At 48.4% G+C, this 72,089-nt stretch overlaps 1 protein-coding gene across 3 annotated transcripts; it reads right to left on the bottom strand.

Moving 5' to 3' along the window:
- Positions 1-21,432: 21,432 nt before the first annotated feature.
- CD2H10orf143 (chromosome D2 C10orf143 homolog) lies at positions 21,433-68,376 on the bottom strand. 3 transcript variants are annotated; one of them, XR_003972855.1, is made up of 5 exons: positions 68,205-68,376; positions 36,674-36,802; positions 36,505-36,567; positions 35,059-35,219; positions 21,433-21,985 (listed from the first exon to the last, which is right to left on the bottom strand). XR_003972855.1 is itself a non-coding variant. In XM_030334653.1 (4 exons), exons 1-4 carry the CDS (start codon positions 68,304-68,306, stop codon positions 21,956-21,958), a joined length of 255 nt encoding a protein of 84 aa, XP_030190513.1. In that variant the 5' UTR covers positions 68,307-68,375; the 3' UTR covers positions 21,433-21,955. The 3 variants fall into 3 exon arrangements, 2 of the variants coding, with proteins under 2 accessions (XP_030190513.1, XP_030190512.1); XM_030334653.1 differs by lacking the exon at positions 35,059-35,219 and having other exon boundaries at positions 36,743-36,802; positions 68,205-68,375; XM_030334652.1 differs by lacking the exon at positions 35,059-35,219 and having other exon boundaries at positions 68,205-68,355.
- Between the last annotated feature and the right edge of the window lie 3,713 nt (positions 68,377-72,089).

Below are 72,089 nucleotides of genomic sequence, written 5' to 3'. Positions count from 1 at the left end.
GAGCAGCGTGTCTGATGCCCCCTCCTCCGTCAGGCCCATCTGACCAGGAGCCCGCTTGGGTCTTGGGCTCTGGTCTTCCAAGCCCAACAGGTCATGGGCACCACCCACAGACCCTAGGACCTCCCATCACAGGACCAGAAGCACCAGTGAGGGCAATGATCACGTTGCACGGAAGGCACTAGATGGTTTTGGTGGGCCCGGTCAGTTGCTCAGCACCGGCTCCTGGCAGCCGCAGGAGCCTGGCCCTGAGGTAGACGCTTTTCTCTCCAGGCCCCCCGACACCCCACCCAGCACCCCACCTGAGGGGCACCCCTTTCTCATCGTCAGCTTCCTCATGGCTGCGTGTTGCTGCGGATACCCCACATTTCAATGGCCGCTGGTTTGACGAAGGGCGAAGCAGACGCTGCCCCATACGTGGGGTAAATCACGACAGAACGTGTTCGGAGTCCCCCACGTACGGCACGGCTGCAAAACAGGCGTGCGGCCCACCTGAGTATGCACTGCCATGCGGTTCCTCTCCAAGTGGAGGGCAGGGGTCCCGGGGGACGATGGCGCCTAGCAGAGTCTACAGTCCCATCCCGGAGCACCCAGCATCCCACGCTTGCCTCTCCCCACTGGGCGCCACCCTGGAAATGGAAACTTCTGCAGAGATGCGCCCCATATGAAACGGGTGGGCTCTTCCGAGGTGCAGCCAGAAGAAGGAAGCAGCACCCCGAGCGAACAGAATTGAAATGGTCTGGAAAATATGGCTTCGGTGTCATTTTAGAATGCAGGGGATACTGGAGAGTGTGCGTGGAACCACCCTGGGGCCATCGGAGCGTCTGGGTGGAAATAGGAGGGGGTGTGCCAGGCAGGGCGATGCCCCCTGCACCATGGGACGGGGTGACAGACAGAGAGGCTGCTGGCCATTACGTCGCTGGCTCAGTGGCAGTTCACGTGTCAAAGACTTTTACCCAAGCGTTGCTACTTTCCCTCCGCTTCATTCATGCCATTATACTCATGCAGTATATTCACGTAATCTGCCTCAATTACACTGTCTGGGGAACCACTTGGCAGCCATTAATCCCCTGGCAGAGTATTTGACAAGCAAACAAATTCAGAGAAGGATGGCTGATGATCCTGAATTTCAGCAGCTCCCCTTCTGCAAAAGGTGTCAGAGCACTTGACCTCCCGGGGAAAAGCAGGTGGCTCGGGTCTCTGTCCTGTGTCCTGGGAACTTGCCCTTCCTACTGTCCAGCCGCTGGCGGTTCGTCCCCCAAGCCCCCGCCCCTGCCTCGGGGAGACACCACAGCACGGTGGGCGTGCCCCGCAGAGGAGGGGCGGCACATCTAGCCATCAGTAAGTGTGCGCCCCACGCTGCCCAGTGTAGGGTCACAACAGGAAGATGTGCAATTACAGGGACAAAAATACCCCGAGGAAATCAACACGGGACTTATTAATATCAGATCCATAGGTGACAACTGTCAGACAATCGGTCAACAAGGCCCCGTGTCTCTGTGATCCTGGCTAACCCATTACGATCTTTATGAAGTGTCCTTGTGGGGGGTCCGGATCTTCAGATATGAGGGGAAGCCCCTGCCCTTTTATTAGCAGCTAAGCTCTTTATACTTTGACCATATTGCAGCAGGTTAGATGTCTAAGCTTTATTGTCTTATGTTATTGAAAATCCAGATTCGGGCAGGCTTCTCCCTCAGGTCATGCTTTGTCTGCGAATACATCCTCATTTCTCCATGTACAGAGACCGTCTGGAGAGAGGCAGAAAAAGATTATGACTGTAATATACTTAAATCCAATTTATTTGCCTGGCCAGAAACTTCCACCCTCCACAATAGCTTCCTACCCGAGATGCTGTCCTTAATTCTTTGGTGACAGGGAGGAACCACGGCACTGGCTTCCAGCAGGTATGGGCACGGAGGGCAGGCGTGGGTCCCCGGGCGTCCAGGCCAGTGGGTGGTGGCAGTGCCCCCGTCCAGCACGGACTCAAGTTTCTGCCTCAGAACCTCTCATTTGCCTATCAGGAATAAATCCTCAGCTGCATGATCCCACCGGAAGAGAAAGACATCCGGTGGAGAACAACGGTCTAGGAAAGGTCCCTGGCCCCTCGACTTTTGCCACAGGTCCCACTTCTGTTCCAAGATCCATCTGTTGGCTGCCAGCTCCTGCCCAGGCGTCGGCCCCTTCAGGCTGGTCCTTACAGCCACAGTTAGGGCCTTTATTAGCCTGTGTTAACATTTCCTCCAGACTCTGCCTCTGGACGGAGCCTTGCAGCCTTTGAGGAAAATAATTTGGGGGAGGGGAGGGTTGTTTTCTTAATTAGTATTTGCTCGATTTTATTTTTTTCTTTTCCTTTTTTTAATGTTTATTTGTTTTTCAGAGAGAGAGAGAGAGAGAGGGAGATACAAAATCCAAAGTGGGCTCCAGGCTTCGAGCTGTCAGCAGAGAGCCCGATGTGGGGCTTGAACCCATGAACTGTGAGATCATGACCTGAGCCGAAGTCGGACGCTCCACCAACCGAGCCACCCAGACACTCCAGTATTTGCTCAATTTAAATGATGGGATGCGGAGACCAGCCAGGGCAGACAGGGGATATGGGCGGGGTCCACTGCCTGGAGGGTGTCAACCATAGCCCTACTCCCTTCCCACCCCTGCCCTGGCAAAGCAGTGCTGGTGCCTGCCTTGGCCTCGAACTGCCCACTTCATAAAGTTGGCATGGGCTGCCCTCCTGCTTATCACGTGCAGGCCTTGCCCACGGCCCCAGTCCATGCGCCCTGGAACACGACCAGTGGGCATCAGCTGTGTGTGCTCGTCCGGGACAGGCCTTGACAGAGGGAGGAGGCAGGGACGGCAACCCAGGATTAAGCGATGACCTGGACGGGTCTGAGCTTGGGGCAGGGACGTGGGGCCTGGAGACAGGGTCCCAGTCGGCAGGGAGGACCCAGGAGAAGCCAGAGAGGCTGTGCGGAGTGACGAACGGCTGCCAGCTAGCCTGGAACGTTCCCACGTTAGCGCTGAAAATCACACGTCGCAGGAAACCCTGCATCACAGGAAAATGGGGCTAGCTGGTCCCCCTAGCAGCCAGGAATGGTGATGTGCTGCTGCTCTGTCCCCTCCGGGTGACCCCGCAGGTCAGCTTACAATTTGGGCCTGTGGTTCATTCGTAATCCACAGATGATAAGGATGCCTTTTTACCTCCAGAAACCTGTGGCTTCTCATATACTCCTTTGTTTGGGTCCAGGCACTTTGGATGACCGTGAATTTGCTGTTCCCAGAGCTAATGGCACGATCCATTTAAAGACGTGGCAAACTCCAGAGCATGGATGGCAGAGGGTTTGGGATAAGAAACCGGCCTGGCCGGGAAGCCGGCTCCAAAGTCAGCAGCGGTCCTGCGTCCAGCCTCCTGACAGTGGGGGTGCTCCATGAAGGGGCCCCTGTCCTCTGCCGCTCTCCCCTTCCCTGGGATGACTGTGAGAGTGGATGCATCCGTGGGGACACTAGGAATGCTGGGAAATCTGGCTGTCAGCAGCACCAGCAGGCTTGGGTCCACAGGCCCCAGGCCCCACCCCCTACTGGGCTCAAGATGCCTCCGGGCCAGCCAGTGGGTTGCCAAGCCGACCACAAAGAGTTCCTGAAACCGCATCATAACATCTGCTGGTCTCTGCTGTGCAAGGCACCTGTGAACATTTGACCCTCTCCAAGGCGAAGGCCACATCAAGGCTCCTCTGGCAAAGCACCTGAGGAAGTGGGTCATTCGGTTCACGGACGCTGAGGACTGGTGTCAAATTCTTCCCCCTTCCCAGAAATGAGACAGCAGGGAAAGTCTTGGGGAATCTCTCCCGCCGCGCCGCGCCCTGCCTGCCTCCTGCTGTGAGCACCTTCCTCAAAAGAACAGATTGAAGAGGCCGCCGTGGTGGGGCAGGAGGCCCAGCGACAGGGGGCACCAGGGGCTGTGGGGGCTCTGGGAAACCGCACGGGCCTCCTTGCTCAGGGGACCACTCCTGGGCCCTAGCGAGGCCCCCCCTGCCACCCCCAGACCTGCTGAGGCGGGTGGGAGGTGCTGTGCGGCCCCAAACGGGATCACCTCCTTCCGGTCACTGCAGGGCAGTCTGTGACGTTTGCTTCACTTGGAAGGAGACAGAGCTCCAGAACGGACGTCGTGCCAGGGCGAAGCTGTGTTAGAGACAGAGAGTGATGCAGCAAACACCTAAGTACTGGTGCTTTCGCTCCTGAGACACACGGCTCCACAGACAAGTCTCTAAGGGGATCAGTTTCCACATATGAAGTTTGAGCCGGGAAGGGAGAGAAGACAGTGGTCTTTTTAGTAGGTCCAGGGAGCAAGGCTCAAAACGCACTTTTGGGCATAAATCTAAGCACGGAATCAATTCTCAGGAAAGCAACTAATTAACCAAAGAGCGGAAACATTTTACACGTTAATAGGTTTTGCCAAACTGTCTTCCAAAATGACTGTGACACTTTTTAGAGCTACCAAGAGTGAGTGCATACTTTTTCCACATCTTCACCAGCACCGAGTATTATGCCTTTAAAAAATTCTTGCCAAACTGACCGTAAACTATCTAGATTAGATTTGCATATTCTCACTTACGAATTTTAGCATTTTTGCCGTAGCAAAAATCCCAGAGCAACCCAAGTGCCTACCAGTAGCATGCTGGCTGTGTGATCTTAACATGACTTTAACAGGATAATCCGGGTCTGTGCCTGTGAGTTACGTTCACAGGAAAGGCCTCCAGGACATGGTAAGTGAAATGAAAGTTGCAAGGCCTTTGTGTATAAGTTTAACAGGCTTCCCCCACACACTCCTATGCATACCTGTGCACGTGCACACTCACACACACACACACTGACACCCAGGCAGACTGTTGTGGGCAGGGGGGGTGGCGAGACTGGGGAGACGGGAGACGGAGGCACTTCCTGGGTTTGGGGGCTGGGCCTGGGTTGGGGTAAACCAGACACGGCGAGGCCTCCAGGTAGATGGAAAGATCATTCTGCAAGTGTTAGCCACTCTGGACAGTCCGGATGGAACTAAATTGACTGACCAAGGAAATATATTAGAAAACGAAAAATCTGCTAATCGGATTGAATTTACACTCTTAGCAGAGTTTATAAACGGGTATGAGCTTTCTTTAGCTCATCTGTCCAGGACAACACTGCGATCCACTTTACTCTCCATTTTCTAGAAGAGTCTTGGGCCTGTGTGTCTCGGGGCTGATGTGTTTCAGGCTGGAACGGAGCTTCTTGGAGCTTCTCCCTGGAGCTGCCCGCCCCTCCGCTCTCCCCTTGGCCGTGCTGCCCCCCTCACCTCGAATGCCTGAAATTCATTCTCTGTTCTGTACCTACTCCTGTGTCCTCAGACCCATAGCTACCCAGAGCCACATGCCGTCTTCGTCCTTCTGATCAAAGTTAGAAAGCCTACGTCTGGCTGGGGTGACAGGCACCGGAAGGAGGGAAAGAAGGTCTCGGAAGGAAGGCAGGCTTGTCACCTGAGGAAAAGTCACCCGAAGGGGTGTCGGATGACATTAGGGAGTCACTGTTCTGTAAACGACGATACAAGTGATGCCGAGATGCCCTCACCTGCTACAGGCACGTGCAGGAGTATTTTCAGATGACGTGAAACAGTGCCTGGGTTTTGCTCAATACACCTCAGGACAAAAGTCCTCAGAGGGCGAGGAACAGCAAGACTGGCGGAGAGTTCATACTTGATAGAGGCTGGCGGCATGCGGGGATGCCTCATCTCCTGAATACTTTTGAGCACGTTTGAATTTCCCCCAGCGCTGTTTCTGTAAGCGCCTACCGATAGTAAAAAAATAAAAAGAACAAGGGAGTTGAGGGGCCAATATACTTAAAATCGGTTATCATTATTTACAAACATGTTGGTATTAGCAAATCCAGGAGCATTAATTTGTTCAAACATTAAAAGCTAATGGGAAGGTTTGTCAGCTGGCCAGATCAAACATAACTATGGAGATCTAAAACTCCTCCCAAAAACCAGCCATGGGAAACACCACCAGAAAAGATTTTTTTTAATGTTTATTTATTTTGGAGAGAGACAGAGAGACAGAGAGAGCATGAGCAGGGGAGGGGCAGAGACAGAAGGAGAGAGAGAATCCCAAGTAGGCTCCACGCTGTCAGAGCAGAGCCCGGAAGTGGGGCTCGAACTCATGAACGGTGAGATTGTGACCTGAGCCGAAATCGAGAGTTGGATGTTTAACCGACTGAGCCACCCAGGTGCCCCTGGAAAACAGGTTTTTTTAAATATGCCATTTATAATAACTGCCCACTATCAAGACAGTGCTGGGTCTCGTGTGCGGGTAGGAGAAAGCCCCCCACCCCTGTGTTGCCCTTTGCTTTCTGGGTCCCTAAGCAGCTGAGACGTGGCATTCTCCCCACAGTGCTTCTGATCTCCCAGAAGATGCCGCGTCTCCTTGCCTCAGGGGGTGCTTGAGTCCTGCCTCTGCATAACCAGGGCTTCCTACCCACTGGTTAAATAAAAATGATGGACCGCCGCCCCGGGGCAGTGCAGAGCTCGGCCCCCTACAGGTGGGCCCTGCTTGCAGCTTGTAGATGGCAGGGAACCTTCTAGTTCACACGTGATGGACTTGAAACTCTGAGGTTTGGGGCTCAGCCTGGGTACCTGGGCAGTGCCCGATGGGCCCTCACAGTCCATAGCATCCAAGGGCACATGAGCCACGTGAGGGGTAGAGCCCCTGGGGCCTCCCCTGACCAGCACCTCTCAGCCTGCAGACTCCAGGCGCCCGGATCTTACCTGCGACGCTCCACCCTCAAGAGCCTGAGCCTAGTGGGAGATGGCCACACCCGCTGAGATGGGCACTTCCCCACAGCCGTGCCCGGGGACTATGGGCCCCTGCAGGTGAATGAGACCCAGGGAGTTTGGTTTTCCTGGAGGGCAGAGGCCAGATTCCGGGGGGCTGTGCAGGTGTTTCCCGGCCGGGCAGGCTCTGGGGGAGGCATCGGGCCATGAGGCACCCGCTCCCAGCTTCTTCCCTCCTGCCGGGGAGGCTACGCTGTGGTCTGCTCTTGCCATGCCCAGCAGATGACTTCCACCCCAAACCGCCACACCTGGTACCGGCCGCCACAACTTTCAAGAACAGAAACGGAAATCCACACGTGTCTGTTGTGCTCAGTCTGACACCAGCAGGTGAAGTGCGCGCCCCAAGACCGGGCCAGCGCAGCCCCCGAGCCCGGGATTCGGCATTTCTGCAGCCGCCGCCGGGCCGGGCACCCTCGTCTAGAGACCACAGCGCTGTGCTCGGACCTTCGTTCCAGACACACTGTTATCCTGCGGCATTTTTGCGTGAAGCAGAGGCCGCAAAGCCTCACAGACTGGAAATCGTCTTGAGGCGGCCGCGGCGTGGCCAGTCGCACCCCACACTGACGGAGATGAAGCGGTGACTCGGAGGGTCACGTCCTGTCACACCCGCGTGCTGCGTCCGTCAGCCCAGAGGCGGGGATGCAAATTCGAGGCGGCCACCGTCCGCTCCCCTCGGACGCGCTCCCCGGGCCCCCGGGGCAGACTGATCACTCAGCCTGACGCGAGGAAGTCGTAGGTTAGATTCCACACATACTCCCAGGAAACCCGACTGCGCCTACTTCGGTTTCCGGGCGGCATCCGTCACCTGTGACGGGACACGGGATGTGCGCAAGCTGTTTGCGCACGAGCCGGTGAGATCCCGGCGGATGCGGGCGGGAGGAGGCTGCCCTGGGGACCGGGCAGGGGGGCGGCCCAGGGAGGGCGCGCGGAGGTCCCGTCCGGGCTGGCCGGCCTGTCCCCTCCACCTGGTGCCGCCCCCCCCCCCCCCCCCCCCCCCGGCCAGGACCCGCTCCGGGAGCGCCCGCCCGCGGTCCACGCGCGGGAAGGCGGGCGTTTGGTGGCTCTCGTCGCAATTCGTTTTAATTACGTGCGTCATAAAAGACCACCTGTGGATGAGGCAACGCTGCTGTAAGAGGCTCAAGGTTGCAGCAGGGAATGCTTCATCACCGAAGTGTGTTTTCCCCGAGGAGTTCTACGACCATTTGATTTAATTTTTAATTTTTACATTTTAATCAAAAATAGATCAAATGGTGGTGGTCTCTCCGGGGAAACATACTTCAGATAGGAAGCCGGCCACGCTCCTCTTAAATATGTAAAGCTGCCATCTCTGCGTGAGCCACGGTGGCCCCCGCTGCCAGCCGCCCCTGCTGGGGGCCCGGCGCGTTTCTGGAGGCGCGAGGCCGGCAGGCGGCTCCACGGGCTCCAGCCCCTCGTGAGCTCTGAACGACGCACCCCGCGTGCATTTCACACAGGTGCCTCCGCACCGCACGGGGCCCAGGTCTCCCCGCACGGCAGGCCCATCCCCCGGGGGGTCCCCTTACCTCTGCAGGGTGGGGAGGGGGGCAGTGTGGGGTGCGGCTCAGCTGTGCGCGTCTGTTCGTCCGTGCACAGTTGCTTCTAACGCTCTGCTCCGTAACAGCCAGCAGGGTAACCGCTGGGTCACAAGGAAAGGCACATGCATCCTCATCCAGGCGCCTGCACAGAAGACGGCCCCTCGGCTCGTCGCCGCGGGACTCGGAGTCCGCCCCGGCTCCTGCTGAGGCCCAGGCGGGCTCTGAAAGGTGGGCTCCTTTGTGACCCCAGGCGGCGTGCCTTGTGCCTTCTGAAGCAGCTTCTCTGGCTTGGTGTTCCCATCTGTGAGGTGGGGACGAGGCCGGGCTGTGCCCCGGGTGCAGTCGTGGGGACCAGGAGTCCGTCGAAGAAACACGTCGGAAAAATCCTGGCTGCACAGAAATGCCCGCTGTCATTTTGTCCACGTCATACTGTTGCACGGGGACGAGAGGCAATCTGCTGTCTCATCATCCAGAGAGGTCTGAGGGTCTGAAGCAGGAGGCTCTGGGCGCGTGGTGGGGAAGTAGCCAGGGATGGCGACCCGGGGCCTCCGGGAGCCCTGCCCCTGCAGAGACAGCACCCGCAGCTCTGCCAGCTGCCCTCTATCTCAAGGACTCTGATCTCCCCTCAACGAGCAACCCAGGCATCCAGGCGCCCCCATTACAAAGCCAGCAGATCCCACAAAGTTGGGGGGGTGGGGGGTTAGGGGAGGAGAGGGAGAGCCATCCACTTTCTCTGACTCCTGTCCCTACCTCGGCTGAGATGGCTGACACCTCGGCCACATCCATGTGGCTCCTGGAGGCACGCCTTCACACATTTATAGTACAACCGTTGCCTTGGCCTCTGGTGCCCCGAGTGGGGGATGTTCCCCACCTCCCATCGATGACGTTTACATAGGGAAATAATGCAATTTCTCTCCAAGAAAAAGTGTGCTGCTTCCTTTCTCCAGGCCGCGGGGATATACGTCAGTCTGTCCTCGTTGTTGCCTTAGAAGCTCAGAGAAGTGTGTGCTCAAATCTGGCGGCCGGCTTTTTGGTCTCGCCGCCTCTCCTCCAGCGCAACATAATTTGTTTCTCCTCCACCCCCGGCTCATCACTGACATGCTCTGCAGGGAGCTGCCCAGCTCCCTCTCCGCGCTGTGGGACAGTGGGGCTAGGGAAGGGCTGCAACGGCCACGTCCCCTCCCTGGACCCACCCACTGAGGCCGAGGGTGGAGGGTGAGCCCGGGGGCGCCTTACCCACCAGCCAGGGGCCAGTGGGGCAGGGGGGCAGAGACCCAGCTGGCGGGAGCTCCCTTTCCTCCGCACTCTGTCTTTTCTTCGCTGCTTCCTTCCTTCCCATGTGCAGAGCACCCCCTCCGGGGCAGGGCTGTGACTCCCTGAGCATGGTGCGCGACACAGCGGGCAGGTCCTGATCTCTCACGTGGGGGCCAGGGGACCCTGCCCAGGGATCTGCTCTTCCCCAGCTCCTGGGAGGTGCTCAGGCACCCTGTGGTCGCGGCTGGCGGCTCCCTGCAGAGGCAGCCAGGCTCACGCTGTCACCAAGGACGGTTTCTGACTCCGAAGTCGTCCTTTGTGGCTTGGTGCTTGTGCTGCCAGAGTGACAAGTCTTTCTCAGGTAACACGCGGTAAGTGCCTCTCTCAGTTCTGGGAGGGAGGGCCTCCCCCTGGCTGGGCTGGGTCTGGGGTTTAGACCTTGAGGACTTCCCTAAAGTAACACAGAGAATCTGAAAGTCGTAAGAAACGTTTAAAATGTTAAATGAAAAATTCAAGATACTCAGTTGTGTGCTGCTCAGCACCAAAGCTGAGAAACAGAGAAACACATTAGAAACGGACTATCATCGGTGATAAAATCAGGGGCGGGGGGGGGAGGGGGTTCAAATGTCATGGGAAGTGTTCTGTGGTCTCTCAGCATGCATGTGTGTCTTTCAGAGGAGAGGGGTCATCAGGACACGGGAGACACGGCTCAGGGCAGGTTCAGAAACAGGGAGCAGGTGGTGGACTCTGACCTGGGAGAGACACAAGCTGGGGGCACAGGTCCAAGGAGCCAGAAGGGTCCCTCAGACCCTCACACGCCTCGCAGAGCTGTCTTGGCCGAGCACACCGCAGGCCTCACGGTGTGGGGGCCTCACGGTGGCCGGAGCTCCTGAAGCTCTCAAGGGCCATTAAAATCAGTTCAAAGTGACCCTGTGGGTGCCAGGGTGCCCTGCCCAGCTCTGGGCACCACTGAGCAAAGCCCATCCCTGCCTCCTGCTCAAGCCCAGCACAGACCTCGCTTGGCTACACCATTCAGTTTTATGAGCCACACTTTCTCATCTCCAAAATGGATGGCGGCACCTTTCTCAGGGCCATGGTTGGGGGGTGGGGGGGACGATCAACGGAGCTACGGGTGTGTGGGATGGAGTCCTGGCCCGCCAAGGCCGGCCTCCCCCAGGGTGTCCGGGAGAAAGACATGCGTAGACAAGGGCCTGATCCCACGGGAGCTCGAGCGTGCTCTAGCACCTGCAGGTGAGGGAGAGGGGGTCTGTGGACCCCACACAGGCCAGTCGTTGGCTGGGAGCTGCGCATGGGAGGCAGGAACACCAGCCAAAGCCCCCAACATTCGGTGCCTCCACAGGATAGTCAGCGGAAGGAGACAACGCCTTGGAGGAAGCGACCAGGACAAGTCGGATGGAGCTGGGTCTCCAGGCCTGGCCTGGCCGCAAGGCGGCCCCGAGCGAGTGGCCTCAGGTCTGCACTGTCTCATCGCAGATACCTCTGCCTATTCCAATACGAGGAGCATTCTTACAAGGATACAGGATTACAGTAGGAGTTTAGACCAGGTCACCTGAGGATCAGAAGGGTCACCACAGCCTCATGGACAAATTAAGCATCGGCAGAACATTTGAAAATTCCTGCACTAACTTGGAGAAAAAAATACATGTCCTAAGAATGTTTTCCAAACACGTCTGTTCGTGCCAGTCCGGTATCGGTGGAGCTTGTTTGCGTCATTAACATTCGCCAGCAAATCCGAACACCGTGTCTGGGGGCAAATCGGACGATCTTACAATTTAAATGAGTTGTATCAATATGTCATTTTCTGTTAAGACCCAAAGGTTCCTGGACTGGTGCACAGCATGACACCAGGTAAATGCTGGTCCGCTGCTGTGGGACTTCTGAAGTCTGCGGAGGCCACAACTGCCATTCTTGGGGAGTTTCGGGGACAGTGAGTCAGATTTTCTTGGTCTAGCCTCTCTGTCCAGGGTGGTGTTCTCCAGGATAAAAGCCAGGACATGCCGGGGCCTCCTGAGGGCACGTCCACCCTGCCAGGACTTTGCCGTGGGACAAATGGCTCGCTGCAGGAATCTGCGGTCTGGACGGGACAGCAGCCAGCATGGGCATCTCTGAAGCCTCAACTCTGGGCTCACAGGTCCTGAGCGCATCTATCAATTACCCGGATGCCAGCGAAACCACGCTGTAAGTGGAACCACGTGGGGAGACACAGGGTCCTTGCGAGGAGTCTCCCCCTCCTCTGTTGTCATGGTGTTTCCCTAACCTCCCTGGCCGTGGGGGGTAGCAGAACAGCCTCCAGTGGCGGCCACAGAACAGAGGACCCTCCCAGGGGAGCGGCAGCATCTGGACCCAAAGGGAGAGACCGAGAGCGAGCACAACCCTCTCTCCCAAGCGCTCCTGCTGCAACAGGTCAGTGTTTGTTTGTTAATTTTACTGTGGTTAGATACTTACCACGAGATCTAGCCTCTCGGATCTTCAGGTGTGCAATACGGTACAACATCTACAGCGTATTCATCTTGCGTAGCTGGAGCTGTACCCCATGGGCAACAACCCCTCACGTCCAACCACCATTTTATTCTTTGCTTCTATGAGTCTATTTTAGATACGTCACTTAAGCGGAACCGTGCACCATTTGTCCTTCTGTGACTGGCTTGTTCACTCAGCATAGTGTCTTCCAGGTTTATCCATGTCATTGGATAATGCGGGATTTCCTTCTTTTCTAAGGCTGAATAATATTCCACTGTATGTGTATACGGTATTTTCTTTGCCCGTTTATCTGCTTATGGACATTAGGACTGTTCACGTCTCAGCTCTTGCGAATAATACTGCTATGTATGTGGGTGTGCTAAAATCATTTCAGACTCCTGATTTCAACTCTTCTGGGTATATACCCAGAATCGGAGCTGCCAGATCACATAGTAGCTGTATTTTTAACTTTTTGAGAAACTTCCGTACTGTACTGTCTTCCACAGGAGCCGCACCAGTTTGCGTTCCCACCAACAGTGCATGAGGGTTCCAATTTCTCCGCACACTCGCCATCCCTTGTTGTCTCTTGGTTTTTTAGTAACAGGCATCCCAGCAGGTATGAGGTGGTATCTCGCTGTTTTGGTTTCTATTTCCCTGATGACGAGCCATGTTGAGCATCTTTTCATGTACCTGCTGAAGCCATCATACTCCCTGACTTTGAAATATAGTACAAAGTGACAGAAACCAAAAAAGTATGCATTGCTATAAAGACAGATATATGGACCAGTGGAACTTCAGAACTGAGAGCCAGAAACAAACACATGTACAGTCAAGTGATGTTCAACGAGGTGCCAAGAACACACAACGGGGATAGGAGAGTCTCTTCAGCAAATGGTGCTGGGAAAACCGACAGCCACATGCTGAACAATGAAACTGCTTACACCACACACAGAAATCAACTCCAAGTGGATTGAAAACCTACAGATAAGACCTGAAGTTCAAACTCCTAGAAGAGAACACAGAGGAAAAGCATCACGACATCGATTCTGGCTGCGATGTGACGTGGCGTGGACCAGACGCCGAAAGCAGGGGCAGTAGAAGCAAACATAAACGAGGAGCACCATGTGGAACCAAGAAGCTTCCACAAGGCAAAGGATGCCGTCAGCAAGGTGGAAAGGCATCGTGCAGAATGGCAGAAAGTATTTGTAAACCGTCCGTCTCATAAGAGGTTGATTTCAAAAAATATATAAGGAACTCCTGTAACTCAACAGCACAAAAGCTAATAACTCCATTTAAAAACGGGCCAAGGACCAGAAGAGACACGTCTCCAAAGGAGACGCACAAATGGCCACAAGTCCTTTTTCATGATCGACAACTTTCAGGGACTAGAAAAGACACTGATGACCTCAGAGGTGAGTTTCTTGTGCTAATTCGAATTAATTATTAAGGGGCCTGTCAAGAATGTTTTTAAAAATTAAGAGATTTAGATCATCACTGAACTGGGTTTCTTGAAACAGGAGTAATGGGCCTCACCATGAAAACGACCAAAAAGATCACTTTAGTTGATGTATACGTTTATGTTGATGGCTACATCTTTTCTTGTAATTTTATTCTTTTTCTTTTTAAGTTTATTGATTTTGAGAGAACGCGCACAAGCAGAGGGGAGGGGCAGAGAGAGAGTTGAGACACAGAATCTGAAGCAGGCTCCATGCTGTCAGCACAGAGTCTGGCACGGGGCTTGAACCCATGAACCCTGAGATCATGACCTGAGCCAAGATCAAGGGTCATATGGTCAACTGACCGAGCCACCCAGGAGCCCCAATTTTATTCCTTTTCACAGAGGTCATAACTAAACCTATTTTAAGTTTTTATTTGTGTAATTATTTTCATGTAAGTAAATTTAGATGCCAGTAAACAACTTGTCTGTTGTTGTCTGCCCTGAACTTCAGCTAAAAAGTCACTGTATTTTATAAATGTACAATTACCCCTTACTGGCCTGAGCAAGCCGTTCCGAGTGCTTGGGCTCCTGTCCCCGAACGAAGGCTGCTCCCCGCGCCCCCAAAGCTCCCCTCTCTCTCCTGTCCACCGGGATGAAGGAAGCGGGGACGTGGAGAACCACACACATGCAGTTCGCACGCAGGAGCGTTTATCGCGGACACACTGGGCGCGGCACCTGAGCTGGCTCACACCTGTGACACTGGCTCTGGGAGGAGATGTAGACCCTGGAGTGCAGGGCCCGGAAGGGATGGGCGGGCAGAACCCTTGGCCAAGTCCCCAGGAGCGGGAAGCACAAACCCACCCTCTGCATCCAGCCCCAGCAGTCACCACAGAGGGACCCAGTCACCTGTCCCCGGCCCCCCACCCGCCCTGGTCATGCGCACGCGGCCTCCACCAGCCCAGCCCAGCCGTCCAGCTGCTCAGAAACGGCCGGTACATCAAGCCGACCTGCCGTCCGATCCGGGCTCCACTGGACATCGAGCTGTTTGCCCACAGGGGGACTAGGAACTAAGGAGCTCAGCTTCGGAACGGATCCCGGCGCTCACCTAGAGGGCGTCACTGCTGAGGTCTCGAGCCAGAAGGATACTTACTTTCGACATCAGGGGCAGGGCCCGGTGGCAGGGGGCGGATCTAAGACGAAACATTAGGCTTCTGAGGAGACTCCTTCCTAGCAGAAATGTACACGGAGCTCAGTGCTCCGAGTGGACTTTCTATTTTGTCTTCATTTGACCGGCTGTGCCCTGTGCCGTTCCCGTGTGTCACGGAGGGAAGGGCCAACCTGACCCCGCCGCTGCTGCCTGTGACCCTCCCCTGAGGCACGATACAGCACACCCCTCTGTGACGGGCGTCACTGGGTCACTGCCACTGCCCCTGCCATCCAGCCAGCCTCCCCCAGTAACCCCTGCAGGACGTCGCAGTACGGCCAGGAGGAGTGGTGCCCGTCCAAACCCCCGTCAGGGCTGTGTGCCCCCAAATGTGGGGATCAAAGAGTCATCCCCAGCTCTCTGTACTGATAGGACTGAGGATGAGGGCTTGTCCAGTCCCCAGGTCACCCCAGGGTCCTCAGTGGCTGGAGGAGGAAGAGGAAGTAGGAAGTGAGTGACTGGGGTTTGGAGCACCACAGCTGATGACTCATGGGAGAGAAGAAATGCCTCCATTTGTCACAGAGAAGGAAAAGACTGAGTCATCATAAGTCTTGACTGGATTTGTTTTATTGTGGCAAAATACACAACACATAAATTGGACTGTTTTAAGTGTGCATTTCAGCCGCATGAAGCATGTTCACCCTGCCGGGCATGCATCACCTCCATCCATCTCCAGAACCGTTTTCTCTTCTCCAGCGGAAGTTCTGTCCCCGCTAAGCAACTCCCCGCCTGTCCCTCTGCACCCTACTAAGTTTGCGCCAGACGGCCCCGTCTTCCTGCCAGGCTGCTGAAGTGATCACGTAAGGTGGCTGGCTGGCAATCCTCCCCACATATGCATACGTACTGGTAAGGAACCGACGGGCCAGACGTTTCCCAAGGTGTTAAAGTGCACGCAGAAATCACGAGTCCTGGTCATGAGCTGGCAGCAGGTCCTGGGATGAGGTCTGGAATCGCGTTCTCCACGCAGCCTGCCACCGGGGGGAGGGGCCTTCACCACAGTTTCGAAGTCAAAGGCAGAGAGAGCGAGGCTTATCAGCTCTGTCGCTGACATTTTGGGACCCGGGGCGTTGGGCTCCAAGGCCCCACGCGTGTGTACGCAATCACGGTCACGAGTGCCAGGCCCCGTGCAAAGCACCTAATACCTCATGCCATCGCTCACTGCCCACCGCGAGTTAGGAGGTGGGCGCTGTTGTTGTCCCCATTTTCCAGATGAGGAGGCTGAGGCACAGGGTCAGAGTCGGAAGCAGCAGGGGAACCCCAGGCAGGTGCCTACCCCAGGCCCTGAGACGCACCAGACACACTACTTCCGGTAGTGGGCTTGCGGGCTGCCTAGTCCGGCGAAGTATACTATTCAACTTATTCCAGAACACTGGAGAGACTTTCCACATAGCACAGAGGAGCCGTCTGCCCCAAAGTTCCCATGTCACAACCTAAACGACTCAGGTATGCCCAGATTCCCGGAACGTGGCGGGCGGCATTTCCTGGGAGCTACGGAAATGCAGAACGCAGGGACCCTCCCCAGACCTGGTGTCTGCATCTGGACAAGACCGCCCCATCCCTGGGATCCACGTGCAGCCTGAGGAGCGGGGGTCTGGAGGGGCCCGGTTCGGACCACAGTCTGGCCGTGGGTGACTGACTGGGCCTTGCTCAGCTGCTGTCCTTATTAGTACGGTGAGGGTACTCGTTTCCTCAAAGGGTTTTGGATTATTAAAAATGATCGCTCAGTACACTGTTTCTTTCCCATTGCACTTGGGGGAAAAGAAATTGCACTATTCAGTTTTAAACAGCAAGTTTCCAGGAAATGATCTGGTAAGGCAGTTATAACCAGAAAAGTTAATGGGAAAAAAAAAAGATACCCAGGGTTGAGTTTAAAGTACAAGACCTGTGCTAACAAAACAAAAACCAAGAACAGGGAGAAAAGGAAGCACGTACACACACAAGAGTGTTGATCGTGGCACAATGCCATGTCTCTGAGCGCAAGTCTCAATACTGGAAAGCGGCTGCTTATCCTGCAATTAATAGCAAATTCAGCAGAAATCCAATTGATGTCTCATGTGGCTTTTATTTGTGAAGTCTGACCAAATGATTCTGAAGTCGATCTAGACGCATAAGCACACAAGAACAGTCAGCAGCATTCCGACAAATGACAGGCGATGACGGAGAAGTAGCCCGTGCCCAGGAGAATGGGACCCAGGCCTGGGCCCTGGCTTTGTCACCTTTCTGCACGTGTTATGTCTCAGTAACAAAAGTCACACGCACACACACACGCACCCCCTCCCCCACCCAAGCACACGATGCCACAGCCAGCAGATGAGAAAGATCAAAGAACAAGAGAAAGCACACAAACAACCCCACGCACAGTAGAAATGGAATTTGTAGTCAGTGGAGGCAAATGTGGTTAGAATGAATGGTTAACGTCGGGGAAGAAATCAAGGTAGACATATCACCCTTTGCGCAACCCCCCCCCCCAAATTTTTAGCTACAGCAAAGTTTTAAATGTTACAATGACAGGAGAGTCACGCAGAGCTGTAGACGCATGATTTGCAAATCAATTCAGATAATATACAGAATTTGGGAGAAATGAAGGCCTCACTTGAATGACTCTCAGGCTAGAAACCAGAGAAAAAGAGGCTGACAGATACGACCATTAAGTCTTCCATGTAGCAAGTGGTACCATAAGCATCAGTGAAAAGAAGCTGAAAAATTATAAAGTGGGAAAAGTATTTGTAATATATGAGAGAAAAACAGACCTACTAGCCTTAGTATAGGAAGAATTCTTAAAAATAAATAAGACACGGGTCCCAGTAGAAATATGGGCAAAGATGGAAAGTTCACAAAGTAAGTGGCACATGGCCACTAAATGGAAAGCAGGACAAAGACCAGAAAGGCAAGGATCAAAAAAGAAATTCTGGGGGGTGCCTGAGTGGCTCAGTCGGTTAAGCGTCTGACTTTGGCTCAGGTCATGATCTTGCAGTTTGTGGGTTTGAGCCCCGAGTCGGGCTCTGTGCTGACAGCTCAGAGCCTGGATTAAGCTTCAGATTCTGTGTCTCCTTCTCTCTCTCTCTCTCTCTCGCTCTCTATCCCTCCCCCACTCATATCTGATCAAGCCTGGGGATCATCTACCAACTTGCAGGAGATACAGAGGTCAGAGGAGCAAGTAAAAACATGACTCACAATTAGCAAAATCTCAACACAAGCTCTACAAACAAATCAGCTTCTTGAAAACACAGTTCGAGGGGGAACAAAGGAAGGGAGACCCTCGATCAGAAAACAGAACTCATCAACCGGCCGGACATGTAGACCTTATTTGGATCCCAACTCAGACAAGCCGTAAAAAAAACAGACAAAATAGAAACAAACGTTTATGAAATTGATAAAGCATGCAGAAATGTAACCAGAGACTAGAGATTTCATAATCTGTTTGAGGAGGAACCATCATAGTGTGGCTCTGCTTTTTAAACATCTCTGGGAAGGCTGTACGGAAACTATTACAGGTGAATGGATACCTGGGACCTGCTTCCAGTCAGTGCGTGGGGAAGGGGTGGGCAGGCAGAGCAGGCTGGGGGCTGACCTCTGCTGGGCATGGAGGGCTGAGGATGTCCCTTGCACTGTTTCTTCTGCCGACTTCTGGGTGTGTGCATAATGTCCCGAGTTCAAAAACAGAGTAGGCTCTGCCCAGTATCGGTCAAAGAGAAGGAAGTAGGCTCTTGGGACCAACCTGCTAGAGGGCACAAAACCAGAATGTACCCTCTGACTCACCGATTCAACTTATAGAATGTTCTCTTATGGACACAAATGGGAAACCTTATAAAAGTGTGTGAAATGGTTATCTGGCAATTTTTGTAATAGCAAGTAGATAAATGAGTACATGAATAAATGAATGAACTTACACAGGCAGTACAGAGGGACCGGACAAAGGCACTGTGGCATTATCCACCCAATGGGACATTGTGCAGACATTTAAAGACATGACCCAGTACACATTGACTGACGTGAAAAGATGAACGTGACGTTAACATCAAAGGACGTGTCTGTGGGAGTGTATGTTTATGGAGCAAAGGTTTTACAAGGATAGTCATAGAAATGCTAACATCAGTCATGGTATGGGAATGATGGGATTCTGGGAGACTTTTATATTTGTATTTCATTTTATCTATAACATTAGTTTTCTTCTGTAGTAAGTATGGAATTGATGTATAATTTTAAATGTTTTAGAAAGAAATTTATAATTAAACCATATTTTAAAAGGAGGCAAGACATTTTAAATGATGCTACTCTCTTTGTTAACCATTTCCCTTGCTTTTGAATTTTCTGAAAGTTGTATAATCTGTTGGTTTAGAAGCCACTATAAACTTATTTTGTGAGACGATAAGAGGTATTTTTGTCCCCACACAAAATATAAACAATGACAGTGATTAAGGGATACACTGACAATGTATCTAATGGGAATGCACATACATACAGGCCCAGCCTGCTTCCTCGGGATGTAAGGGAACCTCCGCCCGCCCCCACCGCCACCCCGACAGGAAAACAAAGACGAAGCAGTCTACAGGGATAGCCACGTTTCACGCTCGTCACGGGGTGTCAAAACCAGCTTTAGTGGGATCTGTGCGGGTTTTGCCTATTAGCTAATGTGCTTCGGTACCTGCACTGCTGACTTGATGGGGGGGGTAGCGGGGGCTGGCCAGGCGGTGGTGACCAGGCAGGGAGCCACCAGTGGGGGCTGGCCGGGGGGGGGGGGGTGGCCAGCCTGGCTGGCCAGGCCGCCAGAGGGGGCTGGCGGGGGGGGGGGGGGGGGCCGCGGTGGGGTGCAGGAGGCACGGGGAGCTCTTCCAGCAGGCCGAGTGGCCGTGCCCCGGGCCCGTCAAGCTGCACATCCTGGCCCAGACTTCATTTTGCAAACATTAAAAAGACCTCCCCACACTTACCTACAGGCTTTAAAAACAACCTGTCCCAACAAAACGGGCACATCGTGCCCGAGCTGTCCCAACGACGGCCTGTGCCTTCCAGGATGGAGTACCGTGTTACCTTCACGAGGACGTGTTCCTGCAGGGACGGGGACGCGGCCCCCACGCAGCACACGGTTAGCCGTGAAGGGAAGCCCGCGTCCGGCAGGCTGACAGCGGCCACCTGGGTGAGTGGTTTCTGGGCTCCTGTCTTCGCTGCCCACCTTGTACGATGAACACGCATTACTTCTGTAGTCATGCAGCAGCCAATAAGAAGCAAAGCCTTACTTGGATACTTCACAAGCTGCAGGGCCCCAAACGAGGGGACCGGGCAGGGGCAGGGGCCCGCTCAGAGCCGAGGGGGAGGCCAGAGGCCAGGTTGGAGTGCGGTGGCCGGTCGGGGGAGGCTGGGCTAGGGCGGGTCCAGGGATGGGGACCAAGATGGCTCTGGAAGCCTGGGACCCCACAGCATTCTACTCTGGGACGTGAATGGGGAGGATGCACTGAAACCACCGCTCCCAAGCGCCCTGCCGACAGGCTTTTCCGCGGTGAGCACTCCCTCCGCCGTCTCAGATCTACAGGGACTCGTGACAAAACTGCGGGTCGGCATCACCCCGGCCTCTGTCATTCGCACTGCCACTCTGAGCTCTCGTGCCCTTCTGCTTTTCCAGAGGAGAGGGCCTCTCTGGGGTTGGAGGGCTGTGCAGTGGGGCACAAGGAAGGACACCGTGAGGTCACCACGGCCGTCTGTGCACGCCCGTGCTTCATGTTCCCGCCACCCCCCACAGAGGGACGGGGAGGACGAGGCTCCAGGACGCTGCTGACTGGCTCATGAGGCCAGACGCCATGGGGGACGGGGAACCTGCACCCAGTGTGTCTGGCTCTGAACAGAGCTGCTTTCCACCAGGCAGGAGGATGCCCGGGGCTTAGCGTCCACAGAAAAAGCTTTCGGTTCACGTCAAGAGCTGGGGTGATGTGTGGGCGACGGGTAATTACCAAAACAACGAGTAACTAAGTGGCCACCTCCTGTCCCCGTGAATCTGGGGGAAGGTCAAGCTCACCCACCAGAAAGGTGAACCAAAGAACTCCAGAACTCCCACTGTTTCCCTGGGAGCTCAGATGCGTCTCACTCTGAAGACAGGAGTGCGAGAAAGGTCCTCAGAAGCACGTATTCTAAGGCCACAAATCTCAGCCTCACGGCTCTCAGCCCTGGCTGTCTGGTGAGGACTGCGGTCTCGTCTCAGGCCAGGTATGTGCCCTGACCCAGGGCTGAGTGACTGGTGACCTCCAAGCCGCTGGGGGCAGAACAGTCCAATCTCTTCCCCGTGACACAGCGGTGCGCCTGAGATTCTAGGTAAGCCACGTCACCACGGGTACTGGCCTCGTCTCCTCCCAACGCCCAGTCTTCTGCCCTTCTGTGCAACACCAAGTCCCTCCACGACCACACACGGGACTGCGGACCGGCTCTTTCGAATGTCAGTGCTGGGGCGGGCACCGGCACAGAACACGGCCGGGGGGTGACCGATGAAAACGGAGGGTGCAGGGACGCCGTGCCGCTCGGGCTTTGGGAGGGCAAAGAGCCAGAGTCGTCCTATAACCCAGTAGTTTCGAGAGGACCTTGCCCACTAAGTACGAGGACGTGTCAGGAAGCCCTCAGACCCAGGGAAAATGACGCCAGTCTGCACACCCCAACGATGCATAGAAAACCCGAGAGAAATAAGAAATTTCACTTTAATATAAAGGAAGCCCTGTGCCTGACAACTTCGGTTGGGGAATTACATGGAACAGATTGGATACCAGCATTTAGTAAAATCCAGGTTAAGATTATAGAGTATTTTAAATATAAAAATAAGTCTTTTAGTTAAAAAAGAGCATAAGCAGCCCTGGACACACCCACACAACAACTGGAAAGCCTGACAGAAGAGCCCCGACGAAACTCCATAAGCCACTGGGCCCTCAAACCTCATAGGGAATCTGACGCTGGATCTTTTTTTAACTTTGACATGATGCAAACGATGCATCTGAAAGGAGGCTGTGGCAGGTAACAACGGTCGGAAGGCTCCTCTGAGGGGACGGGGTCCTCCTGGCTCTGGCGTGGTGGACAAGGGGGTCACCCGAGCGAGAGGACAACGGGCTGCAGCGTGAACAGGTGGGCGCCCACGTCCGTCCAGGACACGACACTCGCTGGCACGTGGATGGCTGGAACCCAGACCGGAGCCTTCTCGCTTGCACCTTCTAATAGTTCTCCGTGTGGCTAAGATGTCCCTACGATGACACAAAAGTACACCGTGGGAAGTAATTTGCTGCGGTTGTCTGTCCACTGACACAAAGCACTGCGTTTAGAACGACAGGGCGCACACTTGTACGAATGTTTTATTTCTGAGGTGAATCTACATTTACAGAGTATCCAGAACATATAATAAAACATATTTAGAGCACTTCCTACGGCGCCTGTTACATAGAATGTTCTCAAATAAACATTTTTCTTCTTTCCTACATGCTATGAGGGAAAACAAAGAGACTGAAAATATAACTTATATGTTCATAAAATAGAATTATTTTTTTATGTTTATTTATTTGAGAGAGAGCAATAGAGTGCGAGCAGGGGAGGGGCAGAGAGAGAGGGAGACAGAGGATTCACAGCAGGCTCCACACTGTCAGCAGCACAGAGCCCGACGTGGGGCTCGAGCTCCTATACTGTGAGATCATGACCTGAGCCGAAGTCAAGAGTTGGACGCTCAACTGACTGAGCCAACCAGGCATCCCGTGAAACAGAATTTTTTCAAACGACATTGACTAAATACTGAATAGGAACCCAACACAGAGAAGCTGTAGTGGTTCCTGTCAGGGGAAGTAACCCCAGTTGGTAACAGTCCAGGGCTTCTGCCCATCCCACCTGAGGCCTCCTCGCCTTTGCCCGCAGAAATAACTGGGAAGGACCAGATGGCTAGGGGCAGACAGGTGGCCCGACACTGTGCCACAGTGAAGTGAGAGGTCTTGTCCAGAGTCTAGAAACCTTCGTCCCAGTTGGTCACCATCCCAGCAGAGAGCAGTGTGGATCCGTGGCCCAATGACAGCAGCTGGCAGGGGAGCCCTGCTCTCCAAGACCACATCACGATGCCAGTGGCTCCCTGGGCTTGTGGAGGCCAGGAAGGGTGGGCTGGGCCGGGCAGTGGAGGGGACAAAGTGGTCTGGTCCACGATGGTGTCCATTTCCTCGAAGGTAGGTATTCCCCTGAGCCACAGGGACCCAACACGAAAGACCTGGGACTGGCACACGGCAGGGGAAGTGGCACCCAGGCTTGTGAGCATGTTTCACAAGGATGGATCATCCTAGCAGATTGGAAGAAGATGCTCTGGAGATCTCAGATTCTACCCAAGGAGCAGTCAGCAAAGGCTTTACACAGGACAGGTATTTTAGTGGACCAAGAAGGCAGAACACAATCTTACAAGGTGAGAGGGCTCACTGGCAATGAGAACAGATCAGAATGTTCCAGAACCAGGAGTGCCTGGGTGGCACAGTTGGTTAAGCATCTGACTTCAGCTCAGATCATGATCTTGCAGTCCATGAGTTCAAGCCCTCGTCAGGCTCTGTGCTGACAGCTCAGAGCCTGGAGCCTGCTTCGGATTCTGTGTCTCCCTCTTTCTCTGCCCCTCCCCCGCTCGTGCTCGCTCGCTCGCTCTCTCTCTCTCTCTCTCTCTCTCTCTCAAAACTAAACATTAAAAAAAAATTAAAAATAAAAAAGAATGTCCCAGAACCAGGGAAGTCATCTGTGATGATTGAAGCTAGGGTTCACAGCACACACAGGCAGGGACAGGGGATCTATCTGGAATGCCATGCTGTGCCCAGATTGTGAAATTTATAGGTGTTGAATTTATTCAACAGGCCTCTGTTTTCCAAAATAGCCTCTGCACTGCATGTGTAACAAGCATCCCTTTATAAAAGGACATTTAAACAAGAGTCTTTACTGTGGTTCTTGGGCTCTTTAATCACCTACTACCCATCAACTCTCCAAAAGGTGGGGAAAGGACATAGCACTTCCCCAACTTCTCTGGCCAGGAAGCTCTTGTCCTGAGCCCCTCAGCAGCAGGAGCCTGGGCGAGGAAGCACTGCCCCAGGCACAGGAAGTGGCAGAGATGGGGTCACACAGAGCTTGGGAAGCTCACTCTGAGATGCTCTGGGAGAGGGAGTGCAGTGGACAGGGCCAGGAGGCAAGACTCCAGGGAAGATGGGGCCTCTCTTGAGGGAGGGACATCCCGGGGGGAGGGGACTAGATCAGGCTCTTTAATAATAATAATAATTCTTCTTCTTCTTCTTCTTCTTCTTCTTCTTCTTCTTCTTCTTCTTCTTCTTCTTCTTCTTCATCATCATCATCATCATCATCATCATATCATCATTACTGCTGCCAATAGCACCACCACCATGTAGCCCAAATACCAAAATTTTTTTAAAAAAAATGTTTTGCTGAGAGCTCTCCCTCCAGTCCCCAGCCACCCCCTTTCCACTGGATGGGGTTATCTGAAGATGTGTTGGAGGCAGAATGGACAAGACTCGGGACAATGAGACAGACGGAGCCACGTCAATATGAAGGCCGAGTCCAGAATCTTAAAAATTTTTTTAACGTTTATTTATTTTTGAGACAGAGAGAGACAGAGCATGAACGGGGGAGGGGCAGAGAGAGAGGGAGACACAGAATCAGAAGCACGCTCCAGGCTCTGAGCCATCAGCCCAGAGCCCGACGCGGGGCTCGAACTCACGGACTGCGACATCGTGACCTGAGCTGAAGTCAGATGCCCAACCTGACTGAGCCACCCAGGCGCCCAACCGAGTCCAGAATCTTAAAAATTTTTTTAACGTTTATTTATTTTTGAGACAGAGAGAGACAGAGCATGAACGGGGGAGGGGCAGAGAGAGAGGGAGACACAGAATCGGAAGCACGCTCCAGGCTCTGAGCCATCAGCCCAGAGCCCGACGCGGGGCTCGAACTCACGGACTGCGACATCGTGACCTGAGCTGAAGTCGGATGCCCAACCCGACTGAGCCACCCAGGCGCCCAACCGAGTCCAGAATCTTAAACACAGAAACTGCTCCTTTAAGCCTTTCGCCAATGCTCGGAGTTCCTGCCTCGTTCCATTCCCTCTCCTCAATTCGTTCCACTTGGTCAATGTCCCTCTTGGAGCATAGAGCCACAGGTACACCCAAAAAGGAGCCTGTCCTATCACCAATCTAGAAGCAAGGTCCTAGTCCTCTGACTCTGCAACACCCTGTGGCTGACAGGGGAGATCTGGGCGCTGAGTCTCCAACATGACAGGCAGGAAGAGGGTGTTGTGCCTTACCTGTGAGTCTCATGCTGACTGACCACACCTTATGGCCTGACTGGGCTTAAAAAATAATCTTATAAGAAACGGGGAATATACCACTTTTGATAAAATACAACTCCAATGTATTTCCACCAAGAGAGAGATGTTTTAGAAGAGAGCTTTTATTCGTTTCTAATATTGGGAGGGCCTCAGACCCAAAGATGTCCAGACTTGAACACAGCAGAATAACACTGTCAAAACTCAAATCCTCCTGAAGGCAGAGAGGGAGAGGGACCCTCCAGAAAGTTAACAGCTGACTTCTCATCAGAAATACAGAAGTCAGAAGGCAGTGACAGTGTGTATTCAAAGTGCTAAAAGACCATCAATCAATAATTCTATATCCAGCCAAACTATCCTCCAGAAATGAATGGGCTATGTAAGTATCTCTGGATAAACAGAGAAAGTCTGTTGCAGCTAGACCTACCCTACAAGAAATACTGAAGGGCATCCTTCAGGTTGAATTTAAAGGATATTGGCCAGTAAGTCAAATCCAGACTTTAGGAAGCCTAAATCGTTTCTTAAGGCACTAACTTGCCTTTTAATGCACTTCACCGTCTCCTCAGAGTGGAACAGATTTTATTCTTTAAGCAGTTCTTGTTCTGTCCTTCTAGTCATCCAAGGGCTTGCTGCTTCTCACATCCAGAAGAAATAATACGAGTGTGATTTGTTTCCTAATTATTACTGCTAAGAGTTTCCCTCTCTCCCCCTCCATCCAAGCTCCCTTAACAGTGTACCCACCACCTTGGGCCTCATGTTCCAGAGGAACCCCCCCAGCCCATCCTGGCTGTACCTCTCCATGGGGTAAGGAATCCACAGGGCCAACGGGATGTTCCCACCCCTGCTCTGTTTCCAGAGCCTATTTCCCGGGCCTGCGTCTGCTGAGGACAGACCACAGCACTATCACACTACAGCACCCTTGTTTGCTGGAGAGGGGTATGGTGAGGTGGGAGGGGATGAGGGTGGAACCTGGACGTGCCCTTCCAGTGTGCCCTGGGCCCTGTGTCGTGCAGGACAGAGCCTGCACTGAGCAGCAGGGAGGGGCACCCCCAGGAGTGAGCTCTCCCTCATCCCACCAGGTCCCAGCACGAACTGCTGAGAAATTCAGGAATGCTGTATTTGAACTTTCCACCTCCTTACGAAGTTAAAGTGCCAGTATGAGTCTGAGTCGTTGAGGACAGCGGGGCCCACGTGAAGGCAAAGAAGCCCTGATTCCTGAAATCACGTTCTGCCTCTGCTCCAGCTTTTCCAGAGCTCTCAGGCACTGGAACGCGCCCCGGCCTACCCAGTGAAGACCCTTGCAGGGGGCGGGAGTGGGCAGTAGGAACAGAGCTCAGCACTCAGCAGTACTCAGTAGTACTCAGCAGTACTCAGCAAGAGCTTCTAATGATCAACTCAGAACAGTAATGAGCAAACGGCTTATAATCCCCCCCACCGATTGTCTGTGACAGGATCAAGTTTGGGAAGCAGGGCACTTAGACCAGGGGGAAAGGACACGTGGGCAGAACTGAAGTCGGGGCGGCGTCCCACAACCTCCTCCCCCTTCCGAGGCTGAGTCAGGGGCTCCTGCTGGGGAGAAGATAGACTCACGGTACTCACGTCCGTGGGGAACGGGGCTGAGGGGAACACAGGGGAACGTTGCTGCTCGAGACAGACCGTATTTTACAAATAGGGAATATGGAGGGGGGCGCCTGGGTGGCTTGGGTGGCTAGGTGTCCGACTTCGGCTCAGGTCACGATCTCACGGTCTGTGAGTTCGAGCCCCGCGTCGGGCTCTGTGCTGACAGCTCGGAGCCTGGAGCTGCTTTTGATTCTGTGTCTCCCTCTCTCTCTGCCCCTCCTCCGCTCACACTCTGTCTCTCTCGCTCTCAAAAATAATAAAATAAACATTAAAAAAAATAGGGAATGTGGAGGAAGGTACATTCTAGGAAAAGCCTTGAGTTTAAAGCTAAAAACAAAACTGTACACACAGCTTTCGTGGACTTCAAAAGCAGGCACCGAGGACAGACTCTCCAAAATCGGGCTATCATCATAAAATTGTTTTCTCTCAAGCTCATGGGCATGGGCTCTAGGGAAGGGGCATCTGGCACCTCGAGGGGATGCTGCGATCTCAAGCAGGCTGCCTTGTGAGGAGTCTGAGGACTTTAAAGAATCCACTTACCCGCTGCTGCTGCTGTTGCTGTCTTTTAAAATTTTTGTTTCCGTTTCACCTTTTGATCCCTTTCACCCATTTCTCCAACTCCCTACCCTGGGCATCCACCAGCCTATTCTCAGTATGTATTAGCCGCTTTTGTTTTTAAATAAAAGATCCGACGCGGTAGTGGGACCGCACGGTATGTCTCTTTCCGACTTACCCCACTCAGCGTAACACCCCCGAGGTTTATCCATGTTGTTGCAAATGGCAGAAGTTCATTCTTTTTTATGGCTGGGTAACATTCCATGGAGTGTGTCTATAGTTTCTCTATCCATTCATCTATCCTGTTTGAGTGTTCATCTTCTATCCAACAAGTGCGATGAATATCAGTTTTAGCACTTTATCTGTGACTTCTCTTGGATCTCCTATGTGGGTAATTGTATCATCTGAAATAAAAACTTATCTTTTCCTTTCCAGTTGTTACACCATTGCTTCTTTTCTCCCATCTCACGGTGTCCAAAATGGAAGCATTACCCCTCCCTGGGTAGTCAGGGAGCGAGCGACAGCAGCAAACTTGTGTTTCCCTCTTCATCAACGGAAATGCTTCCACCCAGTGTGACGAACCCTAAACCTTCCCAGGATAAACACTTCTAGTTCTGGTTTGCTGAGTTCTTCCCATCAGTGGGATGTGGAGCCTGCATTTATTTAGATTTGGATGATCGTTGGTTTCTCTCCTCTGATCAATGCAGTAGGTTTTCTAATGTTAACTCATGCTTCTGTTACTTCAAGTAGGACTTTTTTAACCTAAGAAGCCATCTGCGATGGTAGCTTTTTGCGAAATTTCCCAATTTGTTTCACTGTTACTGGTCTGTTTACATGGTCTCTTCTGCCATCCCCGCTGCGCTGGCCATCCTAGCCTCGTGCTTAGTACAGCCAGCCCACATGTCCACAAAGGACCTGTCCTCTGAGCGCGTCAAAGACACTATTCCAAAGTCTCCCGGTGTCTGTTTTCACCAACAAGAGGTCTGTGGCCAAAGCATGACCCCTCCCTGCCTCCTAAGCAGCTCCATGAGAGATGCGCTGACAGGTCATGCACAAGGCCTACCCACCATGATTTCAGGAACACAAGAAAGGTATAGACACAAACAGACCCACCCTCACGAAGCACCACATGGCTTGGGAGACAGGGCATGACAGACACAACTTGAACACCCTGTACGTCCTGAGCCCTCACTCCCTAAGGAGAAACGAACTCGTCATCCTGAACCTGAAGTTTCTCATTCTCAGGAATGTCTTCTTTCAGTTAATATCAATGTTTTACAAGTTTAAAATTGTATCTACATGGCATCATTCTATACACATCCTCCTGTAGTTTCCTTAAGTTCATCCATCTTTACTGTGATACTTTGTCAAATTCATATACCCAAACTCACCTACCCACTGTCCCACAGGACAGTCGGGTTTCTGGCTGTTTGCTCGGCAAACAATGCAACTACAATTACCTTGTGTGCATTCCTCCCAGGGAAGAATCTTCTGGGTCACAAGGAATGCCCACCACCCTCCCTAGCAGGGATCTGCTCTCCCTTTCACTGTGTCAATGTGCACGGCCTCGAATGAGGTGGGCAGAGCCTTTCACCCCACACCCCGCCCTCACTTCTGTCGTCGGCTTCTAATGAGTGACTCGGAACAACTTTCCTGATCAGTCTCCTACCGATCATCTCGACAGGGATCAAGTTTGGGAAACCTTCCCATCTAAGCCAGGGGAAAGGGTAAGGAGGTAGGACCGAAGTCAGGGGAGGAGGACTAGCGGAATGGACGTCCCATTCCCTTCTCCACGCTTCTGAGGTTTGCTATTATCGTTGTTATTATCTGCCAATTTGATGCTTAAATTTGATACCCTTAATTACTAGCAAGGCTTAACATCTGTTTATGTTTACTGGCTAATTGAGTTTCCTCTTCTCTCAATTGCCAATTCATACACTTTGTCCATTTATCTGCGACTCTCTGGTATGTCACAAATGTCTTCCCTGCTTTATGGGATCTTCTTCAACAGTGTGGAGGGATTTTGGCATGCGACGTAGCTTATGTTCATAGACAAATATACCAATCCTTCCCCTGTGAGTTTGTTAGATTGTACAATTCTGTGTGGACATTTAGGGTCTTTAACCTTCCCCCCACCTCCCAGGATTGATTTCTGGCAGAGATCTGCTCTTACCTTTCCTCATGTAGATGGCCACATATGTTAGCACAGTTGAGAGACCTTGTCCTTCCCGCCTGACTTGCCGTTGAGTCTCTACACTGTTGGCAGTTGCCGTATATGCAAGTTTAACGCTCTCCCTTTTATCTCACTGGTCTATTTCTCTATCCCTGGGCCAGCACCGTCTTAACCCTTATCACTCTGTAATGGATCTTGACATCTGACAGGTGACCTTCGTCACCTTGTTCTTTTGCTTCAAGACTGTCTGGCTACACATGTCTTTCCTTTAATTCTGGAAAATTCTCAGCTACTATCTTTCCAAAAGCCATGAATCTTTTCAAGTCAGGTCATTTCATTATTTTCTCCTCCTCTTCCCTAAACTCCTTCCTTCTGGATTTCCTGATGGGGTTTCCATTCTTTCCTCAGACTCTGCATCACACCTTCTATACTTTCTGTCTCTTTATAAGCTCGTGAGGTGCTTTGGATGACCTCTCCAGACAAAGCTAGTTCACGGATTCTGTCTTTAACTACATCTAACTTCAGTGGCCATGTCACTCACTTTTAGGTTAGTTTTTTCAACCTTCCAATTCTCGTTTCACACTATACTCATCTTTGATTATGGCTCTATTTCCTCTTTTTTTTTTTTTAATTTTTTTTTTTCCAACGTTTATTTATTTTTGGGACAGAGAGAGACAGAGCATGAACGGGGGAGGGGCAGAGAGAGAGAGAGACACAGAATCGGAAACAGGCTCCAGGCTCTGAGCCATCAGCCCAGAGCCTGACGCGGGGCTCGAACTCACGGACCGCGAGATCGTGACCTGGCTGAAGTCGGACGCTTAACCGACTGCGCCACCCAGGCGCCCCTCTATTTCCTCTTTAATCATTTTTAAATTTAAAACAATCAGTCTTATGGCAAATTTCAAGTTCTTTTCTATTTCAGAGTCTTGGGGGTTTGTATTCTCGTTATAATTCCTGATGTGTCCCCAACGCCCCCCTCACCCCAGCCATAGATCTAGGGGTGTCATTTGTGTTGTTCTGACAATTGTTCAGGCATCCTCAGTGCAGACTGTCTGACCTCTGCAGCCTGTGTGCTCCGGATGGTGGAGGTATACCCGCAGGACGATCCTGCATTTGCCACCATCCAGGGCCTTAATGGACTTCGAGAGTCTGGACCTATTTCTATGTTCATGCTTTGCTTTTGGTTCTTGTACCACTGAGAAAGAGAACCCGCCTGGGGCCCAGACACCCGTGTATGGCCTGGTGTTTTAATTTCTACTCCCCTTAAGGGACAAGTAGATCTTCCAGGCTCAGAACTTTAGGCAAGGGTCCAGGTTCCAGCTCCCACACCTCCACTGGCCAAAGTCACATCTATCTGCCTCTGGACATCAGAGTTCTAGTCCTCCAGCCTCTCCACCCCTTGGTCCCCCCGGCCTACTCTAGGACCAAACTCAACAAAGGTGGGGACTTAGTAACTGCCACCAAGGATGTGTCTGTATCTATTGTTCTGCTTTTGTTTTCTCTCTCTTCACTTATTACACATTAACTATGCATTTCATGCTTTTATCTGTACCAGAAGGTGGATACATTTGCATCAGCGCACCTGACATGCCCCTAGCAAGTCTAAATTACATCTTTCTTAAAGTGTTTTCAATCCATTCACCATCTCCTCACAGTTTAACTTACTTTATTTGCAAGAAAGAAATGTTTGTTTGGTTTTTCTAGTTATCTGAAGGCTCTGATCTCAATAACATAGTTAAAAAAAAACAAAACAAATTTTCCTGGTTGCTGTACTCTAGAGAAAACATTTACTGTCAGAAGCTAAATCTGAAGATTTGGTAAGAAGTCTATCCAAACTCATCTGTTCTGGGATTCACACTTGGCTGTAGTGACACAGCCAAACTCTCTTCTCAGCCAGCGTGTTCATCCAGTTTGAATAATTCAGTGCTGTGTCTGAGCCCACACGCTCTCCTGGCATCTGGGAGTGAGGTCCACAAGGACACCTCTCTCTCTCTCACTCACTCACTCACTCACTGCAGCACCTCTCAGCAGGTGAGAGCTGATCTCTGCGGCCATGTGCGGGGTTGGGGGGCTGGTGAGGCTGGCACGCAGGCTGTAAACACACACAGAGACCAGCTGAGAGGAGCGGGCGGAGGGGCGGGCTGTGGTGACCGCTGGAGCCCGCCTGCTCGCCCACCACGGTGGACCCCGTTCTCCTCAAGCACGAATGCACGAGGTTCAACAAACTCTGGCATCCTTGGCCAAGCTGGGGAAATGCACAAGCATGATTTGATTCTTACAGGATAACCGATGAAATTTCCCTTGAACCCACCTGACTGTGTTTTCCTCTCTCAGGACATAAGAATGAAGGACTGACCAGAAGCAGCTAGTGCTGAAATGGGGCACAAAAAGCAAACAGCTGCTCGTCGATCTTCCTTCGGCCGCGTCAGAACACCACGTTTTCATCCCGGCCTCATCCCCGCTAGACGCCTGGACCGCTAAGCTTGGCCACAGCCATCCTCCTGCTGCGACGCAGGCCAGGAGAAAGGCAGGCTCTCTGCACCCTGGGCCCTGGGTTGGTTCCTGTCTCAGCCCAGTATTTAGAGATGCCACAGATGTAGGAAGCACTTACCAATCAGACAGGTGGGTAAATAACACAAAACAAATATTTTAAAGGTCACGCATTTGGAGATAAAAAGTACAAAGAAAACAAGAATATCCATTCAGAATCAGAGTAACCATACTTGGGCTGCTGCAGCCGGGAGGCTGGACAACAGGCTGGACCACACACCCCACGCCCCGCCCGCCTCTCCTTCTCCCGCCCCTCCCCTGCACTGTCAGTCAAGGGACTTCAGTGTCAGCATGGGAACAGCACAGAGGCTTATTAGGTCTACTTCCCTTAGTACCTGCCCTCATTACTAATGAACAGGCTGTTATCTAAAATCAACTTGTTGGGGTGTGTGTGTTGGGGGGGGGGGTCCATAAAACCAAAACATCGTGGTTTGCACATCAGCTTTTATGTGGCAATTCAGCACCAGTTTAGGTAATAAAACCCAGCTCACCCCAGATAACAGAACAAACACCACCAGTGATGAGCAATATTAAAGGGCCTGACTCTTTCGATTTAATGCCCGGGCTCACCACGTCGCCCAGGCAGCTCCGGGCTGGGGCAGGCTCTGCCCGTGCTGCGAAACACCACGCTTGCTGAACCACACCCTGAGGCCTGAGGATGGGCAACAGAGACCCAGAGGCCCGTGTTTAAAACTGCGATCCTTTTTTTTTTTTTTTTTTTTTGTCCAAGAGGACTGGTTTACTCTTCAGGCAATTAGGTAGGATACAGTTCAGAAACGAATGCAGGTATTTCATGCAGGGAATTTAATATGGCTTCAACCGCTCACGGAAGAGCAGAGAGGCCCTGCAGGGGAGGTCAAGGCAAGCCCACGCCCCCACGCAGACAGCCGCAGGCCCCGGCACGGAACACAAGCGGAAGCAAAATGACCACAGAGCCCAGACGCCCGTGCCACCTGGCAGGAGCTGGGGGCAAGCGGGCTAACTCTGCAGGAGCTGGCATCTTGGAGGGAGGGGCTGAGAGGCTGCCTTGGGGGTGAGGTGGGGGGAGAGGGGTGCCCTGGCTTCCACCCCACCCTCCCTCACACTCCAGGGTCCAGGGTCAGAAACCAGAAGCCAAGGAGTCTGGAAGCACAGTCTCCACAACACAGAGCAGGGCAAAGGTGGGGCACAGAGCTGAGAAAAACCGGGCAGGCGACCATCATGCAGACCCAATACAATCTGAAGGTGGCCCTGCCCGTGCAGGGCTCATGCGCTGGGGAGCTAGGGTGACGGGGACCAGATGCCACTTGGAAAACTGGTGCCAGGACACAGCACCTCAACGAACAAGGGAGATCTGCTTTTCCTACAATTTCCTGCCTTACGGTGCCCCCACCCCCACACCACGTACCTTCATTCGACTGCCCTACAGACCTTTCACGGCCCTATTGGGTTTCATCGAACGGATTAGAATTTGCAAAGGATGGCACGGTTTCCACGGTCCACTCGGCCACCGTGGGCCCTGCACCCAGCGGGCTAAGCTGACCCGAGAAAGGAGGCGTCGTGGCCAGGCTGTGGCCCAGTCCTGGAACCGCCCACGAAGGAGAGGTCATCAGCGACGGTGGCCACTGGCACTGCCTCCAGGTTCGCAGCCCTGGACGGGGCTGCAGAGAGGGGGCACCCCGGCCTGGGGAAGGGTGGACTCCCCAAAGGACGGAACGCCACGTCCCACCACAAGGACAGGGGCCACTTTCACTGCAGCCGTCGGTCACCCGAGCAGGACGAAGCAGGGCTAAGAGAAGGTGCCTCCGAGGAACAGCACGCACGACAGCAGAGACCCCGCGGCAAGGCCCAAATGGCGGTCGCTGCAAGGGGAGCCAGAACAGACCGCACAGGGAGGAGACCACGCGCCAGCCTGGGCGACAAGGCGGATGGAGAAGGGCAACCGAGAAGTCCCCGCATACGCGAGAAGCCAAGACCCTGCATTCATGAGAAATGATTCGTGCTAAAAACCAAGAGCTCAGGAGTAGAATGACAGCAGAAACTCAGGCTCCGAGCTGCAACAGCTGCCTGAGGACGCAGGGCAGGACCGGCCGATCAGGTGAGGTCCCGCCAAGTCAGAACCACACCAGAAAACGAGGCACAAAGGAGGTTATGGGGGGAGGCGGGGAGCACCAAAGAAGGGGAGTTTCCCTTTAGGGCCCCACAGACTCCCCGGTGCACCCTGTGCTTCTCTGTGACCCAAGGTCACCACCCTGGCTCCACTACGGGAACAGTGGTACAGAAGGGGCACACTTGTGTGCACAGGCACACGTCTGTGGATGGAGCCGTGTGTCTAATGAAGTCTTCTGCAAGTCGGACTTGCTGTCTGTTGGTGATTTCCTGGTAAGCACTGCTCCCTGGGATCTCACATTTCTAAAAATACTATTTGCTTTTTATTTAACACTGAACCTTTTGATGTTCCAGAATACAAAAATAGCGTCTTATTATTTTAAAAGCTTAGGAGAGAAACTAGCCGTATTATTAGAAAAAGAAGATATACGCAGCTATAGTCTGTTCAAATATCAAGAGGTGTGACTTTTCAAATTCACATTTCAATCTTTATTTACATAAGACTTTTAGAAACAGTGGGTGTAAATATTAAATCACCCAAGCCTGGGTAAAGTTTTATTGAGAATGACTACTGATAAAGGGAAACTGATTTTTTAAAGTCGGTTTCTGAAATTTAGATGAAAAGAATATCGAGCACTGACGAAAAAATGATGTATTTACATATCAATATAGGTTCTCTGCTCACAGATTCATTTCCTATGAAACATAACAGAGGCAAGCCTGGGGAGTTACAAAGGAAGGAAAAATCCTAATCAAATAGATACTGTTGTTCAAACAGAATATTAGCTAAAATGATCCAATCAGCTGTTTGAGCCAAATTTTTTTTCTTTAAGCCATTCATGCCAGAACACAACCTCTTAGAGCAGTAAGAATCCACACTACGTTCCAAGTATTTGCCCAACAGATGGGGGGATTTGAGAGATACATTCCATGGAAATGGGACGAGGACAAGGAAGGTCACCATCTAGTCACCAGCACTGACACAATTTACTCACAATGTGTCTCTCCAGGTAAACATCACGTATTTGTATCCAGCGCAGGTGCAGCTGTTGTACGAACCAACCTAAAGTACAGTAAGTTCCGACCGCTGGATCTCTGCCTCCGCCCTTGTTCAAGGACTACACCAGGGAATGAAGCACAACGCGCAGGAATTCTCCTGACGAAAAGACCACAAAAAGTCGAAAAGCAGGGCGCCTGGATGGCTCAGGCGGTTGAGCGTCCAACTTCAGCTCAGGTCACGAACTCACAGTCGTGAGTTCGAGGCCCCCCCCACCACCCCGCCCCAGTGGGCTCTATGCTGACAGCTCAGAGCCTAGAGCCTGCTTAGGATTCTGTGTCTCCCTCTCTCTCTCTGCCCCTCCCCTGCTCATGCTCTCACTCTTTCTCTCAAAAATAAACATTAAAAAAAAAAAAAATCGAAAAGCACACCTTTACAAAGCAAGTCAAACACTAAGCTTGGTTTCTATTTCTCCAATGACTTCAGGTGACCAGAGGTTCACACGGGTGATAGCCGACACTTAGGTCTTCACTAAAAACAAAACCATTGCTTCTCACTGTAAAATACAGTAGCCTGCAATATATCCACTGAAAATCTTATAATTTATTGACTCAATCTTTTGCTTATCAGAAACAGAGCAATACATTTCTCTAAAAATCTGTAGGGGGAAATCTAAGAAATACTCACATACACACAGATACACACACACACACACACACTCTCTCTCTCTCTCTCTCTTTCTCTCTCTTTCTCTCTCTCCTGGTTTCTATGTGTCAATTAAACGTAATTCCATTTTATTGTGATATTACGATTCTAAACTTAAAATTAAAAAAACCCCAAGAATTACAGAGGTTATCAAAAGACATATTAACTTGTTCTTAGAGTAAGTCCAAAATGAATAACAAAGGTATGATGCTAGTGTCCAACCTTACGATATCCTGCCCGATACAGGAGATGGGGAATGTGACTCTGGCTATGTTAGGCCTCCTTTACTTTGATTTAATGGTGGGAATACTGCATTTCTCCCTCTGAAATCTGTGGTTTCTGTAAAGTTTACGGAAACACTAAAGAAAGCTTAAGCAGGGAAAAGAGAAAACAATGTCCATCCCTATTCGGATAATTAAATGAGGTCAGGGCTTTCCTCCAAGATGTCCTCAAATGATCTCTATTAAATGTATCCAGTGGCCTGTTCCCTTCCCTGAACTCTGTGTTAAGAAAAAATTTTAAGTGTATTTTCATTTCTGTTTCCAAGCTGAAGCTGGAAACAAATCAGTTTGCACCCCAGCAGAATGCCAAGAAAAGCTTAAATCAATCTGCACCTTTTTATTTACATCCCTCATTCCTTAGAAATGTAATTGCCGTTTTTATTAACTTTGTTTTATGGATCTAATATTTAAGAACAAGTCTGTCTTTTATGTCACAGCGAGAAGGTTAATGCACTTACAGATTCCCCCGCAATACATCTCGGGCAAGGCTGGGCCGAGTTCCTTCCACCGTTGTGAGGAATCTATTTAACAAATCACAGCCGCAGATGTATCAGAACAGTGATTATTTACACTTTTTATTAAAATATTTAAATGGGTCACAGCTGGATTGGTGGGAATGGAACCTACCCCCGCGTGTGGCCACCGCTGGCCGCTGTCAGGGAGCCCCTCGCCGCTCCAGGACATGGGGGCGCTCACCTTCACCGGGGGGCAGCCTCGCTCCTGCCCAGCCGCCTCGAGTCTCCTGCACACCCGCTTCTGAAATACACCAAATGTCACTTCAGAGAGCCTCCTAGAGCACACGACGCTAACTGGATTTGCTTTCGGAAAATGTCAGCTGCAAATACAGACCCCTGCGGAGCCCGGCAAGTTTACAGGGCGTTCAGGGGGTGACTTTAAACGTCGTCTTTCAGGAACCCATTCCATCAGTTACATTTAACCTCATTACTTGTAGCGCTGTTTGGTGTTTACTTAGCTTTATAGATTTAAAGTAGCCATCTGCAACAATTTTGGGCGAAACTCTTATAATAAACTATTGTGACTGGTTTACTGATATTGAAAATATACAAAACCTATCAATTTTGTTCCAGAAACTAGTTACGTGCTTCCACACGTTTTGCCTGGTTTCGAGTCACAAACTTTCTTCCTACGAGATGAATAATTCACAGGTGAGTAATTCTTTATGGTCTTGCTGACACTGAGGAGCAAATTAATCGTGCTTATTTTCAAGTTGCACACACGCTCTGTAACTGATGAGCTTTGGGAAAGTCAGCACTTGGCTTCTGCTTCCCCAGGAACTGAAGAAGGCCAACCGCGAAAGCAATCCTCCGACACTAAAGGAAAAATGCATTCACTCTCAAGATCCCGGGACCGAGCCTTCTGAAGGGCCGCCCTGTTTTCAGCGATGCCCAGCTGACAAGCGACAGGACCCCTGCGTGTGGCGGTGAAGCCCGACCTCGGCCCGGGGCCGGCATCCGGCCCCGCTGCTGGACCAGCTCCCCCCCACTCAGCAGCCCCACGCTCACACTGCGGCCCCCTCGGCCGCCTGGCCTCTGGCAAACCATCACCAAGGTTCGTACCACGTTTGTATCGTCTGTGCTAATACCTGTCTGTACTTTCTAATTTGACTTTATTTTTTTACTCAGTGGATTTACTCAGGATAGAAACCTTCTATCATGGATTTAGAGTGCTAGTTTTACTGACCTCTAACATGCCTTACAGGCTAAATGGAAATTGGAGATTAAACTGGAAAATGTTGAACTCCAAGTCCCTTAACCCACTGAGAAGACTTTCTCGGGGTAAGTGCTCGACCTCCAGGTGGCCAAAGACAAGGCTGGCTACGAGCCATGACTTCCCTACGGCTCCCCTAACCAAGCTACGAGTCTACACAAGACCACACTGTGGGACAATGTGAAGACAGAGAACGTGAACGACGGAAAACAGGGTGAGAGACAGAAAAGCCAGCAGGTGCCAGTGCGGGGCGCCTCGTGCTCCCAGCTCACACATGCACCTGCCGACGTGAGCTCTGGTGAGCAGGGGCACAAGGAAGAAGCATAGGACACAGAACGGCACCAGCAAAGGGGTGAGAAAGTCCAGTACAAACACAAAAGAGCTACAAAGTGCCTGAGCAGAGAGCCTGGGTCAGGGAAGGGGCTGAAGGTGCACACATGTGGCAGAAGGGGACAGACACCATTTACAGGGGCATCGGCAAAACTCCGAGCTTCTGGGGAAGAAAACAGGAAAAAGGCAGGGAGAACCACCCTTTGGCAACTGAGTGTAAAGCTAAAAAGAAAGAGGGAGAGTGTAGGGTCTTATGAGCAAAAAGGAAATACGAGATTCAACCTGCCCATCCTCAACAAAACCAACCAGCCAGCCAACAGCGGCCATGGCACCTGCACTTGGGCCAAATTAACCGCAGAGGCTGCCGTCAGACTAGGAATCTTTTAAAAACATTCAATACCGTAAAGAGTTACTCCTGAAAACCACCATGAGTCAAAAGAAAATTGGAATTTACACCCTAAAATCATAAACGTTATTCAAACATTTGAGGACAGGAAAGACTACCCTGAATCAGAAATATAAAATTAAAAACAGAAAAGGACCAAAACAGGGAGAAAGTGACATGAGCAGATGCATCAGATAATGGAAGGAAAACAAAATTATCTCAGAAATGAGGAATGGGGGTGCGTGGGTGGCTCAGTAGGTTTAAGCGTCCAACTCCTGATCTCAGCTCAAATCATGATCTCACGGTTCGTGGGACCGAGCCCCATGTGAGGCTCTGCGCTGAAGCATGGACCCTGCTTGGGATTCTGTCTCTCCCTCTCTCTCTGCCCCACCCCTGTTCTCTTTCTCTTTCTCTCACTCTCAAAACAAATATCAAAAAATTAAAAACAAAGAAAGAAACGAGGAATAAACTACAGAGCATCCAAGGAGAATAACTCCAAATGGAAAGTAACAAAGGCACCGAGGAAAGACAGGACACGAGGAGGACAGACGTGGCAGGGAGAGAACACGAAGCAGTGGCACCCGTGAGTCGGGCTTCCCGAAAGAGGTAAACAAAACAGAACCGCAAAGCCAGGATTTAACATGTAAGAACATTTCCAGCATAGAAAAAGGCCTGAATCTTCAAACGAAAGTTCTCACAGGGTACCTGGGAAAAATGACCCAGGATAATCAACTCTGAGACGTGTCCTAATGAAGCTACGGGGTCTCAAAGGTAAGGACAAAGTCCTCGAGGCCCACGGGCCCAGATTAATGAAGACGCAAAGGAAGCTGACTGGCACGGGCCTTACCAGGGACTTGGACGACAGTACCCCCAATCGGCCCTTCTGAAGGTCAGCTTTATCTGATCTAGTGATGACTGGGGGCTCCAGCAAAGGATTTATGAGGCACATTCAAAAATACATAAGTGCGTATTTTAGACCAAAATAAAAGTGTAGTTAAGCTGAAAGGCAGATGTGCAAAAATTACATAGTGACAAAGCAGAAATAATTCAACTGAAAAATGTGAGGTGAAGGAAGAGGTAAAGGGCAAACACTCTGATTAATGGACAGGTCAGTGCTGTGTAAGCAACAGGTGTATTAAAGAATACGAGAAAGAAACAGGAAAGTGAGACGATAAAGAGTTTAATCACACAGGCTACTAAGGACGTAAAAATAGGTTCAAATACCCCCCTATTAAAAGAAAACAGTTTTTAACTGGGCTCACAGAACAAGCCCCACCTGCATGCTGCGTACAAGACACACACCTAAAATAAAGTCATTCAGAAAAGCCAAAAATTAAAAGGATGGACAAAGGTAAATAAAACAAAAAGAAAGAAGGAGACCGAGTAGGATTCAAGTCCCAAAGCATTAAACACAAGAGGATGCACTTAATGTTCAACGCCACAGTCTGCAACAAAGACACAATGCTCATGAAATCTGTGCACCAAATAATACAACCACCACTTCTACGAAGCAGACACAACAGGATATGCAAGGAGACGCAGGTAGGAACGTACTCATAGTGGGAGATTCAGTACACCATCTCCGTACAAGACAGAGCAAGTGCACAAGAGTAAGTAAGGAGACAGATCTCAGCAACACCATCAACCAAGGCAGATCTTGTGCATACGCAGTGAACCGCACACACTGATAACCGAGAATGTACATCTTCTCAAAAAACTATAGCACGTTCACCACAAGTGATGGTGTATTTAGGTCACAAAGAAAACATCAACAATTTCCATAATGTAGAAACACTGCAGACAATACCTTCTGATCACAATGCAATGTAAGTATACATCATTAACAACAACAACAAAACAGAAAGGCACTTCCACTTGGATATTTAAAAATCCTATTACTGGGGCGCCTGGGTGGCTCAGTCGGTTAAGCGGCCGACTTCGGCTCAGGTCATGATCTCACGGTCCGTGAGTTCGAGCCCCGTGTCGGGCTCTGTGCTTACAGCTCAGAGCCTGGAGCCTGTTTCAGATTCTGTGTCTCCCTCTCTCTCTGCCCCTCCCCTGTTCATGCTCTGTCTCTCCCTGTCTCAAAAAAAAAAAAAAAAAAAAAAAATTAAAAAAAAAAATCCTATTACTGACTCTTAAGTGAAACTAAAAGAATAGAATCTTGAAAAAGTAATTACACAGAAAACACTACATATCTGAGCCTAGGGAATGCATTTAAAGCAGTAGTCCAAGAAAAATTCATTATATGAATATTTTTATCAATAAAAGTGAAAAAACAAAATTAATAAACCAACAAATCTCAGCTCATAAAAACTATAAAAATAACAACAGAGTAACCCAAAAGAAAATGCATGGAGAGAAACAATGGAGGGAAAAACTGATTATTGAGGTGGAGTTTTCCATTAAAACACTAGAGCTAAACAATAACTCTGAGTCTTGTTTGTGTGTGTGTGTGTGTGTGTGTGTGTGTGTGTGTGTGTGTGTGGCGGGGGGGTGGTAAGTGACAAAACAGACAATCCACCAGCTAAGTTGCTCAAGAAAAAAGGGGAGAAAGCACAAATACAGAGAATAAGAAATGACACAGGGAAAGTGACAAGGAAACAAGAAATTTTAAAAATCCCAAGAGACGGCTTTGCAGACAGACGTCTGTGCAGACAGACGTCTGTGCAAACAGATGTGAAAACGTAGCTGAGAAGGACAAGTTCCTAAGGACACTCGGATGACCAAGGCTGGCCCCACTGCAGCCGGAACGCGGGACAGATGACTGCAGGGAAGAAAAAGAGCCGCTTCCTGGGCAGGCAGGCACCCCACAAGAAGCAGCGGACAGACAGCTTCAGGGGTTCGAGCAGACCTTCATCGCCGGATGGTTCCAACGCTCCATGTAAACTGCCCAGAGCACTGACAAGGTCGGAAAAAGCTCCCAAGTTCTTTAATGAAGCAAGTGTCACACTGACACACCAGGTAAAGAGCAATAAAGACAGACAATCACAGGCCAGTACCCCTCAGGAATATCAATGCAGAAATATTAAATAAAACATTAACAAACAGAATCTAACACCAGACCACATATCATGACCAAGTAGGATTTTTTTCCAGAAATGAAAGTTGGTTCAATATTAAGAAATCCAGTAGCATTCACTGTACTAATCAACCTAAGGAAAAAAACATATGGTTATCTATAGAGATGCTAAAAAAAACCCTTTGCCAAAATTTAAAACCCATCTATAATAATCACAGAAAATAGAAATTGAGTTTTATATATATATATATATATATATATATATATATATATATATATGTTTTTTAATCACTTATTTGTGAGAGGGGGAGAGAGAGAGAGAGAGAGAGACAGAATCTAAAGCAGGCTCCAGGCTCTGAGCTGTCAGCACAGAGCCCAACGCGGGGCTCAAACTCACAAACCGTGAGATCATGACCTGAGAGTTATATTCTTCACATGATAAATATACATACACTATTCCTAATGCCAGTATCTTACTTAATGGGAAAAGGCTGGTGGCATTTCCACTAAAACGGAGGCAAGGATGCCCGATCTCCATTTGTGCTCACCAGTGCCCTACCCTAGAGGGATTATGTTACCCTGTACAGTTACAAAAGACACATCAAGCAGAGGCATAAGAATGGGTAAGGAAGTAAAACGATCTATATTTGCAGACGATAGCATAATGTATATCTGGAACCCCCAGGAGAATCAATGATAAAACTAACCCAAGCAATAAAACCATCCCTTGAATATTAGGATACAAAGTTAACCTACAAAACTGCCTTCAAATATAATAAAGTATTAGAGAAAAGTCCATTCTAAGTAATTACAACAAAGAGGGTCAAACGTTTTGGAGTAAGTTTAATAAGAATTGTACAGAGCCTATACAAGGAAAACTCAAAACATTCTTGAAAGACACAAAAGTAGATATGAACAAATGAAAAGGCATCTTCTATTCTAGGTTAGGATGACTTAACATTTGAAAGATGACAGTTAATTGATAAATGCAATGTAATGCCAGTAAAAACACCAACAGATTATTGTATGGACTTACGCAGTTGATACCAAAGGTCACGTGGAAAGACAAACATGCAAAAATGGGCAGGAAAACCCTGAGGAACATACCAGACTCTATGGATTGGACTTAAAGCGGTAATCAGAGAAACATTCATCACATTAATATTTCTATCAACAAAAATGAAAAAATAAAATTAAGCCACTGGATAGTAAACCGTACCATGAAGACTCTATAATTAAACCGGGTTGTACTGATGATAGACAAATAGGCAAATGGGACTGAATAACAAGTCCAGAAATAAGGGGCCCCTGGGGGGCTCAGTTGGTTAAGCTCCACCTTCGGCTCAGGTCACGATCTCGCGGCTCATGGGTTCGAGCCCTGCGTTGGACTCTGTGCTGACAGCTCAGATCCTGGAGCCTGCTTCGGATTCTGTGTCTCCCTCTCGCTCTGCCCCTCCCCCACAGATACCACTTGGCATCTGTCAGACCGGCAGAACTTCCAAGTGTGACCCAGACTCTGCCGGAAGGTTGTGGGAAACAGGCACCTATCTCCTGCGCTGCAAATTCTGCAGGAAACTTGGTGATACGGAAGGAGAGCTACAAACAGACTTTCTAACCCAGAAATTACACCTGTAGGAATCTACCCACCAGGCACAGCTACAACAATGTGAAAAAAAGGCTGCACACGGTTACTCACCATAGCACTGGTTGAACCGCAAGCTACTGGAAACCGCTAACTAAGCACAGAGCTAACTAAGCAGGAGAGCTGCTGGGGGAGTGGGGCGTGCCCAAGCAGGGCAGCTCTTAGGCAGCCATAAAAACCAGGGGAAGACCTCTGTGCCCTGGCTTGCAGCGATTTCCTGGATATACTGTGAAGTGACAAAGTGCAAAAGAAGATCTGCAATATGCTACCCTTGGGGTGCCTGGTGGCTCAGTCAGTTAAGCGTCCAACTTTGGCTCACGTCATGATCTTGCAGTCTGTGGGTTCAAGCCTCACATCGGGCTCTGCGCTGAGAGCTCAGAGCCTGGAGCCTGTTTTGGATTCTGTGTCTCCCTCTCGCTCTGCCCCTCCCCTGCTCATGCTCTGTCTCTCAAAAATAAGTCAATGTTGAGGGAGGGGAGGGTGGGTGATGGGTATTGAGGAGGGCACCTTTTGGGATGAGCACTGGGTGTTGTATGGAAACCAATTTGACAATAAATTTCATATATTGAAAAAAAAATAAGTCAATGTTAAAAAAAATTACAAATCCATACATCCATCCATACATACAGAAGCAATCTACCCTTCATGTAAGAAAGAAGGGGTATAAGAAAACACACCTGTCTGCTCGTCCGTACAAAAGAAATACAGGGAGGCTGTACCAGAAACTAAGGAGACTGGATGCCCACAGGGAGTGGGTGGGAAAAGGTAAAAAGGAGGGATGGCAGGTGTAAGTGGGAGCAGACACTTCTCCACGCGTGTTCTCGGAAGCTCTAGTCTTAGAACCACAGGGACATTTCACGTACCCCAAAATACCAAATTTAAAACAACTAGGGGGGCGCCTGGGTGGCTCAGTCGCTTAAGCGCCCGACTTAGGCTCAGGTCATGATCTCGCAGTCTGTGAGTTCGAGCCCCGTGTTGGGCTCTGTGCTGACAGCTCGGAGACTGTAGCCTGCTTCGAATTCTGTGTCTCCCTCTCTCTCTGTCCCTCCCCTGCTTATACTCTCTCTCTGTCTCTCAAAATAAATAAATGTTAAAAAAAAATTAAAAAAAAAATCAACCAGGACGTCAGAGAGAGAAGACCCAAATGAAACACAAATAATAACAAATGAAACTATTTTACAAACAAATAACATAGCCACTACAGAACTATCCTCAGTAACTCTGGCAGATACTATTTAGGCTAGAAACTCTTAAGTCTAAGGGAAAAAAAAAAACTGTAAGGAAACCATTAGCAAAACTAAAAGGCAACTGACAGATGGGAGAAGATATTTGCAAACGACATATCAGATATAGGGTTAGTATACAAAATCTAGAAAGAACTTATCAAACTCAACACCCAAAAAATAAATAATCCAGTGAAGAAATGGGCAAAAGACATGAATAGACACTTCTCCAAGGAAGACAGCCAGATGGCCAACCGACACATGAAAACATGCTCAACATCACTCATCATCAGGGAAACACAAATCAAAACCACAGTGAGATACCACCTCACACCTGTCAGAATGGCTAACGTTAACAACCCAGGCAACAACAGATGTTGGCGAGGACGCGGAAAAAGAGGACCTCTTTTTGCATTGTTGGTGGCAATGCAAGCTGGTGCAGCCACTCTGGAAAACAGTATGGAGGTTTCTCAAAAAACTAAAAACAGAACTACCCTACGACCCAGCAATTGCACTGCTAGGTATTTATCCAAGGGATACAGGTGTGCTGTTTCAAAGGGACACATGCACCCCAATGTTTATAGCAGCACCATCCACAATAGCCAAAGTATGGAAAGAGCCCAGATGTCCATCGATGGATGAATGGATAAAGAAGACGTGGCATATATATACAGCGGAGTATTACTCGGCGATCAAAAGGAATGAAATCTTGCCATTTGCAACTATGTGGATGGAACTAGATACTATGCTAAGCAAAATTAGAGAAAAACAAATATATGACTTCACTCATATGAGGGCTTTAAGATAAAAAACAGGTGAACATAAGGGAAGGGAAGCAAAAATAATATAAAAACAGGGAGGGGGACAAAGCATAAGAGACTTATAAATATGGAGAACAAACAGAGGGTTACTGGAGGGAGTGTGGGAGGGGGAATGGGCTAAATGGGTAAGGGGCACTAAGGAATCTACCCTTGAAATCATTGTGCTATATGCAAACTAATTTGGATGTAAATTTAAAAAAATAAAATTAAGTATTATGTTGAAAAAAAAAAAAACCCCGTATGCAAATACTGACTGCAGTTAGCAAATCTGTTTCTCACAGGGTTAGCAATTTTGAAACTATTTTATTGGCATCCTAGGATTGAATAAATAAGTAAACATATTGTAAATAATGAGAGCAAGGTTTCTCTGTTGCAGAAATAAGTTACATTTAAAGAAAGGGAAGGGCTCCTGGGTGGCTCCGTTGGTTGAGCATCTGACTCCTGGTTTTGGCTCAGGTCATGATCTCACGGCCTGTGAGATCGAGCCCCGTGTAAGGCTCTGTGCTGTGGTGCAGAGCCAGCTTGGGATTCCCTCTCTCTGTCCCTTCACTACAGGTTCTCGTTCTCAAAATAATAAATAAACATTAAAAAAACAAAAACAAATAAAGAAAGGGAGAGGCTATGAAAGAACCTGGTGGTGCTGGATTAGACCCGGATGTGCTGTTTTTACATCCAGAGACACAGAAGCACATACAGATGTGTGTAATGCACGTACTATGAAGTGTAAACGATACAAATACCTACACACTAGTGCACGCACACGCGCGCGCACGCACGCGCACACACACACACACACACACACACACCAATGCCTACATGTTCTAGTTGCGTCTGCTGACGACGGTGGCATCCTAGGAGCGGCAAGACTACACCGAACAGGTGGGTGCTGCTTTCTAACTACCATTCTCCAGGAATGGTAGGAATTATTAAAGGAATCGAGACTCCAATGGGGAGGGACTGGGTCAGGCATACAACAGGGAAAGCATAAAAAGAGCCTGAGACATTCTGTGCCCCCAAAATAAGGAAGTTTTTAAAAAAGGATGAGAACACATCAAAAAGACAAAGACACGCCATCTTGAAGGAGTTCCCAATGGCCACCATTGGAACAACTGGATTGAAATCCAGAGAAAAAAGTAAATTCCTGTGAGTCTGACTGCGACATAAACAACTGAACAAAGAACTCGGGGAGAAGAGATAGTGTTCCCCTTTCCAGATGACTTCTACTTAACTATGTAAAAGGAACAAGGAAAACACAAAGTCACCACGAAGTAAACGCCACAGTGAAAGTTACTTCCAACGAGATTGACCAATAGATGCTAAAATCTATGGGTAGAAGTTTAAGGAGAACCAGGATACTGGCACCGTCTCCAGGCCCCTCCTCCGAGGATCTTATTAATCACAAAGAGAAAGATAGTGGCTTTACAGTGGATGAAATCACCTTCACCGAGTGACAAGATCAACATCAGCAGTAATGACTGACATCATGAAGCCCTGACACGACGCACTGGGGTGTGATGTCACCTCTGCGGTCTTTGTGCCCAAAGTGCATGGCCTTCATCTACTCATAGAAGCCATGGGACAACCCAAACTGAGTGATACTCTACAAAATAACTGACCCCTCCTCATTAAAAGTGTCAAGGTCATGAGCGACTGAGGAAGTGCCACAGGCTGGAAGAGACCACAGAAGCACAACAACTCGGTGCAGTGTGGACACTGGATTCAATCAGGGTCAGAGAAGCCTGTTAGTGTGAGAACTGGGGAGGCGGGAGTAAGGTCTAGTCTAGTTAACACGCTGAACTGGTGCTAACTTCACGCTCAGCTCACAGTACTATGATCACATAAGCTGTTTAGCCGAAGGCTATACCTGAATTCTCTATACGATGTTTTTTGCAACCTTTCTGTAAATCTGTAACTATTTCGAAGGTTTTAAAAATGAAAAAGAAACCAACCATCTCTTATACCCCTGGTGGTATGTGCACCACACTTCTAGAAACACTGAGTTAAGCCAAACTGCTTTCCCATAATCTCAACCCACTGATTCTAATTTTTCCCTCTTGAGCAACATAAAACAAATATTCCCTCATGCATGAGATGCACATCCTTCCAGATGCTTGCAAATCCTGCTCAGGTACTTTTGAGGCTTCCTCTCTCCCGCCCACTATTCCTGCTGCCTTTCACTAGCCCACACCTGAGATGTTTTCCGGACTTTTCCTATCCCAGACACCTTGCTCCAGAGTTTCTAAACCATCAGCACCCCTCTTAAACCATAACGAACACTTGCAAAGCCAAGTGGCCCCCACGGTGGATAGCAGAACGGCCACCTTCTAGGACTCGGCCACGTGTCCTAGCCTAGCCTAGTGTCTGATGCCTAGCTGAACAGGCAGCGGCCACATGGCCTGGCAGGTCCAAGGGAGGCGGGCATCCTCCACTGTCCCTGAGTCTTCTCCACATGAAACAGCCCGATGCTGAGTGTTCCCCTTTGCGGCGAAGGGCTCCCCTCGGCGCCTTCGTTAAGTTTAATTTGACATCCGTGTTGCTTCCTAGTCTAGCAGAGGACATCCAATCCTCCTCCCGAAGGATCCTGCAGTAATCCTACTTATTATCTTCATAACGTTTGCAAAAACGGGGCCTTCTGTGCCTCCGTCCAAGTCAGACCAAAGTACCGCGAAAGACAGGATCAAGGACTAGATCTCTGGTTATTCAGGACATGCTCGATCTTTGCACCCATAAAAAGAAGTATGATGGTAAAACTGGTTTACTCCCAACTTCCCACAATCTGGGTTAAAGGGAAAAAGTGGAAAGGGTAAGTGCGCCCCGTGTCATTTTGTATACAGGCTTCAACTCGCCCCCATCGGTAACAATATCATTTCCCTGCTCCTTTCTGAATAACATCACATTTGCCAAAGGGGAAAGCCAAGGGGCACGGACAGGGGACTACGAGTCAGAACCCACACTTTCTGGATGAAATCTAAAACACCGGGGAAGCACATTCGAAACCATTTCTGTGTGGGGTCAAATAACATTTGGCACATTAAGGTCAGTAGACTTGTGATCATGCGTGGTGACAAGCTGACATTCTTTAAGTGGCTCAGATGGTTGGGGAATTGGGCCCCCACACCCGGTGGCAGGCAAAAGGGGGACTCATGCTGGCACCTAGGTGGTCGGTAAGAGCTGGGCTCCCCTCGGGGACGTGCAGGTTACCTGCTTGGGAGCCCCCGGCCAGCTGAGTGGATTAAATTATTCATGTGTTCTGCTATTTACTGTGGATTATTGAGAGCTGACTGCATATGCTATTGACCTGTACACTTACTTGGCAAATTGTCCAGTTATTATGGATGGGCCTGGACCAAAGGAAAATGAAGGCTGCAGAGGCATTTAACTCCGGGATGCTTGTGCTACACGGCTCCCTTTTACTCCCTCGTAGAGAGGATATGTCAGCCTTCATAAAGGCAGATGAAGATTTACCACCCAGCTAAGACACTTGCACTGTATAAACGAAATTAAAATCCCGAGTGTACACAAAGACCCCGTTACTAAACAGTAACTGAGTATCAGTCGAACGGCAGCCTCACCAGAGAGGAAGAGTTCACACAGGAACACGGCTGGCTAAGAGGAGACACTTAGAAGACGCAGGAATTAAAACACAAAACGCGTCTCGGGTTACCCAATGACGGAACAAAGAAACCTGGCCGGTCTGGCAAAGACAAGCTGCGGTCCGCCGACTGCATGATCCCACCTGTGCTGTCACCGACCTGTCCCTTTATTGGGAGTGGTGGCGCCCAGCCTGCCGAGGGGGGCGCGGGGCAGGGACGCCGTTCCAGGCTCTGCGGAAGCCGGGCTGGGGACGTTCCCACGACGCCCCCGCGGACACGCTGGTGAGCCGGTGAACGGGGCATCCGGCACACGGGGCACGGCCACCCGCCGAACCCGGACACGCGGCCAGCGCTGGACCCCGGCTCCTCCGCTCCACACGCCACAGGGATGCAGAGAAGCAAAAAGATGCCGACTTCCTGGGCCGTCTGAACAGAAACACACCGTGTCTTCTCCTCAATCAGCACAGCAAGAAAACGGCACAGTCTTCAAACATTAAACACCATGAATTGAGCATAGTTAATAAATACACCAATATGCGAATCGAGCATATATGCCGTAAAGTGGACTACCAGTGCAGATGGTTACAACTCAGGATGCGATTGATGGTTAAGTCTCTACACACACGCCCACGCCCCTCATCTTTCATTCGGAAGGTACTGTGGGGACTCTTAGTGACGAACGGCCTTTTTCCTGAAGATCGTTTGTATTTGAAAAGTGTCATGCCAGCTGACGGAGGCCTAGTTACCAGAAGCAGTCTGCTGAGCGAGGCTGTTCAGCTCAGTAAGGAAAGCTGACTCCTGCTGGAGGAGCGGAGGTGGATGGCCACCAGCCCCGAATACGGGACCGTGAGTGCTGGCAGCGAGATCCACAAGGCCCCGCAGACCGTCATTTAGAAAGAAAACACCGCTTCCGTCACACGCAGATCATGCTTCCGTGACACCGCCACTTGGAAAATGACCCTGCCGCCTCGGGAGGTTTGCTTTCTACGGGACGGTGCCACGTGACACGGAGTGAACCACGGACACCAGAAGCCAGGATTCCTGCTCTCCACCCCGTGCCTCCAGGACATGCTGAAACTTTAACCACAGGGACCTCACATGCTGGTGCTGTGCCCTCCTCGGCTGTGACCGCTGTCTGGACGACCCCTCGGCTTACCACGCGTGGGCTTCCCGGGCTGCACGCCCGACCAGGTCTGGGGAAAGAGGGAGGCCGAGGGGACACGCGGCCCGAGGCAGCAGAGGCAGGACTGACAACTTCTAGGAGAGGAAGACGACAGAGCAAGAAAAAAACCACACGTCTGCTTCCGGTTAGAGGAAAAACCACGGATGGGCACACTGGACTCACCAAGGACCCACTGCAGGTGTGCAAGATTACGAAGCCCACCACAGACCCAGGTTACACCCGGGTGACCATTAGGGATCTCGAGGAAAGCAGGCACACGGACCGAGCTACCCCGGCCGGGCCTGATAAACGTCGCTTGCCACGATCCCAAGTACAGTTCGGGGGTGTTTCCACATTTGTCACTTCACAACAGGATCGTTCGACCCTCACGACAGCCGTATGACAGGAGGAATGTTTTTTCTACTTTGCAGATGAGAAACATGAAGCCCCAAACCCTCAACCAACTTGTCTGAGGTCTGGGGATCTGCAATGATACAGCTGGGCCTTCAGGGAGTTTTCAGTCTAACTAGTCAGACAAGACTGAAAAATACAGCCAAAGATGCACTAAAAACCAAACAGTGTGTGAAAAAGATGTCAAAACTTAACATAACTGTCATAAAAACATACAATTATCAGGCCTCCTGGGTGGCTCAAGTCGGTTGAGCGTCCAACTTCGGCTCAGGTCCTGATCTCATAGTTTGTGGGATCAAGTCCCCGCACTGGGCTCTGTGCTGACAGTGTGGGAGCCTGCTTGGGATTCTCTCCCTCTCTCTTCTCCTCCACCGCTCACTCTCTCTCTCTCTCTCTCTCTCTCTCAAAATAAATAAACTTTAAAAAAACTTTTAAAAAAGCTACAATAATCAAGACGGTGTGGTACTGGCATAGGGATAAACATCTAGAACAGAACCGAGAATCCAGAAACAGACCCTGACATTTGGGGTGCCAAGACAATTCAGTAGGGAAAGCACGGTCTTCATAACAAATGGTGCTGGCATGACTCAACGTCCACACGCAAAAGCAGGAACTTTGGGCCCTGTCTATACACCATACACAAACATTAACGTAACATGGGTCAGAGATCTAAATGTAAGAGCTGAAAGCATAACATTTGTGGAGGGGAACATAGGACAAGATCTCTAGATATGACACCAAATGCATGATCCATAAAGAAACAAATTGATAAACTGGATTTCATCGATATCCAAAACCTTGGGGCTTTAAAACGCACCATCAAAAAAATAAAAAGACAAGCCACATTCTTAGAGAAAACGTTTATACATCATGTATATGTTAAAAGATATGTGTCCAAATGATATAAAGAAGTCTTTTAATGGAACAGGGCAAATAACATAATTTTTTAGGTGGGCAAAGAATCTGAATAGTGATTTCTCCAACAAAGATACACAAAAGGCCAATAAACACATGAAAAAATATTTAACGTCACTTGTCATTATTTTTTTTAATCTTTATTTTATTTTTGACAGACAAAGAGAGAGAGAGAGCGAGAGCACGAGCAGGGGGGGCGCAGAGAGAGAGAGGGAGACACAGAATCCGAAGCAGGCTCCAGGTTCTGGGCTGCCAGTACAGAGCCCAACACAGGGCTCGAACCCACGAACCACAAGATCCTGACCTAAGCTGAAACCTGAAGGAGGCCAAGGCTGAATGCTTAACCGACCGAGCCACCCAGGTGCTCCAACATCATGTGTCATTAAAAATTGCCAATCAGAACCACAATGGGATGCCAGTTCCCACCCACTAGGATGGCTGTAATCACAGAGAGACAGTAACAGGTGTTGGGAGCGTGTGGCGACACCGAAACCCTCACTTGCTGTTGGTGGGAACGTGGGGGCAGCTGCTCTGGAAAAGAGTTTGGCAATTCCTAAAAAAAAAAAAAAAATTAAAAAAAAAAAAAGGGGCGCCTGGGTGGCGCAGTCGGTTAAGCGTCCGACTTCAGCCAGGTCACGATCTCGCGGTCCGGGAGTTCGAGCCCCGCGTCAGGCTCTGGGCTGATGGTTCAGAGCCTGGAGCCTGTTTCCGATTCTGTGTCTCCCTCTCTCTCTGCCCCTCCCCCGTTCATGCTCTGTCTCTCTCTGTCCCAAAAATAAATAAACGTTGAAAAAAAAAATTAAAAAAAAAAAAAAGTTTGGCAATTCCTCAAAATGTGAAGCGTCGTCAGGTTACCGTATGACCTAGCAATTCCACAATCAAGTATCCACCCAAGAGAAATGAAACCATTACGTCCATGCAAACACTTGTACGTGAACGTTCATAGCAGCATTACTTGCAGAATCCCAGGAGTACAAACCCAAATGCCATCAGCTGAGTAACAGATAAACAAAACATGGTGTGTCCACACAATGCAGGACTTACCAACAGAAAGGAATTAGATACTGGTATCTGCTTCAACGGGGCTGAACCTCAAAAACATTATCAGGCCAAGTGAAAGAAGCTAGTCACAAAAGACCAAATATCGTGATTCTGTTTGTAAGAAATGTCCAGAAGAGACAAACTGATGGAGACAGACAGTCAATCAGCAGTTGCTAAGGGCTAGGGGAGGGTGATAGTGAGTGACTGCCTACAGGAACCAGCTTTCTTTTAGGGGTCATGAAAATGTTCTTTATGTAGATTATGGAGACATTTACACAGCTCTGTAAATATATTAAAACTACTGCCCTGTGTACTTCAAAAGAGTGAACTTTATGGTATGTAAATTACAAACAAGGCCATTTTTAAATATGAGCAAAAGATTTGAATAATTCACCAAAAAAGATACGAGTGATAAACAAGGACATGAAAAGATGTTCAACAGCAAGTCACTAGGGAAATGCAGATTAATACCACAGAGAGATGGCTAACTTCAGACCTACCAGGAGGACCCTAACCAGGAGCGTGGACAAACTGGAACCCTCTGTAGGTTGCCAGTGGGGGTGCAAACCGTGCCACTACTTTGGACGACAGCCTAGCAGTTTCTCGGGAAGGCAAACACACACTTGCCGTACAAACTAGCAGTTCCAGTCCTAGGTGTCTAAGAGAAATGTAAACGTGTGTACATACGACGATCTGCATGTGAGTTTCCCAAATTTCCAGCATTATCTGTGATTGCCAAAAAGGAAGAACAACACAACGTCCACCAACAGGTGACTGGATAAACAAAGTGTGGTATATTCATACAATGGAGTATTATTTAGCAATAAAAAGAGCAGGCTACAGATACCTGTTTCATCATGGATGAGCCTGGAAAACATCACACTAAATAAAAGAAGCCAGCTGCACACACACAAACAACAACAACAACAACAACAACAAAAACCATATGATTCTGGTTATACAAAAATTCCAGAAAAGGTAAATCTGGAAAAACAAAAAGTAGATTAGCAATTGCCTGGAGCTGGGAGGCACGGACTTACCGCAAAATGGGGACACACGAGGTACCAGAAGCGACCCAACACTGGGGTGACGGCTGCACAATTGATTAGCCAAAAAAATCACTTCATTGTGCACTTGAAAAAACACCTAAACAACACTGTTCTGCTCATAAATGCAAGAAAGAAATTGAAAAGACAGGAAGCGCAGTCACGACCTTGAGGGTGATGATGGAGCACACCGTTAGGGCTTTACCAGCCGAATTAAAATTTTCCCTAAATAAATACTCTGAAAGCACCGAGGATTTTATGCATTAGTGTAATCCTCCCTCCGTTCCTTTGCACACACAACCCTCAACACGCCGATCAGCCAGAAAGTATTTGCTGAACGCCTACAATACGCCTCGCTCGGCTCCGGGCATCTGACACTTGAAGATGCTGAAGCCACGTCACGGTCCCCCGGCGTGGCCGCTGAGCCCAACAGACCCCTGAGAGACCCCCAGCCAAGACTGACCGTTACCCCATTTTGACCTTGCTGTGTCACCTATCAGGAAATGTGCAAACAACTAGACGTGACCAGGCTCCGTGCAGATGGCAGAGTCAAGGTGGCATCAGAGTTACAACCAAAGAGGAACCGTTACTGGCAAACTTCTCCTCCCCCGGATGGGAACGTGGCAGAATACGTTTAAACTGAGTAGAACAGACAGTGAAAGCAGCTCAACAGATGAGCTCAACCTTGAAATAAAAAATGACCGAGAGAATGGAATAACCTGTTTCTTGAGGCACGGGCTGCAATCATTTTGATGGAAAGGGTGAGCACAGAAAGTCAGAGTGAAGGGTTTGGTCTGGGGTCGGCCCCACCGCTGGTGCTCACCAGGTTCTCACAGTTGGGATCTCGCTCAGCAGACGAGCTACAAAATCCACACCCTTCTGGGTGAAACACGCAAATTTAACTCTGAATTTTCTCTTTAGAAGGCAGAACCCCCCGTAGGGTTACTCAACTGGAGTTAAAGCCATAAACGTGTTTAAGTGGTTCTGGCGACAAAGACACCCAGCTTTACTGGATCATTTTTCAAGTGTTAGCAAAGGTAGGTCTAAAGTTCTCCACAGCGCAGAGTGGACAGAAAACATCCTCAGCCCTTGATTTTAGAGGCAGCTCTTCATAATACCAAGAACAGGTGAAAATGGTAGATTGGAACTCTGTAATTTACTTTCATCTAAATTTCCACAGCTGCATCAAAAACATTCCAGGTTAAAACTCCAAATTACCACCTGTTTTGAAAAGTTCAAGCCTGCTCATCTGTGGACTGAAGGCAAGACCCATGTGCAGGTTTAAAGGAAGGGAAAGCCATGTCTGCCAATGTAACGCGCACAGCCCGCTGTCCAACCTGCAGGGAACAGCACAGCTCAACAAAGTCACACGCTGGGCTGGCAAACTAAATTCCGTGCAGAAAACATTCGCGTTGTTACCGGTTTTAGTTCGCCGTGGCATTCCTGCTGCCGTGTACAACCCACACACACTTAACACAGATGAAATCAAATAGGACAGAAAGCATTTATAATTACAACCTTAAACTTCATGAGGAGTCCCTCAAACTTAACCACATTGGGTTAAGTTTCAACCTTTTTAAAAATTTTAAATCAATAATCCAACGAGCTCTTCAGGTCAAGACAGGGCAACGGGGCCTGGACTCACCCTCCTGCATGAAACATCCAAAAAGGGACAAAATAAATGAAACAACAGATTTCTAGACACTGACCAATGAGTTAAAAAGAAGAGTGACCCCCAAGATACAGAACACAAATGGGCTGGGCCCTACCTCTGCCCTACCTCACTGCCTGGAGGGATCCCAGGCTACGGCACAGGGAGGGAAACCTGAGGCAGAGCCTGGGGGCCTCCCTGAGTTGAGAACACAATGCTGTGAGAGGTTCACAGGATAGAGCATTCTTGAGAGAAGACAGCAACACAGAGAGAAATATGAAGACCTGCATGTACTCAGTAGAGTACTGGTCAGCATACAAATGTCAGGAAATTATCCAAGAGCAGGGAAAGAACCATCTGAAAGAATAACAGTGGTTGGTGCTCAGACAGAGCTGGGAATATGGCCTGACCCTACCATACCAAAGCAAATCGTGACACTGACAAAGAGAAAATTAAAAGTAGCCAGAGACAAAAGACACATTACATACTGAGGAACAAAGTCAGCGTGATGGCAGATTTCTTACTGGAAACAATCCAAGCAAGAAGACAGCACAGCAACATCTTTAATAACTGCGAGAAAAAACAGTCAACAGAATTCCATACACAGTAGAAATATTTTTTTAAAAATAAGGGTGAAATAAAGACTTTCTCAGACACACAAAAGTTCAAAACACATACTACCAATCAGCCTTTCCTAAAGAAATGTTAAAGGAATTCCTTCAGGCAGAAAAGAAAGGATACCGAATGGAAATATGCATCTACACAAAAGAATGAATTGCACGGGGAAATGGTTAACTGTGGGCAGATATATGTTTTTTGTTCTTGTTACTGAACCCTCTTTAAAAAATGATTGATTGTTTACAGATATAGTAATAATACAGTACCAGATTTACAACACGTGTCAAAGTAAAATGTAGGACAATGAAAGCACAAAAGTTGAGAGGAACAATGAAATCGTACTATTGTATGTTTCTTATATATAAAGTGGCATAATATCACCTGAAGATAGACTATATTTTAAAGATGTACATTCTAAATCATAAAGCAAATAACAAAATACAGCGAATGAGCCAACAAAAGAAATAACATGAAATCATAAAAGTATGCCACTAAACTAGAAAGGGAAAAACAGCATAGCAAAGAGGACAAATAGAAAACAAAAATCAAGAAGCTAGGTTTTAATCTAACTATACCAACAATTACATTAAATGTAAACAGACCAAATATTCCAATGAAAAGGCAGAGACTGAATTAAAGAGAAAAAATACTCACTTATAAGCTGCATACAAGAAACTCCCTTTATTTTTAAGTTTATTTATTTATTTTGGGAGAGCACGTGCATGAGTGTGCAAGCTGGGGAGGAACAAAGAGAGAGGAAGAGAGAGAATCCCAAGCAGACTCCATGCTGTCAGTGCAGAGCCTGACATAAGGTTGGAACTCATGGACCATGAGATCTTGACCTGAGCCAAAATCAAGAGCCAGACTTTCAACCAAGTGAGCCACCCAGGAGCCCCAAGAAACTCACTTTAAATGTAAAGATACAGATATAGAGGAGAATATTACAAGGGATACAAGAGGTAATTTGCTAATGTTAAAGGAGTTAATTCATCAAAAAGATATACAATTCATAAATGCATTTGCACCTAATAAGAGAACTTCCAAATACATGAAAGAAAACTAGAAGAAATGCAAGGAAAAAGACAAACATACAATTATATTCACAGGTTTCAATACTTTTTCACAAAAACAGATAGAACATGAAGAAAATCATTAAGAAAATAGAAGATTTAAACCAAACTAACAACCAACATGACTTATTAGACACTTGTAGAACACTCAACAACTGCACAATATACCTTTTCCAAGATGGACCATATCTTGAATCAAAAAAATTGTTTTAGGGGCGCCTGGGTGGCTCAGTCGGTTAAGCGGCCTACCTCAGCTCAGGTCATGATCTCGCGGTCTGTGAGTTCGAGCCCCGTGTCGGGCTCTGTGCTGACAGCTCAGAGCCTGGAGCCTGTTTCAGATTCTGTGTCTCCCTCTCTCTGACCCTCCCCCGTTCATGCTCTGTCTCTCTGTGTCTCAAAAAAAAAATAAAAATAAAATGTTAAAAAAAAAATTAAAAAAAATTGTTTTACATGGAAAACAGCATGAAGGCTCCTAAAAACAATTAAAAACAGAGCTACCAAAAAAATTGCAATCAGGCTCTCAAAGAGATATCAATACTCCCATGTTCACTGCAGCACATATTCACAGTAGCAAAGATGTAGAAACAACCTAAATGTCCACTGACAGGTGAACAAAGAAAATATGGTATGTACATGCAATGGAACTCTGTTCAACCTTAAAGAGAGGAAGGAATGTTATACGACAACATAAATGGACATTAAGGATCTTGGGCCAAATGCAGTAAGCCAGACACAGAAGGACACATAATGCATGATTCCACTTACATGAGGTATCTAGAAGAGTCAAATTCATAAAATTAAAGGGTGGGGGGGAGAGATGCTAGTTACCAAGCGTAGTGGGAAAGGGAAAATGGAGAATTATTCATCAATAGGTATCAAGTTTTGGTTAAGCAAAATGAATAAATTCTAGAGATCTGATGTATAACACTGTACCTACAGCCAATACTGATGTATTGTACACTTAAGACTTGTTAAGAGGCTAAACCTCATATTAAGTGTTCTTATCACAGCAAAAATTAAAAATTAAATTTTAGGAAAAGGAAAATAAATAAGTCTAAGTAAACTACAAGGATTCTAGTCACGCACAGTATGTTCCCTGAGCACAGTGAAATTAAATTAGAAATTCTTTGAAAAATTCTTAAATTAGAATTCGTTAAGAATAGAAGACACAAGTGAGATCTTACCACAGATTAAAAAAAAGAGTTAAAAAAAGAATCAGAGATGAAGAATGCCATAAACGAGATTGGAAACAGGCTTGATGCAACGAACAGCAGCCTGGAAGAAGCAGAGGAACAAATTAATGACCTAGATGACAAAATAATAGTAAGTAATAAACCTGAACAAAAGAGAGAAAGTAGAATTATGCAACAAAAGAATAGACTTAGGGACCTCAGCGACTCCATTAAACATAATAGCATTTGTATCATAGAAGTTCCAGAAGAAGAGACAGAAAAGAGGTAGAAAATTTATTTGAGAAAATAATAGCTGAAAACTTCCCTAATTTGGGGAAGGAAACAGGTATTCACATCCAGGAAGCACAGAGAACTGTCAAAATCAACAAAAGGAGGCAACACCAAGACACATTGTAAGTAAATTTGCAAAATACAGTGATAAAAATTTAAAAAAATTTTTTTTCAACGTTTTTTATTTATTTTGGGACAGAGAGAGACAGAGCATGAACGGGGAGGGGCAGAGAGAAGGGGAGACACAGAATCGGAAACAGGCTCCAGGCTCCGAGCCATCAGCCCAGAGCCTGACGCGGGGCTCGAACTCACGGACCGCGAGATCGCGACCTGGCTGAAGTTGGTCGCTCAACCAACTGCGCCACTCAGGGGCCCCGATAAAAATTTTTTAAAGCAGCAAGACAAATAAGTCCTTAACTTACAAAGGAAAACCCATACGGCCAGCTGGAAATTTCTCAACAGAAACCTAAAAAGCCAGAAGGGAGTGACATGAGATATTCAAAGTGCTCAATGGGAAACATATGCAGCCATGAATACTCTATCCACAAGGCTTATCATTCAGAATATTGAGAGAGATAGAGAGTTTTCCAGACAAAAACTAAAGAAGTTCACGATCACCAAACCAGCCCTGCAAGAAATATTAAAGAGGACTCTGAGTGCAAAGGAGAGACCAAAAGTGACAAAAAGAAGAAAGGATCAGACAAATCTCCAGATAACAATGACAAAATAAGCAATAAGATGGCACTCAATACATATCTATGTATAACTACTTTGAATGTAAATGGACTAAATGCTCCAATCAAAAGACATCAGGTATCAGAATGGATGATAAGTAAAAAAAAAAAAAAAAAAAGACCCACCTACATGATGCCTACAAGAGACTCATTTTAGACCTAAACACACCTGCAATTTGAAAGTGAGGGGGTGGAGAACCATTTATCATGCTAATGGACATCAAAAGAAAGCCAGAGTAGCAACACTTACAGCAGACAAACTAGACTTTAAAACAAAGACTGTAACAAGAGACAGAGCAGGGCACTGTATCGTAATAAAGGGGATAAGCCAACAAGAAGATATAACAATTGTAAATATTTATGCACCCAAACATGAAAGCACCCAAATATATAAAACAATTAATAACAAACATAAAGGAACAGATAATAATATAATAATAGTAGGGGACTTCAACACCCCACGTACATCAAAGGACAGATCACTGAAACAAAAACATCAAGGAAACAATGGCTAGACCAGATGGACTTAACAGATACATTCAGAACATTCCATCGTAAAACAGCAGAATACACATGGGACATTCTTCAGAACAGATCACATATTAGGTCACAAATCAGGCCTCAACAAATATAAAAAGACTGAAATTATACCATGTACCTTCTCTGACCACAATGCTGTGAACTAGAAGTCAACCACAAGAAAAAATCTAGAAAGACCACAAATACATGGAGGTTAAACAACATGCTACCAAACAATGAGTGGGTCAACCAGGAAATCAAAGAAGAAATTTTAAAAATACATGGAAACAAATGAAAGTGAAAACACAAAGGTCTAAAAGCTTTGGGATGCAGCAAAAGCCGTCCTAAGGGGAAGTATAGAGCAATACAGGCCTACCTCAAGAAACAAGAAAAAACTGGGGTGCCTGGGTGGCTCAGTCAGTTGAATGTCTGACTTTGGCTCAGGTCATGATCTCATAGTTCGTGAATTCAATCCCCACTTCGGGCTCTCTGCTGTCAGCATGGAGCCTGCTTGGGATTCTCGGTCTCCCTCTCTCTCTGCCCTATCCCCCGTTCACTCTCTCTCAAAAATAAACAAACATTAAAAAAGAAAAGGGGGGGGGCGCCTGGGTGGTCAGTCGGTTATGCGTCCGATTTCAGCTCAGGTCATGATCTCACAGTCTGTGAACTCAAGCCACACGTCGGGCTCTGTGCTGACAGCTCGGAGCCTGGAGCCTGCTTCCGATTCTGTGTCTCCCTCTCTCTCTGCCCCTCCCCTGCTCATGCTCTGTCTCTCTCTGTCTCAAAAATAAATAAAAACATTAAAAAAAAAAAAAAGAAAAGAGGGAAGCAAGAAAAATCTCAAATAAACAACCGAACCTTAGAAAAGAGCTAGGAAAAGAACAAAAGAAGCCTAAAGCCAGAAGAAGGAAGGAAATAATAAAGATTAGGAAAAAAACATTAGAAAGCAATAGCAAAGATCTCTAGAAAACCCCCAAATATTGGGAAACTAACACATTTCTACGTAACAAATGCATCAAAGAAGAAATCAAACTGAAAATTATAAAGTACATTGAACTAAAAAAAAAATGAAAACAAAACATATCAAAATTTGCACTAAAGAAGTACTTGGGGGAAATGTTTAACATTAAATGCCTATGCAAGAAAAAATAAAAGGTCTCCACTCTATGACCTCAGCATCCACCTTAAATAACTAGAAACAAAAGAACAATTGAACCCAATGTAAAAAGAGGAAAGGAAATAATAAAGATCTCAGTGAAAAGTAATGCCACAGTAAATAGAAACAATAGAGAAAAACCAATGAAACTTAGATATCCCATGTTCATACATCAGACACTATGCAGAGTGCAGTCAAGATGGCAACATTCCTCAAATTAACCCACAGATTCAATACAATCCCTATCAAAATTCCAGCCGGCTTCTTTGTAGGAATTGACAAGCTGATCCTAAAATTCACATGGACTTTCCAGGGACCCAAAATTGCTGAGACAGCGTTGAAAACGAAGGTTGAAGGACCCACACTTGCAGGTTTCAATAGTTACTATAAACTACAGTCATCAAGACAGTGTGGTACCAACCTAGGATAGACAAACTGATCAAAGGAACCAAATTGAGAATCTAGGGAAAAACCCTCACATTTACAGTGAACTGATTTTCAACAAAGGTGCCATGGTAATTAAATGGAGAGAAAGAATAGTCTTTTCAACAAAAGGTGATGGGATACGTTAATACCCACATGCAAAAGAATGAGGTTAGAACCTTACCACATACTATAAGCAAAAATTAACGCAAAATGGAACATAGATCTAAATGTAAGAGCTAAAATTATGAGAGAGGTGGGTGGGGAGCGGGGGGAATTCTGCTCTGCAAATCACATTTCTGGTAAGGGACTCATACTTGGAATATATAAAAACTATTACAACTCACCAAGCAAAAGACAACCTAATTTTAAAAATGGGCAAAGGACCTCATCAACACCCTTCCAAAGAAAATATACAAATGGGCGAGAAGTACATAAAGATGCTCAACACTATTAGATATCAGGACAATGCAAGTCAAAACCACAGAGATGGCACTTCCCATCCACTTAGGATGGCTACAGTTAAAAAGACAAATAGCAAGTGTTGGAAAGATGTGGAGAAACCAGAACTCTCGAACAATGCTGCTGGGAATGTAAAATAGCATAGCTACTTTGGAAAACAATCTAGCAGTTCCTCCAATGGTTAAAGATTGTTACCACAGGGGCGCCTGGGTGGCTCAGTCAGTTACGCGTCCGACTTCAGCTCAGGTCACGATCTCACAGTTCATGGGTTCGAGCCCCACATTGTGCTCTGTGTTGACAGCTTGGAGCCTGGAGCCTGCTTTGTATTCTGTGTCTCCCTCTCGCTTCAGATTCTGTGTCTCCTTCTCTCTCTGCCCCTCCCCCACTTTCTCTCTCTTTCTCTGTCTCTCTCTCTCAAGAATGAATACACATTAAAAATATTTTTAATTAAAAAAAAAAGTTACCACATGACCCAGAAATCCCACAACTAGGTTTATGCCCAAGAGAAAGGAAAATATATGTCCTTACAAAAACTTGCACTTGGATGCTCATAAAAACATTATTTACAAAAGCCAAAAAGTCAAACTGTACACTTAAATATGTGCCACTGCTATAGTCCAATAATAGTATTTAAACCAAATCTAACAGTACATTTAAAAAAATCATTCAGGGGCGCCTGGGTGGCTCAGTCGGTTAAGCGTCCGACTTCGGCTCAGGTCATGATCTCGTGGTCCGTGGGTTCGAGCCCAGAGCCTGGAGCCTGTTTCAGATTCTGTGTCTCCCTCTTTCTCTTACCCTCCCCTGTTCATGCTCTCTCTCTCTGTCTCAAAAATAAATAAATGTTAAAAAAAAATTAAAAAAAAATCATTCATCTCAATCAAGTGAGATTTACTCTGGGGATCTAGGGTGGTTCAATATTCATAAATCAATCAATATGATTTATCACATTAACAAGAGAATGGATAAAAACCATATGATCATCTCAACAGGTGCAGAAAAAGCACTTGACAAAGTACAACATCCATTCATGACAAAACTCTCAACAAAGTAGGTTTAAAGGGAACATACCTCAACATAATAAAGGCCACAAATGAAAAGCCCACAGCTAACATCATCCTCAGTGGTGAAAAACTAAGTTTTTCCTCTGAGATCAGGAATAAGACAGGGATGTCCGCCCTCGCCAATTTTACTCAACAGTGTATTGGAAGTCCTAGCCACAGCGATCAGACAACAAAAAGAAATAAAAGGCATCCAAACTGTTAAGGAAGAAGTAAAATTTCAACAATTTGCAGATGACATGACACTATATATAGAAAACCCTAAAGACTCCACCAAAAAACTACTAGAACTGACAAACGAATTCAGAAAAGTCTCAGGATACAAAACTAATAAAATCTGCTGCACTTCTACACTAACAATGAAGTAGCAGAGAGAGAAATTATGAAAACAATCCAATGTATTTTTTTAATGTTTATTTTTGAGAGAGACAACAAGCCCAAGTGGGGGAGGGGCCAAGAGAGAGAGGGACAGAGCACCCGAAGCAGGCTCTGTGCGGCCAGCAGCAAGCCGGATATGGGACTCCAACTCACCAACCGTGAGATTACACCTGAGCTGAAGTTGGACGCTCGACCAACTGAGCAATCCAGGCGCCCCAGAAAACAATCCCATTTATAATTGGACCAAAAATAACAAAATATCTAGGGATAAATTTAAGCAAAGAGGTGAAAGACCCATACTCTGAAAACCATGAAACATTGATGAAAGAAATTAAAGAGGACACAAATAAATGTAAAGATATTCCAAGCTCATGGACCAGAAGAACCAGTATCATTAAAACGTCTGTACTACCCAGAGCAATCTACAAATTTAATGCAATCCTGGCCAAAATGCCAACAACACTTTCACAGAACTAGAAACAAATAATATTAAAATTTGGATGGAACCACAAAAGACCCCAATGAGCCAAAACAATCTTGAGAAAGAACAAAGCTGGAGGTATCACAATCCCTGACTTCAAGATATTCTACAAAGCGGTAGTAATCAAAACAGCATGGTACTGGCACCAAAACAGACACACAGGTCAAAGGAACAGGATAAAGAGCCCAGAAACAAAACCAGTTATATGGTCAATCGATCTATGAGCAAGGAGGCAAGAATATGCAATGGGAAAAGAGAGCCTTTTCCACAAAAGGTTGGGAAAACCAGTAGCTACATGCAGAACAATGAAACTGGACCCCTTACTTACACCATACACAAAAATAAACTCAAAATGGATTAAAGACCTAAATGTGAGACCTGAAGCCGTAAAAATCCTAGAAGAAAACACCGGCAGTAATTTCTTCTGACATCGGCCATAGCAACATTTTTCTCGATAGGTCTCAAAAACAAAAATAACCTATTGGGACTGCATCAAAAGCAAAAGCTTTACATAGCAAACTACCAATAAAAACAAAAAGGCAACCTATTGAATGGAATGGGAGAAGATATTGGCAAATGATACATAAGGGGTTAATATCATGGGTGAAGGGATGGGCTAAATAGGTAAGGGGGATTAGGGAGGACACTTGTTGGGATGAGCACTGAGTGTTATATGTAGGGGATGAATCACTGGAAATCTACTTCTGAAGTCATTATAGCACTATATGCTAACTAACTTGGATGTAAATGAATAAATAAGCAAAAAGAAAAAAAGGGATTAATATCCAAAATACATAAAGAACTCATACAACTCAACACCAAAACACCAAAATAATCCGATGAAAATGGGAAGGACATGAATAGACATTTTTCCAAAGAGGACATTCAGATGGCCAACAGACACATGAAAAGATGCTTAATATCATTAATCACCAGAATGGTGAAACTAAAAAACACAAGAGATAACAGGCGATGGTGAGGATGTGGAGAAAAAGAAACTCATGCACTGTTAGTGGGAATGCAAACTGGTGCAGCCACTGTGAAAAACAGTATAGAGGTTACTCAAAAAAATTAATATAGAATTAGTATATGATCCAGTAATTCCACAACTGGCTATTTACCCAAGAAAAACACTAATTCAAAAAGATACTTGCACCCTGTGTTTATTGCAGCATTATCTACAATAGCCAAACTATGGAAACAGCCCAAGTGTCCATCAACAGATGAATGGATAAAGATGTGGTATATACATACAGCAAAATATTACTCAGCCATAAAGAAGAATGAGGTCTTGCCATTTGCCACGCAGATGGATTTAGAGGTTATTACATTAAGTGAAATAGGTCAGTCAGAAAAAGACAAATAACATGCTTTCACGCAGAAGTGGAATTTAAGAAATAGAACAAACAAAAACAAACAAAAAAAGACTCAAATACAGAGAACACCAGTGATTGCCACAAGGGAGGTGGGCGGGTGGGGGGATGGGTGAATTCAAGGGGATCAAGAGTACAGTAATCATGACGAGCACGGAGTAATGTATACAACTGTGGAATTATTATAGTGCATCCCTGAAACGATCACTGTGTGTACAGCATTCTTCAATTTTACTTTTTTAATTTATTTTTTTTAATATTGTCGAGACAGACAAAGAGTGTGAGTGAGGGAGGGGCAGAGAGAGAGAGAGGGAGACACAGAAGCTAAAGCAGGCTCCGGGCTCTGAGCTGTCAGCACACAGCCCGACACGGGTCTCGAACCCACAAACCATGAGATCACGACCTGAGCCGAAATCGGACACTTAACCGTCTGAGCCACCCAGGCACCCCTATACTTCAATTTTAAAAAATACATGTCAACAAAGAAATATAAAGGTAAAAATTTTTAAAGAAAAAAACTAGTGATAAAAAAACGGTCAATAGCCAATTAATTATTGCATCCTGATACGTTATTTCTACAGGTCACTGATAAAGAACGAAAATACATTAGAGGAAATGGTCACTAATCCCAGGATAAGCTGGAAAATGGGATCCTGGATCAACCAAGAGGAAACTAGAAAAGATACCAATTGGAGGAGGGTGAGCCCAGACACCTCAGGTGTTGCTTCCCTGGAGAATTTTTACAGAGGTCGTCAGGAAGGAGCACCTTCACGGACAGTAAAGGCTGAGTATGCATGAAGGTGGGCGTTCTGGGCACACCCTCTTCTTCCCGAACATGTAGGGTGGTGAGGGTGCGGGGGGGCAGGGGGGCTGAAGCAGCCAAGCGCTGGATGCCTCCAAGTCTCAGGGTCAATCTCACCAGGATTTCACTTCTCTTTCCTTTCTGCAGAGCCCAGAATAGTGCTTGCTGTTCAGCAGGCACTCTAACAGGAATAATGAACCCTACTCATAGTCCATGGCTACACATGTCACCACACTGGGCAAGCTTCCCACAATCAGGACACCCAGGGGGTTGGGGGAGGCGCCTGACTGTGGCTCTGCCGGAGAACACTTGTGGAGCTATTACAGAGATGGGTCCTGGCAGCTGCAGGGGTTTCTACAGCTCCACTGGTGGTTACAACGCACAGGGTGTAGACCCACTAGTCTGTGAACAGAGGTAGGACATGAGTTGCTCTTTCCACGTAACCAAACTCTGAGGAGGCCGGGGGGGGGGGGGGCGCGTGTGTGTGAGAGAGAGAGTGAGAGAAAAGAGAATGGAAAACTTGGGACAAGGACTCAATCTGGATTATTGGATCAACGACTGAGGCACAATACAATATGAACAAGAACTTTATCAAATTAAGAGTCCACACACACCATGGCAATAAGACACCCAAGTCACTAATCCTTGGTAACAGGAAGTATTGCAGCCTCCAGCTGGGCACTTAATTTCAGCATCGCAATCTGCAAGATCATTCCAAGTTTCTCCTGTAAGCCTTTCTCGTTCTCTCTGATCAATAATGACCTCCAGTGCCTCGTCCCTGACAGCCTGTGGCATCACACCTTTCATCTTTGTATGGCCAATTCAGGGCTTTGTTGCAAGCCCCACATGGGAGGCTAAAGACGTCTTAGACTGTGACTAAGACGACAGGCTCTGGAGGCAGGCGGTGGGGTCAAAGACCTATGTCCACCACTAGCTGTGTATCCTCAGACCAGCTGATTAACCTCCCTGTGCCTCTGTTTCTTCATTTGTAATATGGGAATAAAAGCAGGTTGCTGTGAGATTCAGACAACCCACCTGCTAAGCGCTCAATGACTAGCACTACCTGTGACAAACGTGCCCAAAGTGGAAAATGCAGTGACAAAACCAGAGCTGGTGTTCTCCTGCAGCTCCACACCAATCTTCTCCCGTAAGAGCACCATTGCCCAGCCAGGTGCTCAAGTCACAGCCCTGGGAGTCATCCTGGGCTCCTCCTCTCCCGTGACCTTCCACGTCCACTCCATCAGCAAGACTAGTCCGTTCTTCCTCCGATACACAGAGCCCTCTGTCTACATTCACTGTCCAAACTGTAACCTCTCGTAATTTATACGCCCCTTGCCCCCCTCCTTAGCTCTGATCACCATCCCTTTCATTTTCCCCAGAGTTCCCAGAATAGGCTCTTAAAATGTCAGTATGATCATGTCACTCTACATTTACTTCCCACCATACGCAAGGTGAGCAGTGTAGTGATGACCTGGCGTTGACCTCACGTAAAAGGACACCACCAGGGAATGCAGGAAGCAGGTGATGGGAGGAACCTGGGTCCCTGGATGTCTTTGATCTGGGTAGCACCAGCCCCACCCTGTATTTAGCCCCCCCCCCCCCCCCCGGTCTGCTCACCTCTACACATTATGGACAGCAGGATCAAGCTTCCACCTCGTTGGAACCAATGTGGTTTGAAACCTTCAGTTACAGAAGCTTAATCTGTGCCCTAGTAACACAGATGTCCTAGTAACACAGTGTCCCTGGAAGTGGTGTGCTTCTGTGACAGGGTGTTAAGTGACACTGGCTTCGTGGCCAGGCAGTGGTGGGTGAGGAAACACATGCAGGGAAGGAAACTAGGCACTCTTGTCATGCTGTAAAATCATGCGAGAAAACTGTGCCTGCATGAACTCGGGAGACAGATCCCGTGCTTAGTAAGCCTGTGGGTCCAGAAGACACAGAAAACTTCAGGTGCTGGGTATGTTGGCTGCTCGCTGGTGCTCTTAGCAAGGAACCATGAAATAAAGCAGGCGGGGTGAGACCAGCCAGTTCGTAAGCGGAGGTGGAAGTCACCGGGCGCTGCTCAGGGGCTCTGCCTTAACGTTCCAATCCGACGGTACCTGACTTCCAGTTCCCTAAAAGTCTAAGCAATCCCCTGCCTCCTATCCTGTTCCCCTTCCAGTCTCGTGCAGGCCCGATTACCCACCCGCGGATCTTGATCAGGGCTTTTATCACCAGTCACGTCACCTGACCCTGCTCCCTCGGGTCAAAGTGCTCAATCCAGGTGTGTCTGCTCACCTGGCAGCCCCACCACACCCAGCCCAGCGCCTGCACGCGGAGGCCTGACTCAGGAGCAGCAGCGAGCAGACCGCGGGGCGCCACTTGACCCTCACCCCGAGTCCACCGAGTCTGCCAGGCCGTACAGGGAGCCCGCGCTCCTGAGAGGGACCCAGGGTCCGGGGCCCCGCATCTCTGCGCAGGCGCGGCCGCGGGGAGGCGGAGTGCCTGAGTCGCGGCCCCGCCCCCGGCCCGCCCACCCTGGCAGGAGGGCGCCAGCGCTAGTCCGGCTAGATTTCCTCCCGGGCAGGCCCGCGGGGAGACACGAAGCCCAGTGGGCCCGCCCAGGGGCTCCGCCAACCCGTTCCTAACGCCCAGGCCCCGGGGGGGCTCACCGCGTCCCCCGGAACCTGCAGCTCCTCCGGCCGCCGCCGTCGCCACGGGCCCGGCACCATGGTATCCCTGCGGCCCCAAGCCCGAATCCACGGGCCTCTCATGACCTACGGACTCCGGCCGTCCGCCCCAGCCACTGTGTCCACGCCTCTTTGCCCCCCCCCCCACGTGCGCCGAGGGCGCCAATGAGAGACGGGGGGCGGGGCGCCGCGAAGACGGCTGGGCCTTGCTTCGCGAGGGCAACAGACAGGAGTAGCGGAGACCAGAGTCTTCTGGGCAAAAGGGGACTTCCGCCCAGGGTTGTCATTTCGCACAGAGGGCCAGCCTGTCACTTCTCCAGTCACTGGATCGACTGTGGGACTCCGAAGACCTTACTCCTTCAGGGTCCTGCCAGGCTTCGACTGCTGGTGGCGGATCGGCAGGGGTGCTCCCTCCTCCTCGCTCTTGTGATTGGTCATCGAGCGCCGTCAGCAACCGTCTTCCTGTGGCTGGTCGGTTGATGGATGGCACAGCGAGCCAATCCGCGTGGGCGAGCTGCCCTGGAGGGTGTGTCTGGGAGCTGTAGTCCCGGGAAGGGGGCCTCACTTCCGGGCGGGCGTGGCTGGGGGCGGTACGGTGATCGCCCGCCCGGGTGTGGCCCTGGGCGGGGAGCTTCCCTGCGGGCTGTGCAGAGGAGGAACGGGGGCCTGGCGGGCCGCGCCGGCTGCCCTCTGCGCTCGCACCCTTGAGGAGCTGGCAGCCCCCGTAAAGGCCGAGGCGCCCAGCCCCGTACTCTGATTAAGTAACACGTGTCCGAGCCGGGCCTCTGCCAGGTATCTGCTAGCGGTGGGCAGGGCCGGAGCTCTGCGCAGTGGCAGTAAAGTAGGTCTGCGAGGGCGGGGCTCCGGGACAGAGTTTCCCATCTGTAGTAAACGGATGGATGGGCGGGGGCTGCGTTCTTTCCAGCTATTGTTGCGGTCGTTTCCCGCCGAAGTGTGAGCTTCCCGGAGCCGCTGCAACCTTCCTGCCACCATGAGGGGCGGCTGGCGGAAAACCTGGTGAAAAGTGCGACAGCACCTAGGCCGAAACGCCTTGAGTTCCGCACCAATCCACAACTACATGCCTGCCAGCCTCCAGGCTTTTTGTTGCATTTCAATTATTTGAGGGCTGAGTTTACCATTCTGCTGCAGGCAAAGGCATCTTTTTTGTTGCAAAGCCTGGTTCTTACCCGTTAAGGTGAAATGCGTGACTCCTCCACTCCGTTGGGCGTCTGGCTGCATGATCTTCAGCAAGCTAGGTAGCTAATCTATATCAGTTTTGTTATTTATGAAAGATAATGATGAATCAGGGCATTATGAAGATTAAGTGAGGTGTATACATATAATGTACTTAGAACAACGACTGACACAAACTACTCAATAAATGGTATATTACTATTACTAGTCTTCCTATACTAACACTGCTGCTCCTAGTTGACAATCCTGTATCAAAACCCTGGACTTAACGGTTGTGAGCGAAAGTTAACAATACTGTATATTTGAAAGTTGTTAAGAGACTCCATGTTGAAAGTTCTCACCATAAAAAAAATAAACAAACTGTGTAAGGTAATAAATGTGCTAACCGATCTTATTATGGTAATCATTTTGCAACGTAAACATGTCAAATCATTCCAGTTGTACGATGTCCTATGCCAGTTATATCTCAATAAAGTTGGGGGTGGGACCTTGGGGCTGCTGTGTTTTGGAATTCAAAATCTTTAGGATTTTTTTGTTTTTGAAGCGCTATATATATATATATATATATATATATTACATATCTAGTATGAAACGCCTTCAGTAGGGCCTGGGACAACACCCTATGATCAGACACAATATTTATGTGGCAAAATGTGTGAATGTTCAGAAATATTCACCTTAAGTGGGATATATAGCTGCTTTAAATAGTCTCATATCCGTTCAAATGTGTTTGCTCGAAACTTAGGAAGAATTGATTTTCAGAACTGTTGCATTTCAGAGTTGAAAATAAGGTGCTATCAAGAACCTGTACTACTACCCCTACTTTAAAAACTTTGTGGTTTTTTGGCCTTGCAGTTTACCTTAAATGATGTGCTGTGTGGTCCAGTGTCAGTATCACTGGCCTTTGGACTTGGGGCTGCTCTTTCAGGCACTTGAACCAACCATTGAGTAATGGGGGAACGCTTAGCCCACAGGCTGGTGACAGCTATTCTCCTTGACCAAACTCTACCCAGGCTCCCCTGAACTCTTCTCAACTAGTCCCTGACTCTGGGGTTTCCATGTTAGTCTCTGCATCGTCCAGGTTTAGCAAGAGTCTCCCACCCTTGCTCTCTGATCAGCCTCAATGTCTGATGGGGTTCCTCATTCCCCACATTCCCCTAGGTGATGTCTGATCACCCCGGCCTGCCTTCAGCAAGAATCCTGTTGGGTTGATTTAGAAAGAATTGTCCCTCACCCCAGATGTTTTCCTTCTCGGATTTTTCACCCACTGACCTCCCCCTCCCTACCCGCATCACACTCCTAGGCTATGAATTCCCACTCTTCTTTGTGTTGGGAGTTAATCCCACTCTTCGTCTCCTACTGCAAAACCCCGTTATAATAGTCTCTATATCTGTCACAACGGACCCCCTGAATAAAGTCTGCCTTACCACTCATGTCAAGTGTCATGCATTTTTTTTCTTTAACACTATGTACAGCGATAGGTATATTTAATACATTGCGATTTAGTGTGATACGCTAGTTACCAAACAACAGTCAATTGGATACAATTACAATGTATACAAAACTCTGCTACTACTTAGTTTATTTAAATTAATATATATTTTTCAAACTCTAAAAATAATATAAGACATCTGTTAAATGATATTTATAGTACTCATTATTTCAATATGTTAAAACAAATACATTAGTTATTAGGAAAAAAACTGGAAAATTCTCAGGACGTTGGATTCTTGCATATGACATCAAAAGCATAGTCAACAGCAACAACAAAAATGGATAAATTGGACTATATCAAAATTAAAAACTTACGTGCATCAAATAACACTATTAATACAGTGATAAGGCAACCCCAAAAACGGACTAAATATTTGTAAATCACGTCTCTGATAAGGAGTTAATACCTAGACTACATAAAGAATGTCTACAACTCAACATCAGGGAAAGAACCTGATTAAAAAATGGACAAAGAACTTGAATAGACATCTCTCCAAAGATGATTCCAAACAGCCAATAACCACATGAAACGATGCACAACATCAACTACTCATGAGGGAAATACAAATCAAATCCACATTGAGATACCACCTCACATCCATTAGGAGGTGCATTATAAGAAAACAAGTGTTGACCAGAATGTGGAGAAGTTAGGACCCTTGAGCGTTGCTGGGGAGACTACAAAATGGTGCAGCCCTACTAAAAACAGTATGACATTTCTTCAAAAAATTAAGAATAAAATTATGATCCACAACCCTACTTGTGGGTGTATAACACAAAATAGCTGAAAGCATGGAGCTCGAGTGCCCATGTTCATTGCACACTAGACGCAGTAGCCAAAAGATGGAAAGAACCTAAGTGTTCATAGACAGATGAATGGATAAGTAAAACGTGGTCCATCCATACAGTGGAATATCATTCTGCCTTAAGGAAAGAAATTCCGATGCCAGCTACGACATGGAACCCTGAGGGCGTCATGTGAAATGAAATAAGGCAGTCACAAAAGGATAAAGTATAATTCCAGTAACATGAAATACTGGAAAAATCAAACTCCTAGAGACAGATAGAATGGTGGTTTCCAGGGGCTGGGGAGGAGAATGGGGAGTTAGTGTTTAATGAGTATAGACTTTCACTTTGGGAAGGCGTGAAGAGTTCCAGACATGGATGGTGGTGATGGTC

The sequence above is a fragment of the Lynx canadensis genome, chromosome D2, assembly GCF_007474595.2.
Source record: "Lynx canadensis isolate LIC74 chromosome D2, mLynCan4.pri.v2, whole genome shotgun sequence".
NCBI classification, from domain to species: Eukaryota; Metazoa; Chordata; class Mammalia; order Carnivora; family Felidae; genus Lynx; species Lynx canadensis.
This window is presented reverse-complemented; position numbering and strand designations above follow the sequence as displayed.

Excerpts from the sequence above, each read along its gene's own strand:
- CD2H10orf143 (XM_030334652.1), bottom strand. The coding sequence starts at position 68,306 with ATGAGAGGCCCGTGGATTCGGGCTTGGGGCCGCAGGGATACCATGGTG. Across the intron at positions 36,568-36,673 it reads AGCGGTGGCCACACGCGGGG|ATTCCTCACAACGGTGGAAG; the intron begins GTAGGTTCCATT and ends TTTGTTAAATAG. Across the intron at positions 21,986-36,504 it reads GATGTATTGCGGGGGAATCT|GGACATCTTAGCCACACGGA; the intron begins GTAAGTGCATTA and ends GTGTCATCGTAG.